Source organism: Cajanus cajan, chromosome 6 (assembly GCF_000230855.2).
Source record: "Cajanus cajan strain Asha chromosome 6, NIPB_CcT2T_4, whole genome shotgun sequence".
Classification (NCBI taxonomy): domain Eukaryota; kingdom Viridiplantae; phylum Streptophyta; class Magnoliopsida; order Fabales; family Fabaceae; genus Cajanus; species Cajanus cajan.
In genome coordinates this window covers 41,729,062-41,801,150 of record NC_138522.1, presented here as the reverse complement: position 1 = coordinate 41,801,150, position 72,089 = coordinate 41,729,062, and the positions used below count along the sequence as shown (strand labels likewise).

General features: G+C 29.2%; 3 protein-coding genes, 1 long non-coding RNA gene and 1 other non-coding gene across 6 annotated transcripts; 2 read left to right on the top strand and 3 right to left on the bottom strand.

The window, feature by feature from the left end:
* Window positions 1–19,359: 19,359 nt before the first annotated feature.
* Window positions 19,360–24,836, bottom strand: LOC109817322 (putative pumilio homolog 8, chloroplastic). Its single transcript, XM_020382583.3, has 5 exons — window positions 23,399–24,836; window positions 23,115–23,277; window positions 21,688–21,851; window positions 21,287–21,542; window positions 19,360–21,196 (listed from the first exon to the last, which is right to left on the bottom strand). The coding sequence occupies exons 1-5, from the start codon at window positions 24,547–24,549 to the stop codon at window positions 21,092–21,094; spliced, it is 1,839 nt and encodes a 612-aa protein (XP_020238172.1). The 5' UTR covers window positions 24,550–24,836; the 3' UTR covers window positions 19,360–21,091.
* A 4,701-nt stretch (window positions 24,837–29,537) lies between these two features.
* On the top strand, window positions 29,538–34,125 carry LOC145959072 (uncharacterized). The gene is made up of 5 exons (XR_014434687.1): window positions 29,538–29,885; window positions 30,012–30,116; window positions 30,346–30,407; window positions 30,611–30,684; window positions 31,972–34,125. It is a non-coding gene; the product is annotated as an uncharacterized LOC145959072 (long non-coding RNA).
* Window positions 34,126–41,894: 7,769 nt separating this feature from the next.
* LOC109800658 (N-lysine methyltransferase) lies at window positions 41,895–45,187 on the bottom strand. Of its 2 annotated transcripts, none has more exons than XM_020361485.3 (6): window positions 44,888–45,187; window positions 44,656–44,785; window positions 44,464–44,537; window positions 43,360–43,486; window positions 42,983–43,255; window positions 41,895–42,394 (listed from the first exon to the last, which is right to left on the bottom strand). In XM_020361485.3, the coding sequence occupies exons 2-6, from the start codon at window positions 44,773–44,775 to the stop codon at window positions 42,125–42,127; spliced, it is 864 nt and encodes a 287-aa protein (XP_020217074.1). In that variant the 5' UTR covers window positions 44,776–44,785; window positions 44,888–45,187; the 3' UTR covers window positions 41,895–42,124. The 2 variants fall into 2 exon arrangements, with proteins under 2 accessions (XP_020217074.1, XP_020217065.1); XM_020361476.3 differs by having other exon boundaries at window positions 44,656–44,782; window positions 44,888–45,182.
* Window positions 45,188–55,651: 10,464 nt separating this feature from the next.
* Window positions 55,652–55,724, bottom strand: TRNAK-CUU (transfer RNA lysine (anticodon CUU)). Its single transcript has one exon. It is a non-coding gene; the product is annotated as a tRNA-Lys (tRNA).
* Window positions 55,725–57,215: 1,491 nt separating this feature from the next.
* Window positions 57,216–61,240, top strand: LOC109797453 (S-adenosyl-L-methionine-dependent methyltransferases superfamily protein). The gene is made up of 8 exons (XM_020357534.3): window positions 57,216–57,481; window positions 57,580–57,683; window positions 57,794–57,934; window positions 58,625–58,709; window positions 59,306–59,499; window positions 59,634–59,745; window positions 60,134–60,241; window positions 60,794–61,240. Exons 1-8 carry the CDS (start codon window positions 57,311–57,313, stop codon window positions 60,932–60,934), a joined length of 1,056 nt encoding a protein of 351 aa, XP_020213123.2. The 5' UTR covers window positions 57,216–57,310; the 3' UTR covers window positions 60,935–61,240.
* The last annotated feature ends 10,849 nt before the right edge of the window (window positions 61,241–72,089 follow it).

Here is a 72,089-nt window from a genome sequence, read left to right as displayed (position 1 = left end):
AAGTTACAAAAATGATCGCAATGAGGATTGAACTTAGGTCATCATACTTCTAACTACTCTAACCCTGCCCCACCCAACCACTAGGCAAACCCTAGTGGTCAATGATCAAATTAGTCTAAATTGTTTCATTTGTCATATTTTATTAATATAAATACATTGATCCTTATTAATTATTCAACTATTCCTTTAATTCAAGTAACCGCTCTTATATACTTAATTTTTTCTTGTATTGTAATGTTTGTCATTTTGCTTGTATTGACCTATCTAAATCTACGTAATTTTGATCATGCTAACTTACTAGGTTGAATTAGGTAATCTCCCAAGATTGGATTAGTCAAGCTTATTCGTCCGAGTTAGTACATAAGCCTCTAAGTCCCGAATTCATGTAAGAACGAAGGGACTTAAGATTATCATAAGTGGGCTTTCCTGATTTTTAGTGCTTTTAGTGACGTGGCAATAAACAAATATGAGAAAATAATAGTCACTACAAGAAAAATGTAAATTTCCGACAGAAAATTTTTTACGGATATGGATCCGTCGGAAATTTCTGACGGATTTATATTTCCGTCAGAAATTTCCGACGAAAATAAATCTGTCAGAAATTTCCGACAGAAACTTTCTGACGTAAAATTTCATCGGAAATTTCCGACGGAAAAATAAATCCGTCAGAAATTTTCCGTCGAAAATCTTATTTTTAATTTATATTTTTAATTTCTTTTTTTAATTTCTTATTTTTAATTTATTATTTTTAATTTCTTATATATATTTGTAGTATTAAAAATTTTATATATCTTTTAAAGGTATAAATATATATTATAATTATTTATTACAAGTTTTTTATATTTATGATTAGTATTAAAGATGAAAATAAATTAGGTTATACTATATTTTATTATAATTTACTTGGTTTGAACCTAACTTTCTTTAAAAATATATATTTTAAGTGTGACTTATTTATCTATCATAGATAATTTTTAAATATTTGGGTAGAACTACAATCATATAGACTTATTTTATAATAATTTAACACTATTAAAAATATAAAAATCTATATGTTAAATTTATAAAAATAAAGTTTAATTTATTTATGATATAAATATGTTTTTAATATCTAATATATATTTTTAGATGATAATTTATTTTAAAATATATCTTATAATAACAATTCTAAATGGAATATAAATCTTATGATTTTTCTTATTTTGATTTTTTTAATCAATGTATACAATTTTACTATTTTAATTTTTTCAATCAACGTATACATAAATAAAAAACACAAAAGAAAAACATGCATGCTACAAATTTTATTTTATCAAAAAATTATTTGTTTTAATATATTACATTATAGATGTGAATATTAAGACATATATATATATATATATATATATATATACATATATATATTATAATTAAACTTTTTTTAAAAATTAATTCATTATTAAGAAATTTTTTTTATCACATGAGAATTAATTTCCTTCAAAAATTTGACAGATATCAAATAAATAAACATTTTTTCTGAATCTATATATTTATTTTATTAGAATATAATTTTTATTTTTTAAAATATATTATTTTTTTAGATAAAAAATTATGTATATGTCAAATAGTAGTGAGGGCAAGTGCCTCACTATTCCAAACGTGCAGCTGTCGCTGTATATATATGTATGTGTGTGTGTATATATATATATATATATATATATATATATATATATGTATATATATAATATAAGGGGTTATAATTATACCGGTGTAACTTTTACTAAGTATTATGCCGCTCTATAACTTTATATTAAATGTGAATTTTGTAAATCCAACCGTTAAATTGAAAGTTCATATCACTTTATACGTGTATATCAAATTTTGTTAAAATTGAACTTTATACGTGTATATCAAATTTTGTTAAAATTGAACAACAACTGGAAGATAATCCAAGTGTTCATATTTTAGTGTATTTTGAAATGAATATATTACATCAATTTTGTTTTATAAAAATGAAGTATCAAATCATCTTGGATTAATATAAAGTTTTGTATATATAATCTATAAGAGATATGAACTTTCAATCTAACAGTTGGATTTACCAAATTCACATTTAATATAAAGTTATTGAGCGGTGTAATACATTGTAAAAGTCGCATTTAATATATATATATATATATATATATATGAGTGGGGTTATAATTACAATGGTATAAATTTTACTAAGTGTTACACCGCTCAATAACTTTATATTAAATGTGAATTTTGTAAATTCAACCGTTAAATTGAAAATTTTTTACTCTTAAATCATATATATATATATATAGACACACACACACACACACATATATATATATATATATATATATATATATATATATACATGAGGGGAGCTATAATTACAATGGTATAAATTTTACTAAGTGTTACACCGCTCAATAACTTTATATTAAATGTGAATTTTGTAAATTCAACCGTTAAATTGAAAATCTTTTACTCTTAAATCATATATACAAAATGTTATATTAATCGAAGATAATTTTTTATAAAACAAAATTAAATCTGTCGAAAAATTTATATTTTTGATGAGAAAATTTTTGTAAGAAAAGTTATATTATTGATAGAATATTTCAGACAAATTTATATTTGTCGAAAATGTAAGAACTGGTTTTAAATTTGATATGAAAATATTATGATATAATTAGATAAGATTTTAAGTTAGTATTTTATTAATGGTTGATAATTAAAAAATAAAACATGGATAAATACATTATTTGAATTTTATATGTTTGATTTAAAATAACTTACAAAATAACTCTTGGTAAAGTTATTCCGCTCAATAACTCATGGTGTGTTGAATTTCATCGATCCAATTAATTGTTAAATTAAAAGTTATTAAATTTTACTAATAATTAATATAAAAAATTAATTAGTTTTGGAATAAATTATTTGCTAATTAACAATATAATTGAAATATTAATTATTTTAAATTATTTAACTAAAATCTTATTGACAATTTACTATATGATCTTAATATTTTTGTATAACTAATATCTGGTTTTAAATTTGATATGAAAATATTATATATAATTAGATAAGATTTTAAGTTAGTATTTTATTAATAGTTGATAATTAGAAAAAAAAATAAGGATAAATACATTTTTTAAATTTTATATGTTTGATTTAAGGTAAATAAATATATTAAATTAATTAATAATTTATTTAAAATATTAAAATTTAATTTATAGGTATGTAATAAATAAATATTTATAATTTTATAAATTATATTATCATTATAAATTATAAAATTAAATAATTTAAATTATAATTTTAAATAAAAATAAGTATATGTTAATTATAAAAGTAAGTACATATAAATAAAGAATAATTAAATATATTATTATTATTATTATTATTATTATTATTATTATTATTCGTAATATAAAATTATTATATATTATTATTATAGTACAAATATGAGATTGTATATTTGAGGATGACTTAAATGAATTAATTTGTACAAGTTATACTGACAACATACATAGACATTTCGGTAGCTTACTCATCAGAACTTCACAGTTAAGCGTGTTTGACCTGGAGTAGTACTGGGATGGGTGACCTTCTGGGAAGTCTCCCAAAATTGCACAAGTAAGAATAAAACACGCTAAACAGTGAAATATTGTGAAATAGAACCCTTGAGAGGCTAAATATGAGAGTTGTTACATTAATAAATTTATTAAAATTAAAAAAAAATTTATAATTTCCGACGGATTTTTCCGTCGGAAAATTTGACAGCAATTTCCGACGGATTTTTCTGTCGGAAATTTTGACAGCAATTTCTGACAGATTTTTCCGTCGAAAATTTCTGACAGAATTTTCTGTCGAAAAATTATTTACCTATTTCCGTCGAAAATCAGCATTTTTCTTGTAGTGAGTTGTTGTACACATGTATTCACTTGTCCAAAATCTTTAGATTTATATATCTAGCTTTAAAGGTTAGTATGTTCGAGGTCTAAAGGTTGGCATGTACGAGTTACATGGTAATTTGTTCAAGCTCTGAAGGTTAGTTAGTTTATTGGTTGGATTTCATTGAGTGAAGTTCACTCTAGAGAGTTTTTTACATTGTTTTTAATTCTCACAATGATTCAATTTTAAGAATGAACTATTTAAGGTTTACTCCTTGGACAATTATTCTACTGTTGATAGCATCTTCCGAAAGAATGGAAAAATTAAATTTCCTTTTTATTAACAATCCAAACCTATAAGGTTTACCAACATTGGTAATATGATTTTGTCAAAGTACACTGAGGATTACATTGATAGTTTAATTAAAAGAATTACCTTGTCCTTTGAATTGCAGAGTTATGGTGGAATTCATCTTTGATTGATCTCTTTGGTGATTTAGAGAGTGAGTGTTATATGCTTGTATAATTGTTCTATACTCTATAATATGAATGTAACTTGTAAATTGGACTGATATGATTTTCATTTGCATTGAGCATGGGCAAAAATGATCGGCATAACTTCAAGAGTAATTTCAAGTTGGACCACGTTGTTGAAAGTTCAACTCAATTTACCAACCTAATCAAGATGTCCAAGTTGAAATATCATTCCTCCACCTGCAATCCAATGTGTAGAGAGAAAAAAAGGTTGCTTCTAACATTTCAAAACATGTTGGAAAAAAAGTTGAAGTTACTCCAAGTGAAAATCATGTTGTCGATGAGATTGGCTACATTCAAATGCTAGAGAAAGAGAATGAAATAAGACAAGTTGTCAAATGGAGCTTGGAAAGTACTTCTAATAAGGCTTCTCATGCTTGGAAATTCTATTGATAATTAACAAGATAGTTTAGTGGTCATTTTTTAGAAGGCTAGTGACATCGGTGCTTTTAGCATCGAGCTTCCCACAAATAATATAATTGAAGTTAGCAAAGAAAAAAAAAAGAAGAACAAGCTTCTCCTAGGGGTTCCAACTTCTACTAATTTTTTTGTTGGAAAATTATTAGGCCTTTGGCTAGATTAGATCATATAACCATCATTCCTCATGTTAAATCTTTATGGAATATTGAGCTTACTACCTAGAAATTGTGCAAGGAAGATCAAAACATGTTATACAACAGGGTGATGATGGAGAATGTCGATCTTATTGCTAGCATGGATATTATTCAAGTATTTTTTACACCATTATATTGTTATAGTTGATCAAGTTGTAAAATTTCAAGTTTGGATCATTAGATTGGAATAAACTCTAACTCAACGCTTTAATCAAAAAGTGTCAAATTTGACTGATCTTTTTCTTTACAAGGCTTTGAACTTAGTCTAATAGATTGGAATAAGTTTGAACTCAACTTTTTAATTAAAAGGTGTCAAACTTGACTCTTTTTCTTTACAAGGCTTTGAACTCGGCCTTATAGATTGGAATAAGTTTGAATTCAAATTTTTAATCAAAAGGTGTCAAACTTAGCTTTTTATGAGCTCATCGTAATAGATTGGAATAAGTTCGAACTCAAGTTTTTAATCAAAAGGTGATAAACTTGACTATTTTTCTTTACAAGCCTTTGAACCCAACCTTTTAAGATTAGTTAGGTTTTGAACTTGGTCTTTTAAGAATGGTTAGGCTTCAAACTCATCTTTTAAAGATTGGTTAGGCTCGAAATTATCCTTTAAAATTGTTTTAGGCTTGAAATCACCCTTAGGCTCAAACTTAGTATTCCAAATTCTTTTAGACTCGAACTATGTCTTAGGCTCAAACTTGGCCTTTCATTTTCTTTTAGGCTTGAACTCAGCCTTAGGCTTAAACTTGGCCTTTAAAATTGTTTTTGGCTCGAAATTGACCTTAGGTTCAAACTTGGCCTTTAAAATTGTTTTAGGCTTGAACTCGACATTATGACTGACGAAGCTTCAAATTTGGCCTTTTTAACATAAGTTGGCAAGGTTTCGAGTTCGACCTTCCTTATTTAAGTTAAAATGATTAACAACAATATTATTTTCAAGTAGGACTCTTCGACTAAATTAAACTTACTTGTGACTGTGCATACATTTTGCATGACTAAGGACAATATTGGAAAGGTAATAAGAATATGTAACAAATATGAATAAAATAAACTTTATCAATTACTACAAAGGGAGCTTCATTGATTGATATTAATGAATTCATAACATTCATACATCTTTTTGTTTCTCTTCTAGGTGTGCTTCATTAAAACCTCTTCAGCCAAAACTTTATTTTTTTTACATTGAAAAAAAAGACTAAAGTGGGAAAAAAAATACATGACTTGAATATACATTTAACTAAAATAAAATTTTAAGTCAGTGGCATTCCAAGTTCTCGGTATGCTCTTACCACTAAATTCCTTTCTTTGGGGATGTGAGTAATTTTAAAATTTTCAAAATTAGAAATTAACTAAGAAACTAGATGATAGTATCTTTGTAGTTGTAGTTCTTTTGCTGATAGGCTCCTTCAACTTGTGTTGTTATTAATTGAGAATCACTACAACATTTCAATCTTTTGACTTCAACCTCTTTTGCCAATCTAAGACCCACCAACAATGTTTCATATTCAGTCTAATTGTTGGTGGTTTTGAAGTCAAACTTTTAAGCTTGATCCAATAGTATATTGTTAAGCCCTTCAAGCATTATTGATATTGGAGGAACCATTAACATATAACATCCACCAACCTTCTTTAACATCATGTACAAGTGTCATTTCAAAAATGAAGTTGGCAAGACATTGGACTTTAATTGGACCTCGAATTTCATACTTAAGTACATACTCAGATAATTCTATTAATCATGTAATTAATCATAAAACCATCTAGCTCAGGCTTTCTCAGAATTTTTTTTTAATAAATAATTTATTTTCACTATGATTTGATGACCTTGAAAATAAGGTCGGAGACACCTAGTAGATGTGATGAGTTTTAAAGAAAGTTTTTCTATCATTTGATATAACATAATTAATAAATAAATTGATATTTGTTTTTTTACCAATTTCTTGAACAAGAGTTGCACTGATAGGGTTCTCTGCCACTACTAAATAGAGTAATAGATCAAATTTTTGATTCATCTTGCTTAAGATTGGAGGGCATGCTAAGAAGTTCCTGAATAGTTGAAAAATATCTTCCCACTCTTCACTCCAATAGAATCTTTGGGATATCTAAAAAATTTAAAGATTAGTCTAGCTTTTTTCCATCTTTGGTAGGAAACATGCTAGAGATGCCAACCTACCTACCAATCTTTGTACTTTTTTCAAATTTTGAGAACTTCTCATTTTGGTCAAAGCTTCAAATTTATTTGGATTTGCTTCAATTCCTTTGTAAGTTAACCTAAAACCAAGAAATTTTCCGCCTTGAACCATGAATACACATGTATCAAGATTAATCCTTATGTTATATTTCCCTAGTTGTTGGAAGATTTCCATCAAATCCTTAATATCTTTTTCAAGAGATTTAGTCTTAACCACTGTGTCATCAATATAAACTTCAATGTTGTGGCCAATCTATTTTTAAAAAATCTTGTCCATCAATTTTTGATATGTAGCACTAACATTTTTCCCTAATGAAATTTATAGCATTTAACTTCTTTATTTCAATTCTAATTACATCTCACCTTTCTCCTCCAGGTTTTCATTTTTTTAGTTATTGGTTTGGCTTCTTTGCAGACTGCCAATTTATGACATATGAACTTAAGGTTAATTCTTGACATATATGCACTGGACCAAGCAAAAAGGTTAAAATTATCAGCAAGAAATTTCATAATCTTACCTTCAAGGTCGTCATCCAGATTTCTATTGATCTTGATTATTTGTCTAAGTTTTTTTCCCAAGTTGAAGCTCCACATGATCATCGATAAGTGTTGGTTTGTGGTCAAAATCAGTTCTTGGATCAAGATTAGGAAAGTTAATTAGTTCAACATGTGTCACCATGGTTGTAGACTTTTTTGGTGGTTTTGTCACCAATGTAGCAAGAGATTCTGGTGGTGTTATTTTCAAGTTTTGTCTATAACATTGTTGAGCTAACTTTTTATTATCTTTCACTATTTCAATTTCTCCATTTACTCCAGAAACTTCATTACCAAAAGTGGAGTAGAAACTATAGCATCAAGTTGATTCATAGTAGGTCAACCAATGAGGATGTTGTATAAAGTTTTGACATCAACTAACAAATATTTCACCAATACCCCTCTGGAATTTACTACATTGCCAAAAGTGGTCAACAATTCTATATAACCTCTAGTATTGACTTGTTCACCTACAAAACCAATTAAAGATTCGATGTATGGTTGAATTGTTTAATGTGGAATGTCAAGTTTCAAAAAGTTAGCCAATATAACACATCGATAGAACTCCCTTGATCTATCAATGTTTCTTGGACATCCCAGTTGGAAACTTCTCTTATGATAACCATAGGGTCATCTTGATTAAGATTGAATCCAACATAATCAACATCAGTAAATGTGATCAGCAAGGTCATACCAAAAGGTTGGTAGGGATTTACATTATGTATGGCTCTTAAATGTCTCTTTCTAGTTAAGCTTATAGATCCTCCTCCTTTAAATCCTCCAAAAATGGTATTGACGACTCCTCAGATTCCTCTATTATCATTGGTGTTTCCAATTTGTTGTTGTTGTTCATTATGGTTTGTGTCATATTGTTCATGTGCTCGATCTTGTTGTTTTGGACCATGACCTCATCCTCTTCCCCAGTAATTGCCTCAATGTGATTGATGACATTTGAAATATTGGCCAAGTTGACTTACTTGGATTAATTCTTCAATTTTGTCTCGTAATGTACCTTCTTCAGTTATATGACCTTGGTTTTAATGCAATCAACAATGTTTGTTCTGACTTTCTCAACATTTTCCAGATTATGTCTAGTGGAGGTAAGTGATTAGATTTGTACTATGAGCTTCCTCTAACATATTAACTCAAGGAGAATTTAGTGGAGTATAGAAATCATACCTTGAGTCTCACGATTGGCGAGGCTTTTTGAATTTTGCTTTGTTAACCATCTTCAACTTCTCCTTGTTGCTTAATTTGTGATTGGTCATAATTTCTAACTTTATTCTAAACTTGGCATGCTCTTTCATTTGGATGTAACCAACAATTGTTGCACAAAGGTCATCCATGCTTACAAGTTGTCCTCGACATAGGTTATAAACAAAAGGTCATGGCTTAAGTGTCATCAACATTGAATGGAGAGCGACTTCTAAACTAAGGTTACGTATTTTTATAGAGATATCAACAAATTGTTTCATAAACTTTTCTCAAATATTTATCATTGCCTTGCCTCATATTGACCAACACAGTTGAATTGATCTATGATGAGGGAAACTAATAGCATGTGCTCCAAACCATCAAATCAAGTTGTTAAAAGAATCAACAAATTTGGATGGTAATTGAGTGTACTAACTTAAAACCGCTCTTATTAAGGATGTGGGAAATACTCTACATATAATGACATCGTTATTTGTGTATAGATTCATTATGGGGATGTTGAAGTTGGCTCTTATAACATCATTTTTGTACATAAGACCTATAGGTCAATTTTATGTTGGCAACACATAGCATCAAAAGCTTATTGGTTTTGTTGTCTTATCATGTCTATTTGATATGTCAATCTATGTAAGGTTGCACTATCTTTTGTGGTGGATGTTTTATGCTCACCCTGCTATGATATTTCACAAACTTGGTTTCAAGTTGAAACCACAAGTGGCTGAAGATTTACTTCAACCCTAAGGTGGATGTCAAAATGTTCTTACCAGAATATGATAAGATTGGATGCTAAAATTCCTAATCTTTCCAAGTACAAGTTTCATGTCAGATATTCTCTCCAATCTCCACTTCTTCTTAGTTGTTTGTAATGGGGATAGGAGTACCTACAAAAAAGACTCAAACGATCAAGTTAGTCTTGGTTGTCTCATTTGTCATATTTTATTAATATACATACCTTGTCCCTTAGTAACCGTTCAATTATTCCTTAAGTTCAAGTAATAGTTATTTTTCTCTGCATTATAACGTCTATCATTCTACCTGTGTCAACTTATTTTGGTCTACATGGTTTTGATCATGCTAACTTACTAAGGTTAGACTAACCAATCTCCCAAGATTGGATTTAATAAAAAGGAATAAATTGTGAGAATAATGTACCCATAAAATAAATACAAAACTCAATAACTTTGTAGACCATAGATAATTATGTGATATTTTGTTCATAATCATCAAAGTCCAATAAATAATTATTTGTGATTATTCATTTAAAAAAAATAATTTATTCATTCGCGCTAATCTAATAAAAAAATATTGTGTAACAAATTTATTGATTTTTATAAAAAAAATTAATTTAAAATTATACATTTTATCATTGATTAATAGAGTAAAATACATGATTATTAAAGTCTTCATATAACTATTGTATTTCACAAAACAAACAATGAATTAGCTTAAAAAAAATAATAATTAATTGAAAGTCCATAAACAACCTCTGATTAAATTAAAACCGTTTAATAGAATTAATCCTTAAACTAGCTGATAAGCATGTAAATAAATGAAATAAAAGAAACTCAGAGTGTAAGGATAAGAATTTAAAAAGTTAATATTTACTATCTGAAATGTAACAAGAGTATTACAATTTACAAATTGCTAAAACAATTTTATTAACTAAATAAATCTAATTTGATCAAATAAACTTTTAAAATATTAAATGTTAGAAGCTAATTACTCAAAACTTAAAAGTTTTTATCAGAGAGTATGTTTAATTATGATGGAGTTATTTTATGGTATTTAAGGTTATTATACAACTCTACAATGATGAGATATTATCTGTTTTAGGTTCAAGTCTTCACAGTTTTGCTTTTGGTCATCAAACAATAGTCCCCAAAAATTCTCTTCACAATGATGAGATATTGTCCGCTTTGGACCTCAATTCTCACGATTTTACTTTTGGTCATCATCCAAAAGGTCTCTCTGACATTGGAGTATGTGTGTATTTTATAAATTGTTATTTTTTTCTCTTATTTTATCGATGGGTGACTTATTTGTATCCCAAAAAATTATTATTATTTATAAAAATATATAAGTGATATAATATTTTTGTGTACGCATTTTTAAAAAAATAATTATCTTTTATTTATTTTAATAATTCCACATATTTTTTTTAGTGTAATAGAATTCAAAAAAATTATTTATTCAAAAAAAATCTTTAATAAACTATAACTTTCTTACAATTATATAACTTCTAGATAATATTCACAATTTACTTATAAAAGAAGTTGCTTTATGCATGCGTTGACTATTTGTAAGAAAAAATGTTTCATATATATATATATATATATATATATATATATATATATATATATATATATATATATATACCAATTGCAAAACGGATAACCCCATATTAGACATCATCGTGTTCCTTCTCGTCAATTTTTTTTTACATATATACATACATAGGAATCAAATTAAGTATAAAAGAATTGCAACAATTCACGTATTCAGTTGAACCAATCAAACTAAATGATGCGGCTTTAGTTTTGATTATCCTGGAGCATATGAATTGGAATTGGTCCATTTCTATATTTTGTATTCGCAGAGAGACTAACATGGTTGCCCATTCCCTTGTTGCTCTTCGGGTCAGGCAATATGATTTGTTTTTTTGTGTGTGTTTATAATTTTTCTTATCATGTTCTAAATTAAATATCCTTTTGCTAAGGATAGTTTAGGAAAATATTCTTGTTATTCTTTCAATTAATAAAAAAACAGTAACAATTTTTTAAAATTATTTATTAAAATTGCAATTTTATAAAAATTCACCTTATATTGTGTTTTCTATCAAGCGCATGCCATCATATGAGCTGAACCATCACTAGTAACGGGTAAACTTATAGTTTTTTTAATTTATTTTCTTTTATTTTTTACCCTTAATACTTTAATAAAATAACATGTATCTCTCCGTTTAATGTAACAATATTTATTTAATTATTATACGATTTAATTTAGATTTCAATAAAATATTGCACACACAAATTAAATCATATTATACGTCACCTTATTAAATTTTGAGGTGGGAACAAGACCCGAGTGTTGATTTAATTACGAATAAAACCGCCGGACATTAGGGAAGTTGAGTGCCTGCACTGATATAGTACTGTAATCCTTTGTTTTTTTTTTCTATGTTTAAGAATTATGTACAAGAATTAAAACCATAATTGATATTTTAATTTTTTTAAATATTTTTTATTTATTTTTTATTATATCTTTTAAGTGATTGAAAAAAAAAATAAGTATATTAAAAATAAATAAATATATTATTAAATAAACATACATTAATAATTAAAGATAAAAAAAATAATAATAATAAATAAAAATAAATTATTAATTTTTAAAAAGTGACAAAAAATGTTAAAACGAGTTAAAAAAAAAAATGGACGAAGTAATAATATTTAAGCAGAGCCTTTGGTGAAACAATTATATTTCCACCATACACGATTGAGTTTATTTTTAGTCATGACTACGTCAAATGTCAATTTTTGTATTTAAAGAAGGCCCAATTAGAGAAGAGAGCAGGTTTTACTTTATATAGTCCAGCCCAAAAGTGGTCACATGTTGATGTTATATACACCTTCTATCTTTTATAAATACATTTTTAATCTTATTTTTTTAAATAAAATTTTTAAAATATCTTTTTAACTAAATTCTTATTTTAAGTTTTATTTTTAAATTTATTTTTTATTTACTCCTTCTTTTATCATTCTTCTTCTTCTTCTTTCTTCTTCTTTTTCTCATTCACCTTTTTCATCATTTTAGTCATTCTTTCATGATTTTATTCTTTTTGGTTTTTTATTCTTAATTTATTTTCTTTTACAATCAACATAATTATATTTTATATTTTTATATTTTAAATTATATTTTTCACTTTCTACTCTATTCTTTCTTAAATCCTAATTTTTCATTCAATCTTCATTATTCTCTACATTCAATATAAGGTACATATTAATATATTACTTATGGACAACAAGAATATATAATTAACGTACTTCGATTGTAGACGACAGTAGTGGACGACAGAGATAAAAAAATACGTAAGTTAAATTTGTCATACTTCTAGAAAATAAGATTCGAAATGTTAATTTTAGCATTCCGGAATAGTAGAATTATTGTTCCGGAAAGCATTTTTTAGAAATATGTTTTTTATATAATTCTGGAAAGAACTTTTCGAAATAGTAACTTTAGTATTCTGAAAAGTACTTTCTGGAATTATGTAACAAAACATTTTCAGAAAATACTTTCTGGAATAAAAATTTACTATTATGAAAAATATTTTCTGGAACAAAAATTTTATTATTTCGGAAAGTACTTTTCGGAACAAAAACTTTACTATTCCAAAAAGTACTTTCTGGAACAAAACAAAAAAGGAAGAAGTATTGCAAAAATTGAAAAGGGTAAAAGAGGGGGTAAAGAGGTCGGAGAAGAAAGTGACGAAAAAGAAAAAAAAAGTAAAAAAGAAAGAAGAAGAAAGGTGCCTGGAAAAGAAAGAAGAAGGGAAGTGCGGGAAAAAGAAAAAACAAGAGAAGTGTAAATCTGAAAATTATAAATTCTAAAAAATATTAAGAGTAATTTAGAGATTTAATATATTTATTATAAAAAAAAAAGAGTATGTTTATATATAAATGGTGGAGGTGTGTTTATCGTCAGCCTAAGAACATCTCAAGTTGGTTGTTTAATTTTCTTTTCTATTATTTTTTGCATTGATCTTCTTTTAACACGTTCTTTTTAATGTATTCTATGTCAAATTTTTTTTATCAGGTGACACCCTTGTATAAAACAGTCACATTTTCATTCTATGTATGTTTGGACAGTTTTGTCATTTTGGTGTCTACTTTATTTTTTGTATAATCATTACTTTGAGAAGACACCATTAATCCATTACCGCATTATATTATTTTAATAATGCACATTGGTTATGGAAATTTATCTAAGATATATTTTTAAGTCTAATATTTTATATATCATCAATGTATCATAAAATTATTAAATTTAATTATAATGGCAATTTTAAATATATAATTTAAGTAATTTTAATTAATAATACAAAATTAAACTTTGAAACTATTTTTAATAATAAAAAGTTAGTTGCATATCAACATATAATTGCTTTAAGTTTATATTTGAAATTATAAATGATAATAAAAAAAATTTAATATATTTTTATTATTAATTAAATATTATTAATAATATAGTAATTGATCTTTTTTAATAAACTCTATTTATAGCGTAGTATTTATATTTTTCTTCGATAAAAATTATAATTTAATGCTTTTTAGTTTACAAAATTAATAATTGAAATTTTAACATCTATAATTTTAAAAAAATTATTATAACGATTAAAGATTCTACATGTTAATATGTAACTCTTCACATAAATAAAAATAATAATAACAATAAAAAACACACACACATTTTTATAAATTATGTATCAATTGTAACACAAGATGTTTTTACCAATTATTATTGATTAAGATTTGTGTTGTGTTAGACATGTTAAGTTGTTCAAAAACTTTGCAATAATGGAATTCCTTGTTAGTTTTTAGTTGTTTAAGAGTATCTTTTAGCAGGGTCAACTTTGACTTATAAGAGAAAATATATGTTTTTTTTAGATTAAAGTCTTATAAGTTCATTTCTCAAAGAATTTTAAAGAGATAATAGTGAGAGGAGCTCTAGAACTTCCTGAGAGTTGTAGAAGTTCGTAGTTGAATACCGGAGTAGTGATTTGAAGCCTCTAGTTGAGGATTAGAGTGGAGTGAAGATTTTTGGTGTGTGTTCAGAGTTTCTTGTCTTCTTCTTTCTCATCTCTCTTGGATTTTTAGACTTTGCGGAAAGGGAAGCTAGAACTTAGTTTCATGTTGATCTTTGAATTTCTATATATGAAATGATTGCATTATGTTCATAAGCTGCTTGATATTGAAGTTGGTTGCTAAGCTTTTGGGTTCTTAGTTTTTGAAGAGAAAAACTTGATGATTTTGTTTAAATGTGGTTGCATGTTGTTCTTTTGAATGGAGTTGAGTTGGAAATGATGTATAGATCAATTTTCTTGTATTACATGTTGGGATTTTTTAGTCTTTAGGTGAATTGAGCTAAAAACATGAATATGTTAAGTGCAAAATTCACATCTTGTTGGGTGAAGCTTCAAGACACTAAACATGTCACATGTTATAGGTTCTTTATCTCACTTATATTGGGCATAAGATTGGTGGTGTTAAGTATGAGTTAAAGGAAAGTCTTTAACTTGGTGACGTTAAACACAAGGTTGAGTGACACCCAACATGGTCCAATTAGAACACTCTCTACATGCCTAGACGACACTGGTGTTATAGTATGGTGATGTCGGGCATGAAGCGTGATTTAGGTTGTTGGTTTGATAAGGTCAAACCAATTATATTACTTATATGTATTATAGAAGATCTCTTAGTTGAAATTGAAATGTGTGACAATCTGTATAATTGTTGTGTTGTGCATGTGATGTGTTGACTGAATTGTGTTATTCATATGCTATGTTGACTGGGTTTTATTGTTCATATGTTGTGTTGATTTGTGATGAGTTGCATTAAGGTGTTGTTGTTGTGTTATTCAAGTTGAAGAACATATTGTATTGTATTGAAAAGTTGTAAGTTGATATTGTGTTGAATTAAGTCGAGTTGTTTATATTGATAGTATAGTTGTTTTTACTTCTATATTGATTGTAATGATTTCTTTTAATTCTAGCTTATTCTTACATGTTTTTGTGGTTGGACTATGATGATCTACTTGGTTTGAAAGCAAGAATAAGTTATCTGCTGAAGTCCTTTGAAGACTAGGTTGGTTGGCGGTGTTGATTTTGGACTACCTCAAAGTGTTTGTTAGCCCAATAATTGTTAGTTGTTGTTTGGTCAACAACTTATATTTATATATTACACTTTTTGGATTACAGTATATATACTTCTTGTGTAGCATTTCGATTGTTGGTATAGATTATATATATATATATATATATATATATATATATATATATATATATATATATATATATCATTACTTGTATATGCAATGACTGTACATTAATCTTAGATAGAAATATGTATGTTTTTCTTCTGTTATGGCTAGTTATGAACAATTAAGTGTGTAGAGACCTAATAGATCGTTACACTAATAATATAAAGTAATTTTATATTATTCTTTAATTTAAATTAATTCATATGATAAATTTATTAATTCTTATAATTATTTTAAAACTAATGTTAAAAAGCATTATTTGTTGATAAGAAAAAGAAATCACACAATAACGTATATCTATTAAATGTAAACAAGAAACAGGCGGCTATTATTCAATACTCGGTTAATTGTTATAATTGATATATATATATATATATATATATATATATATATATATATATATAAATGTAAATGATACATTTTTTGCGGAGTGAAAACCTGAAAATAGCAAATTTGTATAGAATTTTTCGATCACGCTTTAATAATCAACTTGGAAGTTTGGATGACTAATTCCTAGTTGCTGCCAAGGCTTGCGGGATTATAATTAGTTATAAAGGCTTATCGGTTCCTTTCTTACGTGTTTCACTTTCCAAGTGATGAGGTGAGACTGAAAACCGATGAATTGGTCATTATAATGATTTAATAAGGTATTACTAGTTAATAATAACCAATCAATGAATACAATAAACTGTCAAATCAAATATCGATGGTAGTGTGATAATCTTAACTGCGGATTTTTTTTTCTTACCATTTTTAAAAGAAAATTTATTCTTTTTATGGAAAAATTAATTAAACTTTTTTCAAATAAATTAATCTTAATGATATTTCTCGCATGTCATTCTTTTTCAATTTTCAATTTTTTTCACACTATATTTAACTGAGTATTTTACAACAAATTTCATTCATGAATTCTTTTTTTTTTGGAAGGATTTAATTCCTTTAAATTAAAGAATTATTTAGAAATAAAAAATAATAATAATTAGTTAAAAGTTTAACTTTAAATGATTATATTATTGTTTGGACAAACTTAAATGATCATGTTATTTACTGTATATATACATATAAAATCCATGTGTTTGATATTGAAATTAATTCCTTTATCAATAAATTGAAAAAGCAAATATTTATATAAAATAAGTTAAATGAAAAATAATACAAATTAATTTACAATGTAAGATTTATAATTTATAAAACATCATAAATATGATAATTATATATATATATATATATAAATAATTGAGGATCGCACAAATAAATATATTTTATCACATAAACTTTTAATATAGTTTTTTTAAAAATAATTTTTTTAAAACATTGTTATTTAAAATTATTTATTTTCATATTAACCATAATTTTAAAATAATTATATCAAAATATAATCAAATTAAAATTAATATATAATATGGATAAATTTAAGTTATATATAAAGTTTGCCGTTAAAATAAAATAACTATATTTTAAAGGGAAAAGATAACATTGATAAACAATAAGTGGGATTGAAGGTTTTGATGAGTTTAAAACAACCAACAACTTGAAGAAAAGTTGAGTCCCCAAAGGCCCTTATCTTCGGCCACAATATGAGTAATTATTAAATATCTCTTTCAATGATAATAATAATAATAATAAAAAAAGAACAATTGTATCTTTAATTAATTCGTAACATATATGTGAAGAAGTTAGACTTGTTCTTATTCTTGATAGAAAAATATTGTTTATGAAATAATGAATCTCAGATAGATGCTCAATGATATTTAAATTTCACATAAATAATTAAAATTTAATATTTTAACATAAGCACGTACAATTCAATTCAATAAAAGAAAAATATAAATTATCGATCTGTTCAAATTTTATCACCATATTGTAAACATCTTTTATAATTTATTTAATATCAATATTCTAATAGCATGAGATATTTATATATGTTATTTCTACAAGTTGTATTACAAATTTGACGAATGAGAACAATTTTATAATCACCAAAATGAGAACATGTACCCTTATTTAAGTAACAAGTTATGGTATTGGTAGGCCCATTTAGCGCGTGTTTAGGAAAAAATATCTTATAGAAAAATAAAATAGCTGGTTTTATAAATAAAAAAGTTACTTATAAAAAAATCTGGTTGTTCAGAAAATTTGCTGATAAACAGTTTTTCTTTTTAAAAAATAAATTATTTTTGTGAAGCTGAAAATTGAGTGGAATGTTCGAAAAGATTATTTCTCACTTTTCAACTGTTTTTATAGAGAAAAAGAAAAGTATTTGTGGAAAAAAAAACTGTTGTTTAAAATTATTTATCAACATTTTAATTATTTTAAATAAAATTTTATTTTAATTATAATAATGATCGATTATTTATATAATAAATAAGTACTTTTTTTAATGTATTTAAATAATAGTATTGTTGTCTTAAAAAATATACAGTATTATTCTATAATATTTAACTAAACTTGTAATTTAAGCTAATAAAATACTATAGATAATGCTCAATGCTTCCTATAGATTATGTTATTATTATTATTTATTTTTATTAATCATGTATAAAAGCATTGACTTCACATATGAATTAGTTATTTTTATTATTGCATCATAATATAATGAGTTTACACATTAATTACTCATTTTATTATTGTCATCGTAACATAATGTGTTTACGCATGACTTACATCCCAACTTTCAAAGGAATAGGCATGAATTACTCTTTTTTAATTTATTGAGACTGAAAATATATTCGGAAGTTAAGTTTTGAAGAAATAAAAAGAGTAGCACAATTTTTTACTTTCGAGAAAAGCTTTTACCCTTTCATAATTTTTAAAATGAAACAAATAAAATATTATATTAGCATTTGTCAAAAAAAATTATATAAGCAAAACTGATTTTTAATTTGATAATTTGTTAAAAAAATTATAGTAGCATAAATATTTTATCTAAAAATTTGAACATTAACTTTAAATTAATATCAAAATATTTAATAATTGATTAATTATAATAATAAAATTATAACATATACAAAGAGTGTCGTTACAAATATTATTAAAAGTATTTTAAAAATAATCTTTTTGTTTACAAATATTATTTATAGTCTTTTAATTTACAATTAAATATTTATATTTTCTTTTTCTTTACTCCGAAAACTTTATTGTCAATATCCTCTAAAACATTATAAGTCATAGTTTATATAAACTCTTTTAGGTTATTATAAATGTTTTAACTTTTTTAGAAATTTCTTTTTAGTTATTCTAGTAAGTTTGTCGATCAAAACTATGAATAAAATTATGTAACCTAAATTGTTTACAAAATTATTGATAGATAAGTTTATTCTTAAAAGATGAAATCAATTCATCGTCTTTATATAAAATAATTCAGCCAATATAAAGTAGATTTAAACAAAATCACAATACATATTTATACACTACAATAATATGAGATTTTAGGAATATTAAAAAAAATATTATTAAATTATAAATAAATGTTATTAGTATGATATTTTATCAAATATAAAATAAAATTTATATTATTAAAAAAATTAGTAATATTTTACATATTAATGACAATATTTTTAAAAATATTACTAAAGTGATATTTTACAACATTTTAATAATATTATTAAATTTTTTATAAATTTTATAAAAAGATAATTAATATTAATATCAATTGTACTATTACTTATATTTTATCATTTTTGTCTAATTTTTTTTTAAGATTAAAGATATCTATTTTTTTTACAAAAAAATATATCTTAATAAGTTAATCACGCTAAATCTAAATTACATATTAAAGTTTATTTTTAAAATTTTACTATATAATTATATATAATTTTTATATATCATTATTTTATTAATTTTAAAAATAATTAAAATGTAATCTTTATATTTTATTTTTTTTACTCGATATGAGACTTATTTTTAAAAAATAATTTTAAAAAATATTATTAAAATAAAAAAAATATTATTCTATTTATAATAACATTTTATTAAAATATATTATAATAATTTATTAATTTAATCTATAGTAATATTTTAATAAATATGAGTAAATAAATATTTTAAAAATTGTTAAATGTAAATGTGATAAAAATAGTTTATCTCAAATATGATTAAGGTATTTATAACATAATTTGTGAGTATTAACTTTGAAGTATAGATAAATAGATAATAAACTTAGAAAAATATACTCATACTGCTACAACTTCCAAAAAACATTTTACATGTGAGCATAGTGAATGTCTAACATAATTTGTAAGTGTTAAATTTGAAGTATAGATAAATAGAAAATTTGTGAGTCTTGTTGTCATTTGACATCATTTGCATTGACATCCATGATTTGATGTTTTTATTTTCGTGAAAGACGGAATTAAAAAAAAGAAAGAGAAAAACACATGTCTACTCTTCCATGATTTCATCCTCCAATTATTATTTTGTTTAGTGTGAGAAAGAAAAAATAAAAAATAAGTGAGTGATAATAATATATTTTTCAGCTACTTCTGGATCTTCTCACTCATTTCTTAACAAAACACTTACTTAATATTCTTCAACTATCAATTAAGCTTAATAATATAATTTTCTTATTTAATTTTATTTTGTTCTGTTATAATAGATAAATATTGAAAATTCTGTTAATAGGAAATATATATGGATAGAAAAAAAAAACAAAACAACAAAATATGACATGATATTCCAACTTATAAAATAATTTTTTAAGACTTACAAAATAACTTTAAAATTAAAAACTATTAGGATATAAAACAACAAAACCTACAAATTATTAGGACATGAAAATGCAATATAAATAGTTTGTCTCAAAAAAACAGAATCTAGGACATAAACATAATTAGAGACCCAAAATACCATAAAAAAGTGTCATACATCACACACAACAGATAGGACAACAAAATAATACAAGACAAGCTACGGCTAAATCAAAAGCATATGAAAACAAGGCTTGCCTTTAGTTCAGTTGCCAACTTCTTCGGAGTAGACACTAGTCAGACACACATACTAGACACACGGACACAGAAATACACTGCAAGCTGACTTAAATATAAAAATAAAAGAGACTACTGAAAACAACAACATATGATACTTGGGCATCACTTCTTGAGTAGACTTCCCGAGAAAATCCTCTTGCAATATGGACTGGTGCGCAGGATTTTGTGAGGTCGAACTGCTTCAACCAAAGTTCCATGGAGAGGACCCTATGGCACACGGTTAATATTTAAATTAATAACTTTCAATTACCATAACATGCTAGCTATGCAAACAATGGTATGCATAATTTTTCAAACCTTAGTTACAGCAAGAGCAGATTGAATGACATAGTTGGCAAATGGGTCCTGTAACAACTGCTCAAAGTGAGGTGCAGACAATAATTCTCTAACTATTCTTGATCTAGTGTCACCAATATGCTTAAGACATTTTTCAACCACGTGACTGCTGAATTTTTGAGTAGACAAATTTACATAATTCCCTTTAAACAGACCAAGCAGTTTGGCTGAAGCAGCCGGAGTATCCATCTCTATAACATATTGAACAACATAGTTTCTGCAAAATAATTTATGAGTGCTGCTAAGTATAGATAAATAAATAATAATAAAAAGTAATATGATGATCTATCCTAATAAAAGATGTGACAATGAAAAGTTGATAAACAAACTATATTTTATCAATAATATTCTATGTATGTTACCCAAATGGATCCTGTGAGAGGAGAAGTCCATGTTTGCATATTTCTGTAACCAACTTATCTCGATTCTTCCCCACAGAGTAATCAATGCAGCGTTGCATCACACAACATCCATGTCGATGAGTAGCTATCTCAACACAAAACTTCACAGCAGCATCAAAAATAAACTGGCATAATTATAAAAAGAAACAATAAGAAACTTCACAATTTTGTTTAAGCAAATTAGATAGCTATCTCAATACAAAACTTCTCCGCAACATCAAAAATAAACAGTCATAATTATAAAGAGAAACAATAAAAAAAATTTTCATAAATTTGTTTAAACAAATTGGTCCAATAGAAAACAGACAAAATATACAAAATCCCATGAGTTCATAAGAGTGGCATGTACATATTCTAAAAATTAAACATTCCATGTGCTACATCATCCATCATAGAACCTTACTCACCACACTTGACAGTTTGGAGTAGAATTTATAGTATAGAAACCAAGTTGACAGCATATTAGTTTAAAGACTGCATGGGATACAAAAGTTTGCAGTATTCAAGGCTAAATTAAAGACAGAAATGATCCAACTTGATAGTAATGACTAATTAGACGAGACTTGTAGTTGCAGTAAAAAAAATTGAGATGGATAGACGTCTTTAATTACTTGACATATTGCAAGTGCTTCATTCATGAGAAATAGTTTAACTAGCTTACACACGTATTTCTTCTTTTGACATACTCAAATAATTAAAAAAGACATATTTCTTCTTTTGATATACTCAAATAATTAATAAAAGAAGGAGATGTCTACTTCCAACGCATAATGTAAAAGTTAAAATTGATTATTCGAATGTTATATCAATAACTTTCTTTTCTTTGAAATGAAAATCACAATATAAATAAATAATGTGTATTAAGGAATGATACTCAGAAAGTAGTTTCTCTTCCCACTTTTGATGCTCGTGTATAGTGCATTTCAGTATAGTCGCTTCATAATATTCAATTAATTCAAAATGTTTAATAAGCACAAAAGAACATACATTGTAGTATAGTAGCTTCATAATATTCATGTAATTCAAAATGTTCAATAAGCACAAAAGAACAAAATGAGGACAAAAATGACAGTAAAAACATAAAGAAGAGTAAAAAAAAAAGTAAAAGCAAGAATTATAATACTTGATTATCTTGACAACTAAGTCATTGAAAGCAACGTTAAATTACGTGACTTAATTATATATATATAGAGAGAGAGAAGGAATACTGCATTGCCATATATATATATATATATATATATATATATATATATATATAGATGCTTCATAATATTCAATTGATTCAAATTGTTAAGTAAGCACAAAAGAGAACACACAGGTAAAATAAAGAGGAAAATACAATAAAAACTTAAAGAAGAGTTCATAAGTAAAAGAAAGAAGAGTAATACTTGATTATCTTGACAGCTAAGGCATTGCAAGCAACGTTGAATGACGTGATTTCCATTCAGATCCCTAATTAGATCAAGAAAACCAGGTTGAATGGCAGACTTCACCATTGAAACTTGTTCGGCGGAGTTGAGCGTTTCGATCAACTTCTGCACCACGCGTGTGCTGTTGCAATGAAACAATTAACTCAGTAACCAAATAAAGCAAAATACATGCTTTATCCCATTCATTTACATAGAAAAGCACAAACTTTAATTAATATGGAAAGGTATATAATATAATATACCCATGAGTATTTAAAGAGATGCGAACGAGCTGGCCCGGTTGATTCGTCAACATGAACACAATCTGCAGGCGTTGTTGATCGGTGCAAACATCGAGCAACTTCTGCACAAGATAATTCCCGAAAGAGTCTATCATAAGTTCAACCACACTCCCAATGATTCCCTCAAACACCATACACATATCTTGGTAGGTTCCTTCGTCAACCAACCGCTGCAGAAAACGACAACCGTTTTGATCCTTAGCCAGGTTGTATATGTAACACTGAGCGTCAGGCACAGAATAAAAATCCAGCAGCATGGGCAGTGTGAAATCACCATTGTTCTGATTTTGACCAGAAGCAGCAGCAGCAGCAGCAGCAGAAAAGCTCTTAGGACCCACGCCATGAATAGAAGCCTCATCACGGGGACTCCTTCTAAAGCCCCTGGTGGAACTGTACCCGTTCTCAAAACACTGTTTTGCTTCTCTCCCTTGTATGATGATACTATTGTCACACCTATACCCAGAAGGGTCACCCACGACTCTCCTCGGAGATATAACATGTGAAAGCTGCTCCGAGTCTATGGATGCCTTTTCTTTTGCGGCGTAGTAATAATGCGAGGGATTGTTATTGGCAGTGGAATTCAATGGAGAGAACCTAACCGGCGTTCTGACTCCTCCGTGAGACTGCGGAGAGACGAAACGATCCCGAAGAATCTGATAGTTTGCATTTGCACCACTGGTGCCCTGAAGGTGTTTTCTCCTCTGGTCCAAGATATGATGGTACATGTAGTTTCCGAGGTTATCTGGGGAGGAAAAAGTAAAACCTTTTTCGAATAAAGCGGTGTTGTGGTGGTGATGAGGGTAAGAGTCGATTTCCCCGTCGAAGAGATTCAACCTGGAAAAATCGTTGGGGAGATCATGGGCCCACATGGGGTCAGTGAGAGTAGAGGATGGCGGCAGTGAATAAGATGTGGAAGAAGGAACGAGAGGGACCCTGGTGATGGGGGAGCCAACGGCCACATGATCAGGGTGAAGGACGCGGAGACACGGCGGCGGCGGCGGTGTTGGGGTTTGCGTGGGTGCATTGGGAATCCCAACGAACCTGGCTTCTGCCTCCTCTGCTGTGCCTCTCTTATCCTCTGACATTGTCATCTTCCGCATTGGCACGGCCATGATTTTGTTTTGACGTGGAAGTGGTGGAGGACGGAATTGGAAAGGAGGGGTGTGGTGTGGATGCGTGCGGTGGGAGCGTGGTTTATGAATCTTGTTTTGATTCCATTGGGATTTGTGAGATGGTGGTGGTGGACGGAAGAGAGTGTCAGGGTTTTTGATTGTGTTTGTGTACTCTCCTGACTGACTGAGTGACAGTTTTAACAAACAAAATCAGCGCACACAGTAGCCGCAGATGTATTCCTCCTACTTCTTTATTAGGGTGATCAAAACGAGATTATGGAAAAATTACCCGATTTACCAATATATTTTCCTCTTTTTTTTTATCTTTTTTGCTGATTATTTATTTATAACTTCAATTTGATTTGATTATATCTAATCAAAATTACATTATTCTGTTATAACTAACCAATATTAGATATAACAGTTACTTATCATATTCATGTATTTTAAAAAAAGCAAGTATATATATATATATATATATATTCTTTAATTTCTATTTTATCATTTGTCATTATTTTCTCTCTATCTCTCTTCTTTTCACCATCACAGAGAGAAAAAAAAAAAGCGAAGAAAAAGTGAAAGTATATTAAGGTTCCTAAAAAAACTATTTACTATTAATTTTATAAAAATAAAATTATATATGTTAACATAAAATAAAATAAAAAGAGATAATATACAATTTTTTTTATCTAAAATAAAATAAAAACTCTTTCAATTTATTTTAAATCCCACTCAATATAAAAATGATCTTATACAGGAAATTATGATATATGAGAATAAATCTATAACAATTTTTTTTAAATTAATCTATATTGATCAAAATAATATGAGTATCATGTCAGTTTTATAAATAATTTTATATAGATAAATTAAAATGATTCTCTACTTTGTAAATATTTCACGCATATTTATATTCATTCTTTTATAATATTCTTCTCCCATGGAGGAATGAACTTCATAATACAAATATGCAAATGTATCTAATATTTTTCATATTGAACAAACTATCTATTATCTAACAAGTAACTCTATATCAAAATAATATATATATATATATATATATATTCAAAATTTAAATATTATCACTTGGCATTATTTTTATATTTATTTTCATATCTTTAACCTCTAATATTTTTAAATGTGTGATACTATGAATTTTTTATGTATGTTTAATTTATTAATTAAATTGATGTTCCGATTTATTGTTTAATTTTTGTGAAATTCTAAAGATTTAGAATCTTAATTAGTTTATGTTATTTAAAAATTATTTTGAGTTGAGGTCAAAGTTGACCAATTAAGAGAAAGTATATAAGGTATCCTTTAAAACTTGAACATTATAAGTTCATTTCTTAAGAAACTTAAAGAGAAGTTAAAGAGGGGATTTATGGGGCTAGAGAGACTTCCTTCCTCTTTTGATTCCACAAAAGCATTCTATAATCCTTCCCTAGAATTAGTTGAGTTGTTGTGTAGAGATTCAAGCTTGGAGAGCTTCAAATCAAAGTTCTCGAAGTGTGTGCGAAGTTCCTCAAAGGATTTTGTTCTTCTTTTTCTACCTCTATTATGGGTGATTTGTAGCTAAGAGAGGCTCTTGCAATTTTGTTGTTGAATTAGTTGGTGAATCCTTGCTTGAATTATGAATTTTTATGGTTATGTTGGTTGATTTTGAAGATTGAATTGCTTAAGTTGAGTTTGTAGTTGATTTTAGAAGAAGTTGAAAACAAGTGATAATTTGAACATTTGGCTAGTTGCATGTGGAAATTTATGATGTATATGAGTTAATTGTACAGTATATTTGTGAATTCTTGTGTTGCATGTTAGTTTTGGCTGAATTCCAAGTGATTGGAGCAAAAATAGTGATTCTACCAAGGGTAGAAATCTCTATCGTGTTGAGCACAACTTTATGGGGTCGAACATGATAAAATTTAAAGGCTCTCTACCTCACTAACATCAAGCATAGGATTGGTAGCATCGGACATGACTTAGAAGGGAGTTATTTGACTTGGTCACACCGAACGTGGGATGAATGGCGTCAAGAGTGATTTACTTGTGAGCTCTTTGACTTCGTGACGTTGTGCCCTAGTTAAGTGGCATCAAAAGTGATTTACTTATTTAGATGAACTCTTGGTGCTCCTAGGAGCTCGTCCAGTGTCAGAGTTATAAGGTTTTGAGCTTTTGATATAGTGGTGACCTTTGGTTCCTAAATCTTTGGAAGACTATCCAAGATCTTGCGATTCTTCTAAGCTTTAAAATCTTTGTTCACATGGATTTTAGCCCATTGAGAATGGTTTGGAACCTTCCAAACATCTCATCAATGGTTTTGTTATCCTCCATAAAGAACAACTCATAATGTCTCTAAACAGTAACAACTTGTCTAAATCTTACATCTTCAATATCCTCACGAGTTACCCTGATGATTTCCCATATTTCCTTAACAATCTTGCAACCACAAAACTTGTTGTAATCTATATTTTTGACATAGAGAAAATTAAGTATCTTGCCTTTTCTGTTAAGTTGCAAGATGATGTAGTCTTCTTGCATGTACTCATTTTTTGGCTTGGTTATAAGAACATCACCACCTATGATGATCTTCTAGAGATGGTATTAGGTGGACTTGATGAACATCTCTATCTTGGCCTTCCAATATGGGTATTATTCTCCATCAAAGGTTAGTAACCTTGCAAAAGAAACTCCTTCAAGTAGGTAGTGACATTCAATACTTCCCATCTTAGGATCTTTTTCTTTAACACGGTTAGATGCTTAACCTAATCAAAGTTTGAGTTATGATACCAAACCGTGAAAAGAAGATAAACACTAAAAAGGGAGTTGAATAGTGTCAATCAAAAACTTAACATTTTTTTAAACAATGAGGTAGTATAAAAAACCTTACGAGTGTAAACGTAGAGTTAAGAATAAATAACATAGAGTATTTTTTATATTTGCTGATCTCAACCATCAAGACTACGTCTAGTTCTTGATCAAGTTACACTATTTTTTTACAAGTATAAGGGTATTCTTTCACAAGTCAGTTCTAACTCAACCTAAGTGTTCTTTGACTTACCTTTTCAAGTAGCTATACCTATGTTTTTTTTTAGCAATAAAGTTTCTTCAAACTCCAACAATCAAGTATACTTTCACAACAAAACCTCTCTAGACTTCAACAACCAAATATTCTTTTACAATAAAGTCTCTCTAGGCTTCAACAAAAAAGTAATCTTTTTCAACAAAGTCTTTTCATGCTTCAACCAACAAATATGCAAGTATCACTAGTGAAAAAATTGGATTTAAAATCGGAGTTTTAAAATCGGTTATAAGGTAACCGATCTTAAAAGTGACGCGGTGGCAATTTTGTAAATAATATAAACACTTTTAAGATCGGTTAAAATTTACCCGATCTTAAAAGTACTTTTAAAATCGGTTATTTTATGACCGATCTTAAAAGGTATGTTGATAAGTGTCTAATTAGTTTGATTTAATACTCACTTGAGACACTTATCTAGCACATTTTGTGTACATATTGATATTATTTTTATCTATATATACTTAGAATCAAAGAGGTGCTTTTGATTAATGTTAGTACAGGGAATAAGAAGCCTTTGATCCAATTTGGTGCTTATTTTGTAGGTTTTGAAACCTGGAGAAGAATGGCTCAGCCATTCTAAAGCGCTCAGCGGAATCAGGTCAGAGAACTTCCCAAACTCAAGGCGCTCATCCACTTCAAAGCGCCCAGCAGATTGGCCTTGGAGGAGAAGGAGTGCTCTATGCCTTCAATCCGCTCAGCCATTCCCATCCGCTCAGCGGATTTCATCCAGGAACAAGGGGTGCTCTCTACCTCTAAAGCGCTCAGCGGATCTCAGGCGCTCAGCCCTTGAGGTTTCTTCATGGTGAAGAACTCCCAATCCGCTCAGCCGTTTCAAGGCGCTGAGCGGATTCTTCTCTTCCTGCCTACTCTGTTTTAATTCTAGCAATTATAAAAGGGCAGGGGAGAGAGAAAAGGAAAAGGGAGACGAAAACAAAGAGAAAAACAAGAGCGGGGAGCACAGGAGGGAGAAAGAACAGAGTGGGAACGAAGATTTGGAGGCTGGATCACTTGGGAACGAGGATCAACTCCTTTTTCTTCATCTCTTCCTTTGTAATTTCTTCTTCCACTCCTTTGATCTTGTAAATGGCCATGAGGGGCTAAATCTTTGAGGATTGGTCTAGATGTAACTACTAACTCTTCTTCTTCTTAAATATATATATGCATTTCATTTTCATTACTTGTGTTTGATTCTTCTCTTAATGCTTATATCGGCTTGATCACCCGTTGTATGATTTTTGGTTTTTGAATCCGGTTGGAAAACGTTTTTGAAAACCCGAACTGAATCTTGCACCTAAACATCTCTTGCTCTAGGAATAGACTTGATTTGTTTAGTCACCTTGTTCAAGTCATTGCTCTTAATGCAAAGTGTTAATCATAAAACATAGAGGAATCATGTTTTAGATTAATTACTTTAGGATTCAATTTTGAGGGATCTTGTTGAATTACTAAATGAACGTGGAAGTCATAAAGATGAAATCATATTTATTTTAAGGAAATTTAGGAGTTAGCAAGTGCTCTAGGGTCCAATCCTTGTTTCATATAATTGTTCTTATAACTTTTACATTACCGTTTTAATTTTGCCTCACATTAGCTCACTTCCAATCATATCAACATCTCTATATTAATCATTAGAGTAAGAATTACTAAATTCTCAAATCCCTGAGGACGATACTTAAATACTACATCGAAACTTGGTCCGCTTGCCAAGTGGAGAGATTGCGAAAATCTTCATCATATGTCTATCACAACTTTTAAGAACGGTTCAAATATAACCGATTTTAAAAATTATTTTTAAAATCGGTCACAGTTTAACTGATTTTAAATCATGTCTTTTTTACTACTTTTAAGATCGGTTATATAGGAACCGATTTTGTATGTAACATATAAAATCGGTTCATAGATAACCGATCTTAAATATCATTTTACGTTTCTACATTTTTGGCCTCCACTCTCTACTTCGTTCATTCAGGTTCGTTTGTTCGTGCTTAGGGTTCAGGCTTGTTGTTGCCCTTTCCTTCATTCGTGCTTAGGGTTTCTACTGTTGTTCTCCATTCACATTTCTGTTGTTCTCCGTTCGTGTTCGCAAGGGGTGTTCTTCGTTCAGGTTAGCAAAGAGCCAGCTCTCCGTTCGGGTATGCAGAGAGGTTCACGAATATTGAAGAATCTCCATCACTACAATAGCACAGAGGCTTCTTCTTATTCATCACTGCAATAGCACATAGGCTTCTTCTTGTTCATCACTGCAGAAACTAAAGAGGTCACAGAACACTAATCCTTCGCATTTCTTATGCTTCGAGTTTCGCATTTCTAAAGATATATTTGTTCATCACTGCAATAGCACATAGGCTTCTTTCTCTCTGACTTGAATTGAATGTTGGGGCAGATTTATCGGATATTCCAAAACAAAAGGTTGACGAGCTTAAGGGCTTGTGTGAGATTGAAGTTGTGCCCTATTCGTTGACACTAGGGTACTCTTATTGGAGTGCAGGTGAGTGAATGCATTGTTCTCTTCAATCACACTGCCAAGGCTGTCTTTCAACTTTATTTTTTCATGTTGATGGAGTAGTTACGTCAAAGTGTCTCTTTTACTCAGGACCATTGTAGTAACTTTTTTACATTCTTTGCTTTTAAAAATTGGATTTGTAATGATTCATTTGTTTCCTACATTTGTGCTTATATGTTATTTACAATTGTATGAAAATTTTTTGTTTTCATAGAACATGTGCTGAAGCAGATACTGCCTACTGGAGTGGAGGTGCCTTCATCATTTGAAACAATTGTTAAGTATTTGGAATAATAATTTATGATCATTTTGTGAGTGGTATCTGAGCTGTATTATTTTGCCCTTTATGCGTTGTAAATTTTTTTTGTTTTTTAATATTGATTCCTTCAGAGGGGAGTAGTGAGGTTCATTTTCGTTAACAATTAAATCTGTTTGGTTGGTTGCTGATAGTAAACTAACATCTATCCTACTTTATACAGGTCAAGTTGCCCATTTAAACCTACACGACGAATTACTTCCCTATAAAGATGTTATTGCGAAGGTTATTTATGATGTATGTACAACTGCATTGAGGTTTAAGTTTTAGTTTCAATATATTTTTTACAAGCTTTCTTTGTCTATTTACTGCTGCTATGAAATGCACTAGTCTTGTGTACAAGTCAGGTACAAAGATGTTATGCTTGTCTTCACTGAATTCTCTCCTTTTTAATTCATTTTGGTTTGGAATAGTCAGCGTTACATTATTCTCTGTTTGGGTATATAGCATAACTATTGCTGCAGTATAATAAATCTGCTCTTCCAAATCCATGTTTAGGAATTTTTCTCTTGCCCTGTCTTACTTTGTTAATATTGTAAATTTTTCTGTAAATTAAGCATTAGAATCTTTGATCCTGTTTGGCCTCACATCACTACTACTTTGAGGGCAATGTGAGTAAGGAGCAGAAGAGGAATTTGGACTGTAAAGTGCTGTAACAATCTTGCCTACATGGCAAGGTGTATGTGAAAAGGAGGTAACTGGCTAGCAGTCAAGATAAAAATAGGGGAGGGAAGGATCTGGGAATGGTAGGCTAGATTTAAGTAAAATGGAGAGGTTTCTTGGCTGGGTTGGGTCCCTGGGGTATTCTTTGCACATGTAGAATTCCCTTGTTATCTTTTATTTATTTTTGCATTTTCAGTCTTAACAAAGGGCCTTTCCTTTTAAGGAGCTTGGTCTCCCAGTTTCCTACTCTAATTATGAGTTCCTATTCGATCTATTTGATCTTGCTTCCTCATTTTAGTACTATGTTACTGACATGTATATCTGTGTTGTTTCATGTATGTTTGAAGCAAAATGAATGATGTAATTAAAAGTTCTATAATTTTTGTTTTACCAAATTAGATCACAGTATTTAATTAAAATGTTTGTTATTTGTCATGAAATATCTGATGAAATAGAAGTTAAAGATTATCATGCACAGATAAGGGTAGAGAGACCAACAAGTGTATTACGGTATGCAGTTAAAATGTGAGGGAGGGGTGAGTGACATTATTTTAGGCTGCAAGTCAATGTATAGGACTTTATGATGTCCAGTAGAATCTTCCATCTGGAACTGTTGAATCACTTGGATCTATCAATTTTTTGGGGGGATTAGGAAGCAGGTGAATAGAAAACAAGAGAGAAATATTTTAATAAGGCGTAGCTTTTTGCAGGAAGCCTGTATGATTGTTTCTTTTCCTCATACCATTACATAGCATGTAGATTTTATTTTTAGACACTAAAATTGGTAGTTATGCAAATGATGAAGAATTTGAAAGATATTTTATTGCTGTTATATTTTTAACGTTGACTCATTCTATGCAGAAGCAATTGAAAATTGGCGCAAGGAAAAAATGGAGGAGCTTAAGTTGGCTGATGCTTAATTATTTTATTTTTAATGTATAAAAAATAATTAAAAAAATATTTTTATTTTTTATTTTTAACCCTCTCAATGATCTTTTATTTTCATTTGTTGTACTCGCGCTAATTATATTTGGGTTCATTAGTTTAATTATTCTCAATCAAGAAGAATAATCAGTGACTATCTTTAATGATGATCAGTTTGGATATTTATTTTTGAAGTCGAGTTAATTTTGACATGTATTATATAGTGTTTTTTTTTATGGTATGTGTTTATGAAATTAATAATTGTTCTTTTTAATCAATCACAAACGTTCAACTTTTTTTAATTAACATTACATATAATATTTTCTCGTAATATATCAATAAAATAACCATCTATTACTAAAATCAGTTTGATAATTTTATCCATTTTTTAAAAATATAAAACAAATTTTTATAACTAAAACTAAAAAGAATTATCTGAATCTAAAGTCTAAACATAAGTATTTATCTAGTTAAAAGTTAAGGTGAAAGGTGAAGCGGTTTAGCAGATTGGAAGTGAAGATAGGTTGAGGATTAGGAAGAATCACCATTGAGCAATCAAAATCCCAGATCGGAGACGAGGCACGTGCAGGCACGTGTTGGGTGCTAACAACTAACAACCACTCTTCAAAGTTAAAACCAAACACACATCGCCGGCGAACTTAACCAGTATCCGATACTAGGCCGTAACGGTAAGCCCTCAACGATTCATTATTATATAAAAAAAGAAGTAGCATTAACTAAAATAAAATTATAGATAGAATATTTTAGATAATAATATAGTTCAAAAATTTTGAATGCATGATAGAATATTTTAGATAATAATATAGTTAAAAAATTTACTAAAATAAAAAAAGAGAAATAGAATAAAAAATTATATAAAAAAAAATATGGCAGGTTTTTAGTTTATTTGGTTTGATAAAAAATTGCAATGAAATAATGTAACAAGTCATTTAGTTTAAATAGAATGAAAAAAAAGATTATAAATAAACATACTTGATTTATTATTTGAAGCTTTGAAATGCATGCACTTTTTTTCTCTATAAATCTTGTCTATTATATATTTAGTTTATGCACACATTAAGTGAACCTTAGTTTCTCATTTGAGATTCAATACAAATGATTAAATTTATTTAATCATTTATATTTAATCTTGAATTGTCTTGGTGGACAGTTTGGGATGAGTAATTTTCTTTATACTTGTTTGATACGTACAAGTTAAGTCTCATCTTAAATTTGATTAAATTTTGGTTTATTGCATTTTGTGTTGTTCTTTGAGTGCATATTTGATTGTGGTGTACATAATTTGATGTCACCACTTTCATTTCATGTACTTAGAGACCAATACGAAATGCTGTCAAAATTTTGTCAAGTTTAAGAAAATGGATTGTACTAGTATACATTGATCAAGTATAAAAAAATATATAATTTCTTTTATTGATTATCATTATATTTGACTATACACTAATCATAATGTCATTTTATCATTAGGGCCATGGAAGGATATCATATACTTAAGGGTTCAAAGATGAAGAAAAAAAGGAGTTGTGTCTCTCCTAAAGTAAGATTTTAATTCTAGCAATGATATTTTTTTTAAGTAATTTAGTAATTTTTTTAATTACTATTCTATTGAAATTGATTTTATATTCCTATTATAGTCTCATAAACAAAAAGGAAATTATGAGTGCGGATACTATGTAATGTAGACAATGCATACTATTGTCGATTCACAAATAGTATCTGGGTGGACTGAAGTAAGTTTTACAATTTTGAAAGTTTTTGTTTTAAGTTCTCATTCTATATATTTTATGAATTATTACTAATTATTTTAATTTTTCTTAACAGATATTTATAGATCGATCACCATTGTCGCTAGAAGACATAAACATCATTAGGGAGTAATGGGCCACATTTTTTATTGACCATTACTTTAACTAGTTTGGGCTTATGTTTTATAGTAGTGCTTTATGGGCTTATGTTTTATAGTATTGCTTTAACTAGTTAGAACTTACATTTCATTGAGCAATGTAGTCCATTTATGTATTAGATGTATTTAAAACTATTCAATTATATATATATGATTAACATTTATCATCTTGTCATTTGTATGCGATTTGTGCTTCATTGAGAAAATATTTTGAACTGTCTGGTTTTTCTGCAGGTTTTTTGTTCTGAGGTGCTCCCAAAACAAGTCAAACATACAAAAAAAATCACTACTTTTAAGATCGGTTATAAAACAACTGATTTTAAAAGTCTTGACTTTTAAGATCGGTTAAAATTATAACCGATCTTAAAAGTCTACTTTTAAAATCGGTTGATAACCGATCTTAAAAGTCTACCTTTTCAAAATCGGCTCTTTTAAGATCAGTTCCATAACCGATTTTAAAAGTCCAAAATAATCGATTTTAAAAGCCTTTTTTTCACTAGTGTATTATTTACAATCAAGCCTTTCTATGCTTTAAGCAATAACACAAAGTTAAAGTTGGGAAATCACTTGTTGTTTCATCTTACTATCAAGACGTGATACAACAAATTAAGTGCAAAGTTTTTTATATAAAAAGTGAATATAAAATTTTTACAAAGATTGTTCTTTCTTCTTTTTGAATCTTCAAACTTCTTTATATAGATACTTCATGAAGATGATCATTGCAAATTCTTGAGCATTGCTCACAAGCTTACTTCGCCTATCTTTGTCTCCCTTCCTTATGAGAAGAGGTGTTTGTTGGTGCATTAATTGTAAGCATTAAATGCGTTTCACTAAATTATCACTTTTTATCTAATCGAAGCGACTATTTATCACATTCATGATATCAAACGGTAGGAATTGTTGCATGAGTTAATTAGAAATAACTTTTTCTAATATTTTGCATGCTTCAAGAGATTTTCTTGTCCTTTCTCTAATACAAAGCATGTATTTGTTCCTTTTTGAAGTGCAAGTACTGAAAAAACTTTTTATTCATTTCAATTTGTTAAGGAATATCATAGTTAGACGTGATTTAGCTATCAGACATTATAAATAATATATATTAAATGCATTCATCTTACAAATGAAGTAGTTGATCTAAGAGACTACACGTTATCATAACTAATTGTTTATGTTGATTTGTCTTTTAGTATGACCTGAAAAACTTCTCTTTGAAAAATGTTTAAGCTTCTTATCATTAAAACTTATACCCTGAGGGTTTCAAAATCGTCTTTTGATCTAACAAATGCTTAAAGCATGGAGTTGTACATTGTTGATTAACTTAGGAGTAGAGAAGATGTGTTGCTTTAAAAAGATGAATATCTTATTCTAAGGATATGGTGCCATGGTGCTCTATGAGCCTAGTTTTTGAAAAATTTTCTCAAGAAATTGACTCTTGAAGTGGAGAGTTGAGTCTCCTCTAGAACCTTAGTTTACATAACATGGGAATTAAGTGGAGTCATACTGATTATGAAGCAATCAATTAAGAACTATATAGGGGCAAGGTCGAGTCAAACATGTATGAAGTGACCAGCCAAGTAAGGTACAAGGTCGAGAGCTAAAGTCCCTAATTAAGTAGTAGAAAAGGTGTAGTATTTGAAAGGTAATCAATGAGCTAATTCCATAATAGACTTAGTTATGCATGTTAAGGTCATGGTAGGCTCATACCCAAATTATCCTAATCTTGATAGGAATACTGGACTTTCCTAGTTAGTTTGAGTAGCAAAATTCAAGAAATCATATTGTGATGTGAATTTATATCCAAATTTGTTGTTAATCTAATGAGTTCAAAAACATCGCGTTGTTAAGTTGGTTCGTAAGGTCAAACCACTTAGACTACTCAATTTTGTTGCAAGAGATCTCTCAGTTGAAATACGTGACAATGCATATTGTTGTTGTGTTGATATGTTGCGAAATTGATGTGTTGATATGTTATAAATTGCTTAAATTATTGTGTTGTGAACTATTCTGATGATCACATATTGTGTTGAATAGTTGTAGTATTCATAGGTTAAGTGGGAATGATGATAAGTTTCATGGTTGTATTGTAAGTTGGAATGTTGTTATGTTGTATAACTAGGTTGGCATGTTGAGCAATGTTGTTAAGATTAGCCTTGGGCTGTTATGACATGTTGAGTTGTTAAAGTTATTGTATAATTAGTTTAATACTTTTTTACTATGTTATTTTCTTTTGAATTCAAACTTATCCTTACATGTTTCCTAATGGTTGAACTACGATGATCATATTTGTTATGGAAGTAGGACATGAATAGGCTGGAAGATGAATATGTGTTGAAAGCTATGTTGAAGGATGACGGTATTACTTGGGCTACTGTTTTGTAGTAGTTGCTTAATTGGCAACCTAATTTTATGCTTTCAGTTCTTAATTATTGTATTTATATACATGTGCATTTATAGTTGTAGTCTCATTTAGAGATTTACTTATCATTTCAGCTAATGATGAAAAAAAAAAATTATATATATATATATATATATATATGTATATATGTATGTATATCTAGAGACGGTTACCATGCTAACCCTTAATAATTAGAGTTATGTTTTCGGCTGCCTAGTTGTTGAAGTGTAAAATGTAGAGACTTACTAGATTACTAGATTATAACAGAATATATCACTTTTATATTTACTTTTAATGTTTTTAAAATTATAAATAATTAAAATAATTTGTATCTCAATGATTTATCATAAATCTAAATAATTTATGTGCTAAAAACTATTTATTAATTGCAAATTTTAATTATAATAAAACTATTATAAATTTAGCTATATAAAATAAATAATTATCATGTATATTATCAAAAAAATGCTAGTAAAAATATATAAATAATTTTGGTTTAAATTAAGTTGTAATATTAGCTTTCAAAATCATATTCAAATTTTAATTCAATTTCAATACCTTTTACTTTAATTTTTAGTTTTACTGGTTTTCAATCTTCATTTTCAATCCAATAACTCTACATATATATAAATGATAATTGGTATTATGTACAAGATCGTTTTTAAGAGTTTTTTCTTTAATGAGAATAATTTTTAACTTTTTATATATGAGAGATTTTTAAAAATATAAATTTTTTTTATCTATTTTAATTTGTATTAGTTATATTTATTATATTTAATTTACTTAAATTTTAATATTTTTAAAATATATTTTCAATAATTAAAATAATATTATGACACAATATAAATTATTTATCATAAATCTAAAATATAATTTATATATTTAAAAGTATTTATTTATGTTAATTTTAAATAAAATTATATATATATATATATATAGAAGTATAGTATTTATTTATATATAATTTATTATAAATTTTAGTTATATATAATAAAATTTTGACTTGTGCAAAACACATGTTAAAATATTAGTGGATAAATTTGATAGTATAACTAGTGCTTTAACTAACAACATATATGATTTAGAACTTTATGATAAAAGTTAAGAGTATAAATCGGTTAGATAAAATTAAATTTAAATTATTTTAATACCCAACTCATTTAAGCTTAATCAATTTAGATCGAGTTGGATTTGTAAATTTTTTTTAGTGATTTAACTCAAACTAATTCGACTATAATCTAATTGAAATCAAGTCAGATCATTGGTTTGAACAATTAAAAGTTAAATATATTTAAATAACAAAAACAAATTAAAAAATAGTAAAAAATAGTTAATTCAAATTTTAATACATGATTCAAAATATAAATAACAATATAAATTATAATAATCATGAGAAATCACAAATATCCTAAAAAAGTAAATATTATGTTATTAATTAACAAATTTTGAACTACATAACAAGTATAATTAAATTATTTTTTTTACTCTATATTTTTTTAATTTAACCGATCAACTCATTATTATAATATTTGGTGAAAAAATATAATTAACTATATATAGAATATTGCATGTTATGTTATGTATAATATTTTATTTTATTTTAATAATTTATTATAGATAAAATTGATTTAAATTTATTAAACAACAAACTCTTTAACTTATTACTTAATCTAATTATAATTAAATAACATAAAAATTATCCAAGTCAATTACTCAATCCAATATGTAAAAATATAATTGGGTTGACTCACACATACCGGATTCGTGGAGGTAAGTCTTTTTTACACACTTACATCTCTAATAAAAGTAATATATTTTACTAAGAGTTAATTACTTATACACTGTCGGTGTAAAGTTTTTTTACACTGGTAACTAATTATATCTTTTAATTGTGTCATGTCACTATAAACACATTTACTTTTAACGGTGACATAGAACAATTAAAAGATATAATTAGTTATTAATGTAAAAAAAGTTTATACTAACAATATATAAATAATTAACTCTTTTACTAATATATGACTTTAAACTCGGTAACCTAGCAACCTCCTTAAGTTGAAAATAAAATTGCCAATACAGACACTTCCTTCGGCCCATTAAATAAAACATTCACAAATAATTACGTCTATAAAGGACTTAAGATAAGTCCATTAACTTAGTTTGGTAACATTTTGATTGGATATAGGTGTTATTAATAAACTTGGAAAAATAATATACCTTGAAATAAATGTGTGGAGAGAAACAAACTCAATATTAGTTTGTACTTTGATTTTGGGATGGACTAGCTCAAAAAGTACAATTATTATCCTACATGACTTATGATATATAATTTTTTTTAAATGAGTACATCTCCTTTCTTTTTTTAAAAAAAAATAAATTTCTAATATATTTTTAATCATTTAATTTTATATTTTCAATTTAACATTTTCTCCTTTTTTATACAACTTCTTCCTTTTCTCTTTTAGTTTCACATATGCACATTTCATTATCTTCCCTTTATCATCCACCTATTTCAAAAGGTAGTTTTAATTTTTTTTAGTTTTTATGTTACTCTCTCCCTCTCTTCTTCTTTTAATTTTCATATTGTTATCCTCTCCCTTTTCTCTTTCAATTTTCACATGTACTCAAGGACCTAGAATTGGTGTGCGACAGCGTTGTAGGTGTTTGCGGCAGCGTTGTAGGTGTTGGCGACAGTGTTGTAGGTGTTTGCGACTTCCACGACAGTGCCAAAGGTGTCGCGCTAAATACACATTTTTTTTCAAACACTTTTTTCTTTTCACACTTCCAGAAATACACAACACTAAAGTTAGTGTTCCAAAAAATACCTTTAAAAGCATTAATTTTAGTGTTATTGAAAGTACTTTTCATACTAGTAAAATTAGTGTTACGAAAAATATTTTTTCAAAATTGTATTTTTATATACTTTCGAAAAGTACTTTCTAAGATACTAAATTTACTATTTCGAAAATAACTTTTTGGAATTGTGTAAAATAACACATTTCGTACTTTTTGGAACACTAATTTTATTATTCTAAATCAAAATTGTAAAATTAGTGCTCTGAAAAACACTTTTCGAAAGTGTGTTATTTAATATAATTTCAAAAAATTCTTTCTAGTAAATTTAGTGTCTTGAAAAGTACTTTCCAATTCACTAATTTAGTGTTAGGGAAAGTATTTTTTGAAACACAAAGTATTTTTTGTAATACTAAATTTTTTATTAAATTTGATGTTGAGGTTTTTGAAAGTGTGAAAGATGAGGAATTGTTCGAAGAAAAATCACGTATTTAATTCGACACCTTTGACAATGTTGAAAAAATCACATGTGCCTATAACACTGTCACGCACCAGTTCTATGACCCGAATGTGTGTGAAACTAAAAGAGAGGCGGAGGAAAAAAGAGTAATGTGAAAACTAAAAGAATTAAAATTACTTATGGTGAAGAGTGTAGAAGAGATAAGAGAGCGTATGTAAAAATTGAGAGAAAAAAAGGAGGTATATAGAATTAATAGAAGGGAAAAGTTATAAATTAAACGTTGTAGAATATATAAAATTAAAATTTAGAAAATAAAAAAAAGTTAAAGATATTTTAAAAAAAAATTTTAAAAGGAAAGGTGTACTAATTAAAAAAAATGTATATATCACGAGCAGCCAAAAATACAAACTTTGAGAAAGATGATTCATGGTCAAGCATAATCGTGATATGCACTAGTGTCCAATTTTGGGTTTAAGTCCCACGAGTTAAACACCTTGAATGCATGTGAAAGTTTAAAATTATATAGTGAAGGTCTTGAAGATTGGGGCTGCGCATTAAATGATGATATCTCTCACATATCACCAAGGGTCGCTCCCTTTTCTCATAGTAATGGTGGCTAATGCACCGCTGAAGGCTTGAAGCTGATAAGGCACTATTATCCATAGTTTTAAAAACCGGACCGGTCATCGAACCGGTTAAGGTATTGGGTTAGTGGGTCAAAGGTTGAACAGGTGGGTCACTGGTTGAACCGCATGACTCGATTTTTATTTATTTTTATTAAAAAATATTCATATTAAATATATTTATACTTATAAATTTTAATAAATTCATATCTTATTTTAAATTTAAATTTTTCTATCTTATTTAAAATTATTTTTATTTTTATTTTGTAAAAAAATACATAAAAAAATTACATGTTAAACGGTATATTAATACAAATTAAAAATATAAATAATATGTATATATATAATATGCTTGCAATTAATATCACAAAATAATATATGTAATATTTACATAGATATTGAATTATTAAATATATAATTTAAAATTAATAATATACTATAAAAGTTATTTAAGTTGTATATATTACAAACAAATATATTAGAACAAGTAGTCATTGTTATATTTAATAAGACTCCTTGCTTTTTCATTAAGAGATTCAATTTTCATTATTATTTTTGTGATTTATGGTCCCTTAAAAAATAAAAATAAAAAAAGTGATTGAACCGGTTTGACCCACCGGTTCACCGGTTGAACCGAAAAATTGACCGGTTCAATCCAGTTTAAAACGGGTCGACTGCATAACCGATCCAACTTCAGATTCGGACCGGCTGGACCACCGGTTCCCGGTCCAACCGGTCCGACCGGCCGGGTCGGTCCGGGTTTTAAAACACTGCTATTATCATGTCTTGGTCCATCAAGCAATGCATGAGTCTCATAGCACTATTAAGTGTTTGGAAAAATAAAATGTACAAAAATTATATGAAATTGGAATAAAATAAAAATAATAATTAAAATGCAGCGGAAGACATCACGAAATAATTTGATCTTCAATTGTCAAATCATCGTCAGGAAAGATTACTTTCTATTTTTTTTATTGGTGTACGCAAAATAGCGATTTAAGAAAAAAAAATTAGAATCAAATAAGAATTTCTTCTCAGAAAATTAAAAGTATTTAAAAAATAATTCTTATTTTATTAAAAAAAAATAAACAAACAAGCTCTGTACTTACAAATTTTTATAACTCAAAACATGAAAAGAAACTTTAAAATATTCTTTTAGTTTGTTTTCAGGTGTTGTTAACTAATGTTTTCCTTGACCCAAAAAATACTAACGTTTTCATTTTTATTAATAATTATAAAAGTTTATTACTATTAATTTCCGTTTTAATTTGCTTTTAAAATTTGGTGATAAAAAATGTTTATTCAGATGTAATTTGATAGAAATTTTTATGAAAGATATTTTATTTTTCCATTGCCAAATCATCATCACGAAAGATAGATATTCTTGCTTTTACACTGTTGGCAAAGAGATCGTGTCGTTCTGAAACCCTTCGCTTCAAAGCTAGGTTATATTGCCGGTGCGTATCGTTTGTATTTTTCCATTCCCTCTCATCACCACTTGTGTAAGTGGAGAATCCAGTATACCTACCAGCTAGATGTATCCATCCAAAAGGCTCCAAAAATCAACTTGGTGGGCTAATAACACAAGTTATATGGCGTACTTACAGTATCACACTTTTGAAAGCAAGTCAATGTAGACTATAAAGCAAGTAATGAAACACTAGCTCAGGTAAATAGTTCAAATCACTTCATTAAAAAAGCAAACACAGGAAAACACAGGATTATGGACATAAAACCAATTAGCGGATGGTCCTTTTTGGTCAAGACATCAAGAAACCTAAAACACCAATTCCCAAAACCCAGAATACAAGGTCAAATAATATAATAACACATCCCCACTAAAAATTAATTAAAACAAAACAAAGACAGTGTGAAGATAAGTTAGACCTAATAAATTATACCAAAGCAATGCTGCTCTCACCACCAGGTGGCTTCCGTACGCCACCTAGGTAGTCTCTAGCTTCTACCTTCCCATCAGCAAAGATGTTACTGCCACTCATCTCTCGTAGTTTGGCCCCGCTCAATGATTTCTCAGCAGATGAAGGTGCCGCATCACCTTGGAATATGTCATTCCCTGAAAGTTCTGCAAATTTCTTGTTATAAATCTTCTTTGCTGTCTTCATTGCTTCCGCACCAGAGTTGGTATCGCCTTGATCTCCGTCAGCCTGTAAATCAAAGATCACAACACAAGCCGCTTATTTAAAGTACACAAAGATATCTTGATAAATGTTCACACAAAAACATCACCATATTTATCATGCATGAAGAACATCAACTTTATAATTTCCCTGCCCTACGCAATTTTTACTCGCAACATATTCAGGTTCCCAAATTATGACGCCACAATATGAATTATTCATCCATAATGCAATAATTCAGTTTTATTGTAAATTCATTGCACTGCTGACATGTTTGTCTAAACAAAGTCCTATATTTTTCTCTTTTTGCTTTCGCAAGTGTTCCCCATGGAATGTAGGGCTTAATCTGCTATGGGATACTGAACGCAAAGGATAAACCCCTCCCAACTAGATTTGCTTCATTCACTAAGAGCTGGGAATTGAACCCCCAATCTCGTGAATTGCCGAGAGCCCTTACCAATCATGCCAACCCGAGTTGGTAAATAAAGTTCTAAATACACTCTATTTGCCCGGAGATATTATTGAAGTATCTAAATCTTAAAATTATGGGAGAGATCAAAATTCGAAAAATATTCACCCAGATAATTCAGGTTAGCAACTTATAGTGGTGCATACATGTCGTTCTCCAATGTCTATGCTCCCTTTTAACTCCAGTATGCGAGGAGTTATTGGCCTGGGTTTGATTTCTGGTGGTGGAGCAAATATGTCATGACCGGTAAGCTCCTTGCACTTCGCATCAGAAAGTTGCTTTTTCAATATAGAGTCTTCACTTTCCAAAGTTCCACTTAGCTCACGCTGCTTGGCCACCTCAGGCAAAGTAGTGGGCTTTTTTGGAGATAGACTTTCCTCCTCGCCAAAGGAGATATGGCTAATTCCAGCAATCGCTTGCTTCAATTCGACAGTGAAAAATAAAAATCCAAGTTAGCTGAAATCCAATGCAAATATATGATCAATACAACATGTAAAAGCATCTATCCACTTAAAAAAATTACCTGGTACATTCGTACTCCAGTCTTATTTGGGTTAGCACTGCCAGCTTCTGAGGAGTCATCTTCTCCATTGGCTACAAATATTCCACTGCCAGTTATCTCCTTCATCTTATACTCTGAACAAGGTTTTCTGGAAATTCCAATGCTAGATAATTTCAGATGCCACAGAATATATAGGCACGAAGAAAAATTGATCTAGTGTTCATAATATGATTAAAAAATGGAGTCTGTATTCAATTCACTCAAGTCTAGGATTACATAGAAAAAAAGGAACAAGAAACTGAAAAACACAAAGTACAAGAAAAGCAAACCAATGTTCTTTATATCTTTCTTTGTTTTCACGCTCCAAAACTGGGAGAAAGGGAGAGAAAGGATATATGAATAAATGGTGTTGCTTCATTCTGAGACAATAGACAATTGGGACTGGCAGTGATATGAGTATGACCCATTTCCACAAAAAGGTGATACTGATAGCTCAAATTGAGGAATTATAGTACACATGCACAAAATAAGAATGAGTGCTAAATTTGTGTGTTTTGCAGGGACAAGAGCGAGAATGAAGATATACTGCATTTAATTTAACATCACTATTTTTAACCATCCTTAATATTTGTAAATGTGGCTTTCCCTACACTCATTGCAAGAATGAAATGTAGCCAAGCTGAACCTAGGCATCTTAATTCACCACTCAATTTTCTTAAACGAAGAACAAGGCGTGATGGAAATCAGGAGGAATAAGAAAGCAAGGTTTAATTAAACGACAGATCCAATCATCCAAATCCAACAAACTCAACCAAACTCATTTTAACCCTTTTCAAAACATACGGAAGATGAGCATGTACCCAAATTGTTAGTTGATGACCGTGACCAGGAAACAAAACACAGATTATCGATAACAGATCAGTTGACACAAACAATCAGAAAAAAAAAAAAAAAAAAAAAAAAAAAAAAAAGCACAAATTGTTCGGATATTTTGAGGTAAAACAGGGAACCAGGTCATTTCCAAATTTCAAAGTAAGGCTAAATGCTTTCGAGGTTTTAGTGATAAAAAAATACGGGAAAGTTGAATTTGTAAGAAATAATGAGAGAAAATGGAGTAGATCTCACCGTTTGTTTAAGCTCTCGACCTCTTCATCGGTGACCTGACCCCCAAATACCACCTTCCTGATCCCATCCGACGGCTGAAATTTCGCGATACGAGGAAAAAAAAAACAAAACATTAATAAATAAAAAAATTGAAATTGGCTATATTAGAAAGCAGAAAAAAAAAAGTTGAAGAAAGAGAAAAGCACAGTATACCTGGTGAGAACGAAGGGCGGAGGAAGGAGGCGCTGGGGAATCAGACGGTGGAGTTTCAGACCAAGTAAGCAGATCTGCGGTAGAAGTGTGTGGCTTCCTCACCGGAGTAATCCTCTCCATATCGTCCCTGCTAAAAACAATTAACCCTTATTACTCATTCCTCTCCAATTTGGCCTTCAAAACAAAGTACAAAAAATGACAAGAAAAAAAAAAATGGAAGGGGGGACCGTGCCTGTTCCTGGGTGCGCGAGGTCGTTATGTTAATCTTGAGCGCACAAATGACGACGATGACCTCCCGATCTCCAAGATTCTTTTTGTTTGCTCAATGTTAGAGAGAACAGAGGAGAAAGCTTATTTGTTTATATGTATATATAAGGACAAGTGATGGGTAGAATAGAAGAGAGTGGAGTGTAGAGTAGTACAAAGTAGAAGCTACTCTTCTTCGGTTTCAAAACTAAGCAAACGCCAACCACGCCCACATACACACACACCTGTTATATAACCATTCCCGTTATCTTTCTTCTTTTATTATTTTTCCTTTTCCTATTAATTACTATTTACTCACACTCTCTCTCTCTCTCTCTCTTCCTATTCCTAAATTTTGAATCTCAAACCGCCCTTTGTATATTTGTATTTGTGATTAGGGACGGTATGCATGTGCGCCGCATGTACCGCCACATGTCGGTTGTTACAAGGAAGCGCACTGATATTACTTTTTTGCCCTCAACCCAAGTTTTTACTCAAATCACCCACCCACTTTGTGATCATGATCAACTGAATTGATTTTACCTTTTTTCCTCTACTAAATTTGGTCAAAGATTAGCCACATAAGCCAACTGTTACCGAAAAGCATTAGTTGATGTAAAAGGGAAATAATGCTAACATTTTCTGGAAAAATTTATTTGATACGCATTATTTTATTTTTATTTATGATTGTAGATTGACTAAACTGTGTATTGAAATTAAGAAGGCATGTATGTGGCTAGCTACAAAAATGTGGATGCTCCTAGGCTTAGTGGGTTCTACATAGAAGCAATACACATTCCATGGGATCAGATATCTCGTGATGTTCATGTGCAAAAAGTGAAGGTCTGCCAACTAATTTTTGACTTTATAAAATTTATTCTTAGGAATGGAGAGGAGAGCCGTTCACTGGAGTGAGCTTTTTCCCAGAACTGTGAGATTGAGCTTGAATTCTCATTTTTTATATTTCACTGAATCAAAAACCATTCGTGGGACACAAGCAAAAAAACATGAAAAGGATTCACGTGTGGCAAATGGGCATCTCTCATCAACATTGTGATTCATAATTATCGGCTTGGTGCTCTCAAAGGTGAAAATCCCCTCATCACATGCACCCAACAAGCTTTGCTTTTTCAGCTTTTCTTTTCCTTGTTTGGCAAAAATTCCAGCCGTTAATAAAAAAATAAAAACAAATAAGTTTGGGACCAAAATCATACAAGCGATTAAGTGGTGAGGGCATTTTCGTCTCTCCACATAATTTAGGTGATTGTGGGAATGCAACGGTATCCAACCTAACGATAAAGTTATCCGTTGGAAAGCAAACTCCAACCGGCTGCTTGTTACACTTATTTCCGGAATATTTCAAATTTTAAAATTCTTTTGCAACTCAGTTACGAAAATGTCCTTCCCAGACTTTTTTCGTTTTCATTTTTTAAAACTTTGTTAGTGTGTTTAGGAATTAGGAAACGGATAATATGATGGTGAGGCGAATTTATTTTTTTATTTTTTATTTTATCTAGCGTGAGTTTATAAATTTAAATTTTATTAGTATTTAATTTGTGTTACATAAAATCAATTTTTTCTATTTATATTTTTAATCTAGCATATTTTAATGTGTATTAAATTTTATAATAATTTTACAATAAATAAATTACATGCTTGCATGTGTGTCGGTAAAGGAAACTCCATTAACAAATATTAGTCATTAAGGAAAACTTCTTTTTTAATAAGGAGATTTCATCATATCAATTCTTATAAGAATAGAGTGATATTTTTATTCATAATTTTATACTTAAAGTAAGCACCGAAACTTTATTCTTGATTAAGAAAAATATGAACTACTTGTTGATCAAAACTTTGATTATTTATCATATATAATTAAATTTTAATGGATTTAATTTTGCTTGATGACTAATTAAATTGTTTATGTTAATGCTATTTATTATATAATTATGATAGTTAAATATTAATTTTGACAAATTTGATAAGGTCGAATCATTAGATATTATACTTTTATTTATGCTTTTTCTAAAAATATTTTACTTTTAAAATATATTTTACAAAAATAGGTAATTAAAATTAATGCTATCATAAATATGTAGTTAAATTTAAAATAATTCAAAAATACATTATCTTATTTCACAATTATATTAGGATAAAAATAATTAATTAATTATATCAACTCTTATATATTAAACACAAGCATCTATCATACATGAGAGTGTTTTTAAAAAAATTTATTTAATGTGAGGATTTATAAGAATTATTTTAATTTCTTATCTAATTTGATTTTTATTTATCATAATTATTTATAAAATAAATAATAATATATTTTAAAATATTTATCAAAAAATAGAGATAAAATTTTGTTACAATATAAATTATTTATCATAAATCTAAAATATAATTTATATATTTAATAATATTTATGCATACTAATTTTTAAATGTAACATATTCTAACATAATATTTATTTATGTATATAATTAATTATAAATTTTAATTATATATAATAAATATGTATGTGTATTACACATACTAAATACTAATTAATATATATATATATATATATATATATATATATATATGTGTATAAATTTAAATAAAATTGAACAAATATTAGTCATTAATAGAAACCTCTATTTTGTAATAGATATTAATTAGATGTAATTAAATTGAATAGATCAAATTTAACCCCAAGCGTGTGGTTCAGCGGTAGGGGTTGATCCACGCTTAAGCAAGGTCAGGGGTTCGAATCCTGCCTTGTGTATGCAGCCGCGTTAAATCTTAGGGCTAGCTATCCCACCCTTTGAGGTGTCTCCAACGTAGCGAGGAGATTAGTCACTGCTGTCGGCGGTGGATACTCCAGGAACGAACCTAAAAAATTGTATTTAATTACAAATTATTTTTCAATTAATATTATTTATCTACAATTTTTATAATTAAATATAATTTTAATAAGTTAGTGTTAAGAAGTAACTTTTTTTTTATTAAAATATATTGATATTGATAATCCAATATTAGTTTCGAAAATTTTGATATGAAGTGGTATCATTAAATATATTATATAACTACTCGTGATTAACTTTTTTTAAGAATAATTTAAAATATATTTCACAAATGATAATAATTAAATATGTATTTTTTCTTATAATGTGGTTAGATAATTTTTGTATTATTTTTTGTTCTAAAATATTTGATGTTTTACACATTAATTATAAGTAATGTTAATTAACATTTTTTTTACATATATTCTTATTTAACATATTAATATCAAATGTTTTTTTATAGGTGTGTAAAAACTTTAAACATAAAAGAAAAATCATGGTTTGAAAGAGTAGTTGCTCGGATGTTCAACTCTATAATAATCATTAATTAGATATAATTAAGTTTAATGAACATATTTAATGATAGATTAATTTACTTGCATTAATATTATTTATTATACAAATTTAATAATTAATTATTATTTTTGTTTATGAACATAGTTTAATATTTTAAAGTTCACAACTAAAAATTAATCTACACTTGTAGAATAATTAATTGATTTTGATAAAATTTTATAGTTTTGACATTCAGTAGTAATATGTTTTATATTTTATAATTTTGATAAAAAAATTTAATCCATTAGAAAGATTATAGAGATTGTAATGACAATCGAACTTAACAACCCATTCATTTATTTCAACTTCAATTTTTATCACTTGTTTGTCTCTAGTGATTGATAATTTTGATAGTTATATATTAATTTAAATATTTTTTATATTATTTATAATAGGGATATAAAAAGGATTACCATTTTTTTAACTGTGTTATCATGAGGAGAGAAGAAAGAAATTAATAACCAATTAATGTACTTTTTAATTTTGACTCTATTTATTTATGGCTCAAATATGAGGCCATCTTTTCCTAACGATGATAAAAATAATTATGACTAACATGTGTGACTTCAAGGCAGTTGCATATGTTGTCTTGCGGCTCGTCTGATCTGCATGCTTTGTCGGGAATATTATGAAGAATATATTATGAAAAATAATATTGTATATGGAAACTTATATATTAAATATTTTAATTTTAGGTGCAAATACTTTTTAGTCATTATACTTTATTTATTATATTTTTTAAATTTTTTAGTTTAAAATAAATTTTGTTTAGTATTTATATTCACCTTTTTCAATCATTTTTAGTATTTATAATTTAAAAAATATATTTTTAATTCTTATATTTATAATTTTTATTTTTATTTTTGATAATGTTATCTCTTTTGTATTTATATGTCAGAAAGTTATGTTTATCATATCAATACAAAATAGATAATGTTATAATAAAAAATTGATGGTAAAGATTAAAAAATAAATATAAGAACTAAAAAAATTATCTTAAATTATAAGAACTAAAAAAGATTAAAAAAATAAATATAGAGACTAAAAAGATCTATTTTAAACTATAGGAACTAAAAAAATAAAATAAGTAAAACTATATGGACTGAAAAAGTATTTTAACCTCAATTTTATTATATAATTTATTATGTATGGGTTTAGTACTTTCTATAAACATTAAAATTCTATTTTGATGAGATACATGTTCAAGAAATCTCTTATAAATAATAGAGATGAAATTCCTCTAGTAATTCAACAAGTAAAGTTCTGGATCATGTTGGACACAACTAAATCTCAATTAACTACTAAGTAGGTGATGATGCTTAATATGAGGATCTCCAACATGTTATTGACTCTTGATATGTGTCAATTTTACTTAAAGAATTTAATTCTTTTAGCACTTATTTAACTAGTTTTAAAAAGAAAATCTAATTTTAACCCTTAAAGTATTGTAAGAATAAAAAATATGCATAAATAGATTAGTTTGTGAAGAGTTGATAGATTTTGAACTAATGAACCCTTATTTCTCATACATATTTGATCAGGTCTCAAGGCCTCAAAATTTGACAAACTCGTTTAGCCAATTTGCATTCGCTTAACAAATCAGGGATAGAGAGCAATGATTTGCTGAAGAGAAAATCTGTTCAACCATTTGGAAAGGGCTCGACGAATTTGGTTCTGAGAAGTAAGAAAATTTGGGTCTAGAAAGGGCTCAACAGATCAAATATGGCTTAGTAAATGAAGTTTTCTTCATCATGAAGAATTAAAAAATTTTCTCACTTGTTTCAAAAAGTCTAAGCAGATTGTTCACTTATAACATACTCTGGTTTAATTTCTTGGACATATATAAAGGATTAAGATATAGAAAAGAAGGAATTGAATAGAAACAAAGAGAGAACAAAGCAATAAAGAAAGAGGAAAGCTTTAAGACCATCTAGGGGCAAGGGTTTAGTAAATTTTAACCTACTTTGCATAAGTAAATTTTTTGATAGTGGTTATACAATAGTCTTTGACAAAGATGCATGCATAGTCAAGCAAGATGATGGATTTATGTTTTTTTACTACTCAAAGAAAGAATAATCTTTACGAGATCAATCTGACTAGTCTGAGCAAACAGAATGTAACATGTCTAATTTCTAAAGAAGATGAAAGATGGATTTGGCACAAAAGATTGGGCATGTCAATCTGAAACATATTTCAAAAATAACTAAAAAAGGTTTAGTAAAAGGACTGCCTAAGATCTCTTGGAAAAATCATTTTCTCTATGAAGTATGTTAGAAGGGAAAACAAATTAAAACATATTTTAAAGCTAAGAATTCCCACTTCTAGACCTCTAAAATTGTTACATATGGATCTGTTTGGTCCAACTAGGACACTTAATTAGGGAGGTAAAAAGTATGGATTCGTCATTGTAGATGACTATTCTAGATATACATGGATATACTTCCTAAGTTACAAACATGAGTCATTTAAGGTATTTGAGATATTTTGCAAACGTGTCAAAATGAAAAAAGAATTTTGCATTGTTGTAATTAGAAGTGATCATGGAACTAACTTTCAAAATTTTGATTTCAAAACTTATTGTGAAAAACATGGTATCTTTCATAACTTCTCTTCATTGAGAACATATCAACAAAATGGAGTAGTTAAAAGAAAGAACCAAACTTTACAAGAAATGACAAGACCACTTCTTTGTGAAAATAATTTGCCAAAACACTTCTAGGTAGAGACAATGAACACAACGTCTTATATTTAAAACAAAATATTAATAAGACCACTACTAAACAATACTCTTTATGATTATGGAGAGAAAGGAGATCCAATATTTTATACTTCCATCCTTTTGGATGTGAATGTTATGTCTTGAACACTAAGGATCAACTAGAAAAGTTTGATTCTAAAGTGGACAAGGGTATCTTCCTTGAATATTCAGATACTTCAAAGGCCTATAAAGTTTTCAACTCTTGAACTTCTATGGTGGAAGAATTTATCCATGTGAAGTTTAATGATGCATTAATGATTGATAAGAAACTATTAGATCTAGAAGAGAAATTTGCAGATTGAAGAAGATCAGATGAAGGAGCTAAACATTACCAATCAAACAATGAACTCTCTTAAAGGTCAAACAAATCAATCAGATGAAGCCACCAAACCTCATAAAGACTAAAAGTTTGTCAACTATCATCCTCAAGATCAGATCTTAGGTGATAAGATCGAAGGTATTAGAACAATGTCTACCCTCAAAGACAATGTTTCATATGGATGTGTCTAAATTTGAATCAAAGAACATAAACAAAGCATTGGGAGACAATGATTGGATCATTGTTATGGAAGAAGAGCTCCATCAATTTGAAAGAAATGACATTTGGACCCTAGTTCCAAAGCCAGAATACCAAAGCATCATTGGAACAAGATGAGTGTTCATAAACAAGTTGGACAAGCAAGGTAAAGTGGTGAGAAACAAGGCTAGATTGGTAGCACAAGGCTAAAACTAACAAGAAGGTATTGATTTCATTGAAACCTTTGCTCTCGTTGCTAGACTTGAAGTTAGTATTTGCGACTCACAAAAACATAAAACTTTTTTCTAATAGATGTAAATATTGCATTTTTAAATGGAATCATTGAGGAAAAAGTTTATGTTAAACAACCTCTAGGTTTTGAAAAGCCTAATTTTAAATAACATGTTTTGAAACTCAAAAAGGCTCTTTATGATTTGAAACAAGCTCCTAAAGCTTGAAATGAAAGACTAAGTAATTTTTTACTTAACAATGATTTTGTAAGAGATAAATTGACACAATCCTCTTTAGAAAAAAATTTGGAACAGATTTTATTGTGGTTCAAATTTATGTTGATGATATGATCTTTAGAGCTACTAATGAATGCATGTGTGAAGATTTTTCTAAGTTGATGCAGATTGAATTCGAAATGAGCATGATGGGTAAACTAAAGTTCTTCTTGGGACTTCAGATCAACTAGATAGACGAATGCATCTTCATTCATCAACATATATACACTAAAGAACTTCTTTAGAAGTTTGGGATGAATGATTGTAAGTCAATGTCTACACCTATGCATTCGTTTATAGGTCTAACAAAAGATGAATCAGGTAAACCAGTAGACCAAATGATCTACAAAGATATGATTGGATCCCTAATTTACCTAACTACAAGCAGACATGACATCATGTTCAACATTTGTCTTTGTGTTAAATTTCAATCTAATTCCAAAAAGTCTCATCTAAAGGTTGTTAAATGCATATTAAGATATTTTGTATGTTCTACTAACCTTTGTTTGTTCTACAAGAAAAAAAATAATTTCATGTTAGCGAGATTCTGTTATTTAGACGATGTTGGAGATAGAATTGAAAGAAAGAGTACAAGTGGAGGTTGCCAATTCTTGGAAAACCACTTCATTTCATAGGCAAGCTAGAAATAACACTCCATAACTCTTTTAACTATAGAGGTAGAGTATGTATCAGCAGCTAGATGTTGCTTAAAACTCTTATGGGTCAAGTATCAATTAGAAGATTATTTTAGTATTGAAAATAATATACTTAAATTATGTGATGACACCAATGCAATTAACTTATCTAAAAATATCATACAACATTCCGAAGCTAAGCACATTAAAATATAATATCATTTCATTTGTGATTATGTTCAAAAAAGAGTTTTTAACATAAAGTTTATTGACATTGATCACCAGTAGACTGATATTCTTACAAAGGCTTTAACCGAAGAACATTTTAAAAATTCATTAGAGATTATTTTCATTTAAAATGTATTTCAGAGTGAACATATGCATTGTCTTACTATGTATCATCTTACTATACATTGTGTTTGATCTAACATGCATCGTCTTATGCCTACATGTCATTTCATTAGTTTGACTTATATGCACAGTGTAACAAAGTCCAAGTTTTTGAAAAAGGTATTAGGTACATTAAAGGCTCTTAAATGCAAAACATCATTGGATGTGGTGGTCCTTAATAAAGGTAACGCATGGATAAGTAGGAAAGGTAGAGGCACGTCACATCAACACCTATCCCTTACTGTCCCTTTAGCCTCCACTTACCTGCAAGTGATTCCTTGTACCTGACCCAAGACCTACCCTTGCCCCATGGGACTAAAAAAGGAAGCAAGTTGTGAAGCATCTCAAGGTTCAATTTTCCAAAAAGGTAAAGCAACAAGCCTTAACAAACACTATACTTTGATTGCCTTGGAGACCTAACAGCTTGAGGCATCCCTTAGTCTATTGTTATGCCAATAGTCTACCTCTCAAACTTAAGCATTAGCACAACCCCAGTCTCTCTTAAAGACCCCTACCCTGGCTTATGTTCTGGTAGTGGACACCAAAAAAACTTGCTCAGGATGGCAACAAAATTTCAAAACCTTGTTGCGATAATTAATGGAACACATCATTGATCGAGAAGAAATTTACACCAACTATAGGATTAACGGATCAAGCATTTCTTAATCACTTAGTTGTTAAGCATTATTGAATTATATATATGTGGATTTTACTTTTGATAATTTCCATCAAGCAATAGAGCAATATCACTTTTCATTTTGCAATAAACAGCTACAACTATTTGAATCAATGATCCTGGCCCTTATACAAAACTTAGGAAGAGAGTAATAACAAAAGAAAAATGAACACAACTTGATGCTTATTAGCGTTGTTTCTCAAAACCATAAATTATTATTTATTTTGGTGTATAAATGCTTAATATAATGAACAATTAATGATACATATCAACCAAAAATACGTGTCGCCTATATGTATTAGTCAATTGTATGTGTATTTTGGTCGTGATTGAGATGCATTAGTCTATTAATTTATAAAAAAATTAGGTAACTACGTCTTAGGAAAGATATAATAAATAAAAATAATAATTAAAACTCAAATCTAAAAAAATAAATATAATAAATATATGTATTAGTCATTGTCATGTTTATTGATCAATTTAAGGTGTCTTAAATGGTTCATCAAAAAGAAAAAGAGAGAGAGCCAAATATTTAAATAATTGGATTCACTTGATTTCGTTACTGTACTATGGTGGTTTCGTACCGATTGACTCAGTATTCATTAATCTAATCAAATAAGGATATAGACTCTTCACACTTTCATGTTCAAGTTTGGAGGGTTCTATATTGTGGTGATCTCTTGTCGATCGAGAGACCTTTAAGCAAATATTATAGTTTGAACAAAAAGTAACCGTTGTGATCTTTTACCAACAGAGATCCCTAAACAAATATCATATAACTCGACTAGAAGGCAACCATCTTCTTCCCTAGTTGGCTACGTACTGAACACCATAATTAACAGATAAGATATTTGTGAGGATGAACTCCCTTAGACCATGAGATCTCCCAAACACATATTAAGGCTCTGGTGTTGAATGACCTACTTCCTCACTTAAATGACTAGTAATAAGACCCTGTGATCAGGAAACAAGTAAGATAACAATCATAAATACCAAAATTATGGGTCCATTAATGATAATGATGATATGGCACGATAAGTGGAATTGTAGCAAGAACAGTAGAATTTGTGTTTGTAACTTACACCAATATATGAGAGAGAGATAAGTAGGTTTAGAAGAGAGTAGAGTTTTTAGACTCATTTAATGTTTGGACTTGATAGTAGTATGATTTTCTAGTAATTGTCCTTACTTAATATTTGAATAAGATAACAACCATAAATAGTAAAATCATTGACTTGTTATTAATGACAACAATGATATGACATGATTAATAAAATCGTAACAAGAATCATAAAATTTGTGTCTATAGCTGAAAATTTGGGAGAGATTAGGGATTTTACCCTCATTAAATGTTTTAGATTATGATATATAGTAGTAGAGTTTTTTAGGCATTATCTTTCATACCAAAACAATTACTTAATATTTGAGTAAGAAATAAATTTGTGAAGAACTATGCGCTTAGTTTAAACGCAGATCGAAATGAAGTTGAATTACCAAACCTAAATATTAAAAGAGTTCAATAAGGGATGGTGACCAACTACATTGCTAGTTGGTGCTGGTGGTCCTCCAAGTTTTAACTCATACATGGTACCATATTAATATATATTTCAATGTTTATTGGTTATTTATAAGTTTGACAATGCATGAGTTGTACTCATTTGAATTGCAGTACTAAGAGGTCCACTGCAATAGTTTAGATTAAAACTGTATAAAATTAAAGAAAAAACATTGCTAGTTGGTGCTGGTGGTCCTCCATGTTTTAACTCAAACATCGTACCATTACCATATTAATATATATTTCAATTTTTATTGCTTAATTATAAGTGTGCAATCATGAGTGTCCAGGATACTAGTTTTGATATTAAAACTATATATAAATAAAATAAATCGCCCACCGTGGGGCTCGAACCCACGACCACAAGGTTAAGAGCCTTGCGCTCTACCGACTGAGCTAGACGGGCATCATATTAATAGATTATTTCTAATTAAACTACTCTGACATGCATAAGAAAAAGATAATTTCACATATCACACCAAGGCAAAAATTTTAACTGGCAACATGAAAGGTCGAGTCAAAAGTAGGTTAATCCCCTCTACCATGTCTATTTATCAAATTGTTTCAATTAAAGTAAAGTTTAGCTCAACTTGATACACTCAACGAGAAGAATATCAAGATGTCTTATTTGAAACATTTATTTGAGTTCCATTAATTTATTGCTTTCAAAAGTGGCTTTTATAAATAATACAAAATTCTTTTAAAAAAACTTAATTACACTTTTTATCTTTTAAATTTACACAATTTGTAAATTTTGTCATCATAACTTTTTATTTTCAAATTTTACCTTTTAAAAATTGACCATCTATTTTTTTAGTTAAATATTAATATAACATGAGATATTAATATGACTGTATATGTGACATTGATATGATAATATATAATTAGAAGATAAAAAGTATGACATTTTAAAATTATGAGACAAAATGTGCATTTTTTTTTTAAATATGAAGCAAAATATACAATATCTTGAAACTGTAGAGGACAAAATACAAGAAAAATAATAACAAATACTAACATTTTTACCATTTATTAATTTTCTTGTATTTTGTCTCCATGCTTTTACAATGTTGCACAAGTTATGATCACATATTATAAAATTGTTACATGTTTTGCCTTATATAAAGATGTCAGTGAAGCGAGACAGATAGTAAATCTGTCACCATTTAATGCGAACATTGATTTAATGGACATTTATGAATTTTATATATATTTGCATATATATTTGAAAATTTGCTTCAGGGAAGTATTTGATAGTAGCAGTGGTAGAGCAGTGAAAATAAAAAGATAAAATTTATGAAAATAAAAACATTAAAAGATAGAATTTATGAAAATAAAAAGAGAAGGGAGTTGCTACGATATCCTCTAAAGTTGAGGGGTTTTAATATATTTTTTTTATGTAAACTCATAAAAGATTTAAAATATTAATTTAATTATAAAATAAATAATTTAAATTATACTTATAAAATAAAAAAGTAAGATAAAATTATAAAAATTAAAATTATAAGATTTTAATAATATTATAAAATATTAAAAAAGAAAAAAATTAATAAGTAGTAGAAATAAAAAGTTATTAAAATTACAATATAAAAATTCAAAAATTTAAGATAAAAAAATAAAAAATATACTTAAAAAATTATTAAAATTAAAATATAAAAATTCAAAAATTTTAAGTAAAAAGATAAAAATATATTTAAAAATTATTAAAATTAAACTATTTAAATATATAATAATATTATTACAAATAAATTAAAATATATAAAATAAAAATAAAATGATTAAATAATTTAAAAATTGAAAGAATAAAATATTATAAATATTATTTAAATAAATTATTAAAAAGACTGTACGGGTATCCTCTCAAATAAGATGGTAAGATAGAATTTTTCTAATAGTAATTCGGGTGATAAGTAAGCACACGTGACACGTCACAGGGTTCAGCGCTCGGAAGCTTGAAGCCACTCAAACTCGACACTCCAACGCGCAGCGGGCATGGCCATAGGCGCAGCAGTTACCGGTATGTGCACGCTCACTCCAACGCTCTCTTCGTTCAACCACCCCACGCGCCTCCTCTCACGCGCTACTTTCGCTGCGAAGCTTCGATTTCCACTTCCATTTCGAGCTTCTTCCACGGCCTTGCTCCACACCGACACCGATCCAACAGTAATACTTCTTCTCCCTCCAATTCAATTCCCTTATTATTACTTCTCATTTTCATGCTTTGTCAAACGCTTTCACGAGGAACCTAATTTCGTGCTTAGGATTCCATCGTAGTTGAAAAGGAAGAAAGCAAGAGTCGCCACTCGTTGGCTTGTCCCGTGTGTTACGATTCCTTGACATGGAACGCTGATCCTGGTTTGTCCGTGTGAGTTTATTTTAATAATCGATTGTTTCCTTTTGCTATATGTATATATTTGGTCGTCTATGCTTATTTGTATTCATTCGCTGGTTGCTGTGGATAATTTTTTGATGCAGAGATACTGTCCCTGGATCTAGTTTTCAATGTAGCACCTGTCAGAAAACATATGTTGGTAACCAAACGCATCTTGATCTCACCGCAACAGCTGGAGCCAAGAGCTACGGTGAACCCATGCCAGCTTCCACAGAGCTTTTCAGGCATTCTAGTTCCCTTTCTTTTACTTCATATAAAATGTTTTTTCTTTTTCTTTTCTGGTGAAACTTTAGTTGTATTTGATCATTTTAGAGAATTTTTTGTTTTCCTTTTGTTGATGATCCTTTGTAAAGATATGGTCGTGGTATATATAATTAAGGAACAATCTTCATCTTATAAGTTAAGGTTGAGTTAGACACAAAGTCCGCTTTACTAAAATGATATCAGAGTTCATGATTATTTATTATTGTTGAGCTTATTAGACCATTGGTTATATGATACTCTAATCGGACGGGCCATAAATGTTTAATCCTGCAAACTTTGTGCTCAATATGTCAAGTTCTCGGTGTGAAGAGTGTACAGAAGATCTCACATCAACTAAAAATATAGTCATAATAGTGTAGATAAACGAGAAATATTCGTCGCTTTATAAACTAATTTTTTTGTATGGTTGAGACAAGTCTAGATCCATATTCTGAGACCTTTTAATTATGTTCCTACCTTTGATATATTGTTTTTTCAGTTTTAGCGAATTTTGGTACCACTGGACATAGATAGCCAATGCATATGAACAAACTAGTTTATTTATGATGACACACTGCTGTTTAACAGTATAATTTGTTGCCTAAATGCTGTGGAGTTGGATTTGAAACTAATTTGTCACTTTTATGCATGCTGCTTGTTTGTTGAATTAGGGTGCCATTGATATCATTTCTCTATGAGAGAGGCTGGCGTCAAACCTTTTCTGCGTGGGGTGGTTTTCCAGGTCCTGAGAAAGAGGTTAACAAAATGTCCCTGTTCCTAATAACGATTCCTTCTTGATGTACCCACATTACGTTTTTGATTTTTAATTAATGGTTTCTCATCTACAAATCCTTTTGTTTATCCATTAGCTTATTTTTTCTTCAATAAGCTATACTGTCCAATTGGATTAATAGTCCTTCTTGATATATTTTATAGGTTCCTTTAGAGTTACAGGAACATCATAAACTGATTCAATAAGTCTTTGTAGCTTTGCAGACACGCATATAGTGGCTTTATATTTTATCAGCCAAAAGTTTGAACTTATCAAATTAATTCAAAATAATTTTTCTGGATTCAATAAGCTATCCAAATTAACAACTATAAGCCCACTCTTAACTCGTGGATGTCCTGAGAGCTATATCATTCAGTTTGTCTTATTTACCTATGGGTGCTTGGTGAAAATAATATGAATTTGGATATGATGCTGAAAAATATAAGATGATATTCTTTGAAATACTAATGAATCTGTCTTCTTTTGTCTTGTTTTATTTTAAATCACTATTAGAATTAGCTTCTTGATGTGTGCATACTTTATGTTCATTGATGAAGCCTTCTACTGAATTTGACTGCAGTTTGAAATGATGAAGGGTTTCTTAAAGCCAGTATTGGGTGGAAATATCATTGATGCTAGTTGTGCAAGTGGATTATTTTCAAGATTATTTGCAAAAAGTGGACTTTTTTCTTTTGTTGTTGCTCTAGACTACTCAGAGAACATGTTGCGGCAATGTTATGAATTCATTCAGCAGGAAGAGAATTTTCCAAAAGAGTACACAGTTGATATTTTTAAATTAATTAGAATTTTATCATATCAAAATTTTGAATTCGAAGTTCTAAGGGAACTGTTTTACCAATACTTTTATTCATATTACAATTATATTTAAATATTATTTCTGTTTTTAGGAACTTCATCTTGGTTAGAGCAGACATATCTAGGCTCCCTTTTGTTTCCAGTTCCGTTGATGCTGTACATGCAGGTGCAGCTCTCCACTGTTGGCCTTCACCATCAGCAGCTGTAAGTGAATAATTATTAAATGATGTTTGGCTTTTACAAAATAATTTTTCATTTATTTAAAATAGCTGTGGCAGTGGATTAGGGAAAATCATTTAGCCATGGTTTTTGAGATGTTTACAAAGTTCATATATTAATCTGGAGTAGAAAATGGAATCTCTAAAGGTTTATGCGGTATTGAGTCAGCAACGATGAAGAACATGTTTCATACTTTCAGTGATGCTAGCTGATTTTAAATATAAGCTTTATATTTTGGATAAATTTCTTAGGCTGATTTGTGACTTTGCAGTATGCATAGTTTAGTCAGATGGTCATGCCGTGCATCACTGTGTTTAGTCCGTAACTCAACTTGTTTTTTTCCTCCATAATTTGCGTGACCCGCTTTAAACAGGTAGCTGAAATAAGTCGTGTTTTACGACCTGGAGGCGTGTTTGTTGCAACCACCTACATACTTGATGGGCCTTTTTCTGTTATCCCATTTTTAAGTACAATACGTCAGGTATAAAATTTTGATTTATATTATTAATAAAGAATTCTTTACAACACTTTCTACAGTATTTTTTTTATCTCTATCTCCATTACATCAACCACTTTATTCCACACTTCTCTGCCTTCTGTTTGTTGCAAAACAAATTGTATAAATCTGTTGTATAATTATAATTTCTCTAGAAATTTTTAGCTTGGGATTCTCTTAGAAGTGTTGCCATGCTCTGTCTGAATTCATAAATTCAGTGAGAATAACAAGAATTACTTTGTATTTGTTGCTATTTCTTAATTTGGATGTTCAGCCTCTCAATCATAGGAAGTCAAGTTAGTATTAATTTAGTTCCTCAATAATATGAAAAGAAATCAATTTAGTCTCTCAGTCTCACTTTTGTGCATGGAAGAATGATTTTGATTTCAATTTCCATGACCGAGGACTAAAGTGATGTCAACTAAATCTTTCAATCACCAAAATGAATGTCTATTCTAGGATCTTGTATCATGTTTTTTATTTTATTTTATAATTTCTATTAGTTTTGAATATTGGAATATTTGTTTCACGTTTTAGACTGTAAGGCAAGTGTCTGGGAGCTACATCACTCTCTCTGAACGTGAACTTGAAGATCTCTGCAGGGCGTGTGGGCTTGTTGGATTTAAATGCATTAGAAATGGGCTTTTTGTGATGATTTCTGCTACAAAACCCAGTTAAGGTTTGAGTTTCCTGGTGTTTTCTTTGCTGCCTTCTCAACACATTTTGCTGAAGCCTTTATTTCCTTACTTAATTTTTTAAATCGTTAGCAGATGAAAATGCTGCTTGTTGATATATATGTTAAAATTTGTAGTTTGACTTTGTATATAAAGTAGGCTTCATTCAGAGAGATGATATTTCTAAATTGCATTACTTGTGTTTGGGGAGCTGGGATGATCACCTCCACGAATGCAAAATATGAGTTGCAACAGATGATGAAAAGGTGTCCAAATCATAATGATATGTGTAAATATCGTTTCTCTTTCATTTGACACTTTCAATTTTTTTTCTTCTTCTTTTGGCATTTGACTCATATAACACAAAATCATTGCAGTTCTGTCAATTGTGATTGGAGTAATAAAGATATTGTTAGGAAACAAATAATCTCCTAGAATTCGAGGACTAGAAACCTCCTAAGAAAATAGAGAAAGATGGCTGTATACACTCAAGATCCTAACAATATGCTAACCAATCCTATACTGGCAGCATAGCACTTCCTAAGAGCATTAATTATCCTTTTATTTGATATATATAGCCTTCTAGATGCTATTAGGCGATTATGGCAAGTAGCTAATAATAAGTGAATATCGTCTTTTAAAAGATTGTGTAATACACGACAATAAGTATAAATAATAACTAATTTAAATAAAGAAATATTCTATTAATTGCATTGATTTATAAAAGAAATAAAAAATTATGTAAAAAAAAGGTAAAATTGATTTTGGTATTTTATTAAATAGTTATTGGTATTTTATTAAATAGTTAGAAGACAGTTCATATTAAATATGATATAGTATGTTGAAGTTGGTATAATCTTAACTCAGCAATCTCAGTAGCTGCAGAACTGCTCAGACTATTCTCCCAAAATTAGAGAATGTCAACTGCTGGTAGAGCAATGTAGACATCTTCGTCATTTTTAATCCCTAACATCAGTTTTTCTGACTCAAACTATCTATGGGTAAACTATTTAATTCCATTTGCTGAATGTCTGATTCTACCGGAGCCTACATCTTTGCTCGTTATCTGTCACTTGGATTGATTTTGACCATTCGAAAGGGTTGAAATGTGTACCAAGTATATTAATATTAACTTTGTACAATATTTTGCAATAATAAAAAACATAATCTTCTAAATCAGTCCTATGTGCAACGATGAAACACATTAAAAAATATATATTTTGTTCACTTCCAAGTATTTATACATGACTAACAAAATTTGTTAAATAATTGGAGTGGTTGGAAGCATTTCGCCAGTTATCTCTTAAAAATTAAATAAGTTAAAAACTTAATTTGGTCTCTTATAATATTTTTTTTATTTTAATTTAGTCTCACTTTAATTTTTTATTTCAATTTAGTCCCTAATAATTTAAATTAGTGTAATGTCAGACTTCCGTCCAAATTATTTAAACGGAGTTAACTGTTGGTCACATGGATGCTACGTAGATGCATAGGTGGATGCCAAATTTCTTTAATGCATCTGGAACCAGAACGACCTGTTCTAAATCCAGAACGACCTGTTTTGGTTCCAGAATATCAAACACAAACGATTGATGATTATAGTTGACGCCCGTGATTCTAAATCACGGTTGTGAATCGTGCAAGAAAAAAGACTCAAGATACAAAACATTTCAAATATTAGATTTGGTAATATTGTCAATGAGGATTGATAACTTTAATTGCTAAACATTTGGGTTATACAGTGTATCATTAAGGACAATGTAGTGTATCACTAAGGACAATGGTGACAAGTTTTATTTCATTGTTAGTCAAACTGGAGTGAATCACTTATTACCAAATCGACACTATATAATCAAGGATGAAACGACATGATATTTTCCCTTGAAGTCATTAACCGATGTACCTCAACAACAACAACCTGTTCTTGAGGAGGTACAACCTGGAGTGGAGGAAGAGGACACACAGGACCAATATTTCACCACACAACCACATGTACAAGTAGATAATGTTGATATTCTGTCAGCCATTCAGTGTTATATGGTGGATAAGATGTCTTATTAACACCTTCAACGTTATCCAGATGATTTCCCTTCTCAGTAATTTCTTTGAACTTTCTTAGTATATGTTATGTTATAAATTTTTATTTTCAATTTTTGAATCACATTGCGACATTTTGTTAAGCGTACATATGTGATTGGCGTTCTGGAATGGTCCGTTCTGAAACCAGAATGGCCCATTCTGCTGCACTCTTGGTGTGTTAATTTTGCATCTGGAACGGTTCCAGATGCAAAATTAACACACAACATGTGCAACCAGAATGGGCCGTTCTGGTTCCAAGTGCATTAAAGAAATTTGGCATCCACCTACACGTTTACGTGGCATCCACGTAGCCAACAGTTAACTTCGTTTAAATAATTTAGACGGAAGTCCGACATTGCACTAATTTAAATTATTAGGGACCAAATTAAAACCAAAAATTAAAGTGAGACTAAATTGAAATAAAAAAATATTATAAGGAACCAAATTAAGTTTTTAACCAATTAAATATAACAAAAAATAATCGCATCTCACCTATATTGGATCTTTTAAACTAAGAAAAATATGAAAATTTTAAAAAATGCCTCCTATTTGCAAGTTAAAAAAAGAAAATCAGTAATGTAAACAACTCTTAATTAATTTTGGCCATCAAATTTATCTCGTCATAATTTACAGTATTAAAATATACAATTATAATTCATTCCCATTATCCAAGAAACTTCATGGCCAATATTTTTTCTTTATATGTTCTCTTCATACAGTTAAATTAATTTTGATAAAGATATATTAACACATTCTTGAGTATTATATATACATAGAGAGAAGGGAGGGATTCATTTACTTTAAAAGTAAATCTATATAGACTTATTCTGTTTAATAACTCATGTTCTAAGTTAAATTTTAAAATTCAATCGTTAATTTAAAAGTTCTTAATATATAATTAAATTTATAAATTTTTTAAAAATTTAAAAATTATTTAATACTTTATTTCATTAATTCAAATTGATATATAATTGTAAAAACATTTTATAGGTTGATTTGAATTAATGAAACAAAATATCAAATATTTTTTAAAAATTTATAAACTTATTATATATTAAAAACTTTAAATTTAACGGTTAAAATTTAATGTAAAAATGAAGTAAGTTTTAATATATTTACTTCTAAAGTAAATATGTCATTCTACACACATACACACACACATATATATATATATATATGAGGGGTTGTTAGCATATCCGCACTCCTTCTTTAGTTGGAGTGCATTAACACCCTACACCAAAATTTTAACACAAAAAAAATCATCATTCTCTCTTGTTTTATTTTTAATCAATTGTTTGTAAGGGTATTAGAATAATTTAAGATATATATTAAAAAAAATAGAAAATTTTTTTCTCTCTCTTCACCTCTCCCTTCTCTAATTCATTTTCTTTCTCTCTCATCTCACGTCTCCACTACCTGCTATTCTACTCTTGCCACAATCTTTATTTTTTCTTTTTCGCTTGTTATCAATATGATCTTTTTGTCAAGTTTTTCCTCACCTAAACCACAATTGAGTATGTTTCTCTCTCTCCATTTTAATTTAGCAATTGATTTTTTTCTAGACTATTAACACGCAAGTAAATAAAGCTATTAAGACGAAGATGAAAAATAAACATGGCAACCACTTCAAAATCATTTTCTTATTAAATTTAAGAACATTTTCAAAATCATGAAAAACAAGGCATTGCAACATGCTATACATGTCGATAATATTTAGAAAAAAAAAACTTGAATATCATATTTTATTATTTATTTATTTCATTGTAAATGGTAACTCACGAACAAAAAAAAGAAGAATAAAGTTTTGTTAACTATAATCCTTTCCTAACAAGATATATCTCACTCTACCACAATCAAATAAAGTCAATTACTAGACACAATAGGTGTCTCTAGTGCAAGATTTTGTAATCACTTACAATGGGATTGAATTGATTTGAAGAACTCAAACTTTGATAAGTAGAAATGGAATAAAAGGAAGGTTGATCAATTGTGTATTATTTTTCTTGATGTAGAAGAGAAGACATTTTCTCTATAATTAATCACTAGACTAAAAAAAGAGATTACAAAATGTAACTTGTGACTATTAAAATGGAGAATGAGGGTTGAAATACTGAAGATAAAGCTATGCATTGAAAATTCAAATTAAACAAACATAACAAGAGAACACCAAGTTAATTAAAAGGGGAAGAAGAATACGGTATGAAGAATATAGTGCATGAAATAGGAAAGGAGAGAGAAGTTTTTTTTTTAAAAATATTATATATCTTAAATTACTTTAATATCCTGACAAAAAATTGATTAAAACAAAAAAGAATAATATTTTTTTGTGTTAAAATTTTGTATAAAATGTTAATTTACTATAAAAGAAATGAGTATGTTAGCAATTTACGCATAAGATATAAGAGATTATTAACATAGTCTCACTTATTTTTTAGTTAGAATATACTCGTAATGTACATCAAAATTTTAAGAAAAAAAATTATCCACTCTTTTTTATTTAATTAGTTAAAATAAAGATTATTATATTAATTTAAAATTTATTTTTAAAAATAAAAGTATTTTTTCTCTCGTATTTTCTCTCCGACTCATTTCTCTCTCCCTCTTTTCGCTGCTGCTCCCCGTTTTCATGTTCATGAAAGTATTAAAGAATTTTTTTGCCCACCCATCAGAGATTTCAAGTTTATGAAATTGACGGATACCGGTGAGTAGAATGATGTTACAGAGTGTGTTTGGGAATAAAAGCACAAAAAATGTTGAATTTGCTTGCTTGCAGTGAAATATTTGATAGTAGTGGTGGTGGAGGAGTAAAAATGTGCAATGATATGAGGATACCCTTTCTTGGTAAAGTTCCTTTAGATCCCCAGCTTTGTAAGGCAGCTGAAGAAAGGAGTTAGAGAATCAATAAATCTCCCTTGATTACGGATCCTATAATCATGGATGATCATGAGAATCATGATATGAATTAGTTAATCCCTATAGTTAAGCTATTCCATATTTTAGACTTTAATGTAATCAATAATTGTCATTATTGTAGAATCATTGCTATAATGACTAGCATGATTATAGGATCAGCTACTTCTCTTTTTACTGTATATATTCAGGTATTCACACATGTAACATATGAAAGTGAATATACAATATTCAGTTTTCTATCTTGGTATCAGAGCTTTTACGCCTTGAAGGCTCTTGATCCAAAAAACAAACCATGTCATCCGCTGCCAATTCCAACCCAAAAAATGACCTTCCATCCACTGTATCTGTCAAGCTGGACAGAGACAACTTTCCCCTATGGAAATCACTGGTATTACCTATCATCAGAGGTGCCAGGCTCAATGGTTACATGTTAGGGAAAAAGGAGTGCCCTGAAGAATTCATCCTTGCTGCAGATTCAATCAGAAAGACCAATCCTGATTTTGAAGACTGGCAAGCAAGTGATCAACAACTCCTTGGTTGGTTAATGAATTCAATGACTGCTGACATGGCAACACAGTTATTACACTGTGAAACCTCAAAACAACTTTGGGATGAAGCTCAAAGTCTAGCTGGTGCTCACACAAGGTCACGAGTTACTTACCTTAAATCTGAGTTCCATAGCACCAGAAAAGGAGGCATGAAAATTGAAGATTATCTGTCCAAAATGAAGAATCTGGCTGATAAACTCAAACTTGCAGGACATGAAATCTCAAATTCTGATCTACTCATTCAAACTCTGAATGGTTTGGATTCTGAATATAATCCAATAGTTGTCAAATTATCTGATCAAACTACACTCACTTGGGTTGATCTACAGGCTCAATTGTTGACCTTTGAAAATAGAATTGAGCAACTAAACAGCCTCACCAACCTAAACCTCAATGCAACAGCAAATGTGGTTACCAAAGCTGATCACAGGGGCAATAGGTTCAACACAAACAGCACCTGGAGAGGAGGCAGAGGAAGAGGTAGACCATCTAAGCCTACATGCCAGGTCTGCAACAAGATGGGACATACAACAATGTACTGCTACTACAGGTTTGACAAAGCCTACTCAAACTCTAATAATTCAACAGACAATGAAAAACAAGGACCTCCCAATGCCTTCCTAGCTTCTCAAAACTCTGCTCGAGACTATGACTGGTACTTTGATAGTGGTGCAAGCAACCATGTCTCACACCAAACAGACAAGATTGGTGATCTAACTGAACATCATGGTAAGACTTCTCTAGTTGTTGGAAATGGTGAAAGGTTACAAATTGCTGGAACTGGTTCCTCAAAACTTAATACTATCAACTTACATGATGTTTTGTATGTGCCAAATATTACCAAAAACCTATTGAGTGTGTCCAAACTAGCTGCTGATAATCATATTCTTATTGAGTTTGATGCAAATTTTTGCTTTGTGAAGGACAAGCTGACAGGGAAGGTACTTCTAAAAGGGAAACTTAAGAATGGATTGTATCAACTCTCAGAAAAAGAAAAAGACCCATGTGTTTTTGTATCTGTCAAAGAAAGCTGGCATAGGAAACTTGGACACCCTAATAATAAGATCTTAGACAAGGTCTTAAAAGACTATAATGTAAAATTATCACCTAGTGATAATCTTAGCTTCTGTGAGGCTTGTCAGTATGGCAAGCTGAATTTTTTACCTTTTAAATCCTCTTCCTCTTATGCTCAGGATATCCTTGAATTAATCCACACTAATGTATGGGGTCCTGCACCAATAATATCATCATCTGGTTTTAAATACTATGTCCATTTCATTGATGATTTCACTAGGTTTACATGGATTTATCCTTTAAAACAAAAATCAGATACTGCTCATGTCTTTATCCAGTTCAAAAATATGGTAGAAAATCAGTTCAACAAAAGGATTAAAACAATTCAGTGTGATGGTGGTGGTGAATATAAAGTTGTTCAGAAGCATGCTATAGAAACAGGGATACAATTCAGAATGTCATGTCCATATACATCACAATAGAATGGCAGAGCTGAAAGAAAACACAGACACATTGCAGAACTTGGGTTGACACTGTTGGCACAAGCTAAAATGCCTCTGAGTTACTGGTGGGAAGCATTCTCCACTGCAACTTTCATTATAAACAGGCTGCCCTCACCAGTAACCCAAAATAAAAGCCCTTATTATGTTCTATATAAAAAGGAACCCGACTACAGCTACTTAAAATCATTTGGATGTGCCTGCTACCCTTGTCTCAAGCCTTATAATCAACACAAGTTGCAGTTCCACACAACAAGATGTGTGTTCTTGGGCTACAGTAATTCTCACAAAGGGTACAAATGTGTCAATTCTCATGGTAGAATCTTCATCTCAAGACATGTTGTTTTCAATGAAGATCACTTCCCGTTCCATGATGGTTTTCTTAATACAAGAGTTCCTTTAAAAACACTAACTGAGAATCCATCTAGTTCTTTTCCATTGCGTGTTACAGGTCCATCACTTAGAGAAGACATTGTTCCTGCTAACAATGACTTCCACATTGAACCAGAACCACTTGGGAACCCAGAAGCTTCCAATGAACAGCTTCAGGAGAATGTTACTGAACCTGCTGACTTAGACACAAACACAGGTCTTCCTGAGGCACCTGCTGAATTAGACACAAACACAGGGTTTCCTGAGGAAGGCCGGATCCACACCAGAAGCAAAAGTGGTATTCACAAGCCAAAGCTTCCGTATATTGGATTAGCTGAAAACTGTGTTGAAGAAAAGGAACCAGCAAATGCACAAGAAGCCCTCCAAAGTCCACAGTGGAAAGATGCTATGCACAAGGAAATTCAGGCACTGAATCTCAATCATACTTGGACCTTAGTACCATATCAAGGCCAAGAAAGCATCATTGACTCCAAGTGGGTGTTCAAAACCAAGTACAAAGCAAATGGCACCATTGAAAGGAGAAAAGCCAGATTAGTTGCAAAAGGATTTCAACAAACAGCTGGATTAGACTACGAAGAAACCTTCAGCCCTGTGGTTAAGGCCAGCACAATCAGAATCATCCTTGCAATTGCAGTTCACCTTAATTGGGAAGTAAAGCAGCTTGACATAAATAATGCCTTCCTCAATGGTTATCTAAAGCAAACCGTATATATGAATCAACCAGAAGGCTTTGCAGATCCAACCAAACCCAATCATGTTTGCAAATTATCTAAGGCAATCTATGGACTTAAACAAGCACCAAGAGCCTGGTTTGACAGCCTAAAAAATGCCTTGCTAAAATGGGGTTTTCAGAACACAAAAAGTGATACCTCACTCTTTACTCTAAGAGGTAAAAATCATATCACTTTTCTTCTAATATATGTTGATGATATAATAGTGACAGGGAACAACACCAAATTCCTAGAAGCCTTTGTCAAACAACTCAACATTGTGTTCTCCCTAAAGGATCTTGGTCAATTACATTATTTCTTAGGCATAGAAGTTCATAGAGATGCAACTGGTATGTACTTAAAGCAATCCAGGTACATAAAGGACTTGCTAAGGAAATTTAAGATGGAAAATGCATCACCCTGTCCCACTCCTATGGTCACTGGCAAGCAATTTACAATTGAAGGGGAGAAACTGAAAAATCCAACCGAGTTCAGACAAGCCATAGGAGCATTGCAGTACTTGACAAATACAAGACCTGACATTGCTTTCTCTGTCAACAAACTTAGTCAGTTCATGAGCTCTCCAACTTTAGATCACTGGCAGGGTATCAAGAGAATTTTAAGGTACCTCCAAGGCACTATGCACTACTGTCTACACATTAAATGCTCTGCTTATCTAGACATAGCAGGTTTTTCAGATGCAGATTGGGCCACTAGTGTGGATGATCGAAAGTCTATGGCAGGTCAATGTGTTTTCCTTGGAGACACACTTGTTTCTTGGTCCTCAAGAAAGCAGCAAGTAGTGTCAAGGTCCAGCACAGAATCAGAATATAGAGCCTTGGCTGATCTAGCTGCTGAAATAACCTGGACTCGTTCACTTCTTACTGAATTAAAACTCCCTCAGCCAAGGAAACCGATACTATGGTGTGATAACTTGAGTGCCAAGGCATTAGCTTCAAATCCAGTCATGCATGCTCGAACAAAGCATATTGAAACAGATGTGCATTACATTAGAGATCAAGTACTGCAAGATAAATTCATTGTAGCTTATGTTCCATCAACTGATCAAATCGCTGACTGCCTCACCAAAGCCTTGACACATACAAGGTTCAATCAATTAAGAGACAAACTTGGGGTGACTCCTTCACCATCAGTTTGAGAGGGGAAGTTAGAGAATCAATAAATCTCCCTTGATTACGGATCCTATAATCATGGATGATCATGAGTATCATGATATGAATTAGTCAATCCCTATAGTTAAGCTATTCCATATTTTAGACTTTAATGTAATCAATAATTGTCATTATTGTAGAATCATTGCTATAATGACTAGCATGATTATAGGATCAGCTACTTCTCTTTTTACTGTATATATTCAGGTATTCACACATGTAACATATGAAAGTGAATATACAATATTCAGTTTTCTATCTAAAGGCACATCTTGCTTTGCTAATAAGGATTGCGTTGTTAGTGCTCCGACATTAAAGAAGATTATAGAATGATTGATCGAAAGTAATGTGTGTTTAATGTTAGTGAGAAATGGAGCTTAGGAGATATGTTTTTTGTTTTATCTATGAACTTCATACAAAAAAAATTATTTAATACTTTCAGGAACGAAAGCACAGGAAGCAACGACAGAGAGGGAGAGAGATGAAAGGAGGTGAGAGAAATGTGTTGGAAAAAAAAATTAATAAAAGAGAAAATATTTTTATTTTTTAAAAATAAATATGAAATTATTATAATAACCTTTATTTAAATTAGTTAAATAAAAAAGTGAGTTATTTTTTTATTATAAATTTTGATATAAATTAATAACGTACTCTAATTAAAAAGTAAATAAGAGTGTGTTAACAAAATATATAATATAATATTATATTATATAATATAATATTATATAATATAAACACGCGCGGTAGTATAATAATTAAGTATTGTTGTCCCAATGTTTGAGTATAGGGTGGTGGGATTCAATCGCTACTTATTTCTCTTTGATAAGGTGTCACTATCACGTTTTCAGCAAAAAAGTTATTAAACATTTAATAAAAGGAGGACCAAAAACAACTAGCTTGTTACCAAGTGATTGTTAGTAAAGTTTAGTATTGAAAAATCACAATTTTTTTTCTTTCTAATGGGGTGTCTAATTTAATTAATTTTAAATAAACAGATATTTAGTGGAGTGGCTCATTTAACTGACTTTAAATAAACAAATATTTTTCTCCAATTTCATGTATAAACACATAATGTCACCGACATTATACATTATGTTATACTATGCCAATGATTAATATCATGTCAACAAAGGTTTATTAAATATTTAATAGAAAAATTGAAATTGTGTAAGATTGAAGTTTAATTCACACAATTAAACCAAAAACAACTATTATTCGGTAGTGTTGCCAAGTGTTCGTAAAAGATCAGTATTGAAAAATTACAATTTTTCTGTGTTTTATATAAAAAATTATTTTAAAATAAGCTAATTTTAATACATATTTAGTCCAGTACTCCAGTCAGAGTGTCTCATTTTTTTAAAGAATAACTATTTGTTTGTATTGATTTTTGTAGCTCATTTTCAAATAAACAAGTATTTTTTAAAATTTCAGCGCGAATTTAAACTTTAGTCATATATAACTTTTTGACTTAATTGTCTTATGTTGTTATGTTTTATGGTTTTACAAAATTTGTTACTCAATTTTTAAGTTTACATATTTAATAATTAAAATTTTATATATTTTATCATTATATTAATCCACCATTAATATATTGATTGTTGATATGATATATAAATGTGTTATATCAATAATTAACATACCACGTTAGCGTCAATTAGTAATGTTTATCAGTTAACTAATAAAATGACAATAAAATGACAAAGAGATAAGTATAGGTAATTATTGATGTGATATATTGATTACTGACATGAATTGATAATGAGACATATAGATGATAATACAATATATTGTTAGAAAAAGAAGTCCCACATTGGTGAAAATTTCTCACTT

Excerpts from the sequence above, each read along its gene's own strand:
- LOC109817322 (XM_020382583.3), bottom strand. The coding sequence starts at position 24,549 with ATGGCCGTGCCAATGCGGAAGATGACAATGTCAGAGGATAAGAGAGGC. Across the intron at positions 23,278-23,398 it reads ATCTCTTTAAATACTCATGG|CACACGCGTGGTGCAGAAGT; the intron begins GTATATTATATT and ends TCATTGCAACAG. Across the intron at positions 21,543-21,687 it reads CTCTCACAGGATCCATTTGG|AAACTATGTTGTTCAATATG; the intron begins GTAACATACATA and ends ATTATTTTGCAG.
- LOC109797453 (XM_020357534.3), top strand. The coding sequence starts at position 57,311 with ATGGCCATAGGCGCAGCAGTTACCGGTATGTGCACGCTCACTCCAACG. Across the intron at positions 59,746-60,133 it reads GGCCTTCACCATCAGCAGCT|GTAGCTGAAATAAGTCGTGT; the intron begins GTAAGTGAATAA and ends CGCTTTAAACAG. Across the intron at positions 60,242-60,793 it reads TTTTAAGTACAATACGTCAG|ACTGTAAGGCAAGTGTCTGG; the intron begins GTATAAAATTTT and ends TTCACGTTTTAG.
- LOC109800658 (XM_020361485.3), bottom strand. The coding sequence starts at position 44,775 with ATGGAGAGGATTACTCCGGTGAGGAAGCCACACACTTCTACCGCAGAT. Across the intron at positions 43,256-43,359 it reads CTGGAGTACGAATGTACCAG|CAAGCGATTGCTGGAATTAG; the intron begins GTAATTTTTTTA and ends GTCGAATTGAAG. Across the intron at positions 42,395-42,982 it reads TAGACATTGGAGAACGACAT|GCTGACGGAGATCAAGGCGA; the intron begins GTATGCACCACT and ends TTTGATTTACAG.